Source organism: Zootoca vivipara, chromosome 1, assembly GCF_963506605.1.
Source record: "Zootoca vivipara chromosome 1, rZooViv1.1, whole genome shotgun sequence".
In the NCBI taxonomy this organism is placed as follows: Eukaryota; Metazoa; Chordata; class Lepidosauria; order Squamata; family Lacertidae; genus Zootoca; species Zootoca vivipara.
The window spans coordinates 72,017,351-72,089,147 of record NC_083276.1 but is presented as its reverse complement, the minus strand read 5'-3'; the positions used below and the strand labels follow the sequence as shown (position 1 = coordinate 72,089,147).

Sequence of the window (71,797 nt, the reverse complement as noted above, 5' to 3'; positions counted from 1 at the left end):
CTCCCGCAGTTTTTTTGACCAAACTGCAGGAGGCAGTGGAAGACAGCAGTGCCTGGCGTGCTGTGGTCCATGGGGTCATGAAGAGTCTGACATGACTAAATGACAACAACAATTATTGAGTGGTGCAGGGAGGGAGAAGGAGTCCCAAAGTAGCTGTTCCATTGTCTCTGTCTCAGGCCATGGGTGGGGAGTGGCCTGTCAGCCAGAAAACACAGTGAGCAGCCAAATCTGAGCCAAGAAACAATCTGTTATGTTCCCTCAGGGAGCTCAGGGAGGAAGTAGCCCAACCACATAGATCAGAATGTTCTCTGGGAGAAGAAGAAAAACATACCCATGGATAAAGGAAAATAGTTTGGGAAAGATTTGTCTTAAGACTTCCAAGCTGGTTTAATTATCATGGTTTCCCTCTCAAGAGCCCTGGGAATTATAGTTTTGCAAAGACCCTGATGATTTTCTGTTAGAAGTAGATGAATAAATACCAAATGGCTGCCACATGACCTGTTCTGTGTGTGCACACAGGGGGCCTCCGGCTCAAAAGAAAAAAGAGAAGAGGGTGGTTAATGAGAAAGAAATGCTGGAGATTCTCTCCAAGGTGCCCAAGAAGGACTTTGAGAAGGTCTGCATGGAATACGGCTTCACAGATTTCCGAGGACTTCTTAAAAAGCTGAAGGAGATGAAGAAAAAAGTAGAAGTTGAGGTTAGTGATGCTTTTGGACACTGAAACGACATTCCATCTCTGCTCCCAGGTATACCATAAAGAAGTCTTCTGTTTCAATTTGGCAGCAGTTATTTTATTCAGGTGCATGTTGTCTTATCTGTATGTCATGGGGGGGGGATATTGGATCAAAGAAAAGTGGAATTCAGTCTTTGGGCATTAAAAAAAGAAAATAGTAATAATAATAACAATGTGTGTGTTTTAATCCTACCTCATGAAAAATATTGCCATGATACACTTGTATGCAAAGTCTGTTGATGCAAAAACAAAAGATTGGATCCAATGGTGCCCTTCCGTAATCAGAAAAATCTTTGAGTCAGTGAAGCCTTCTGCAAACAGAAGTTGGGATGAGGGTGTCAATCTTGACTTATTTCCACCCTCCACCCCACACTGTTCCAGAGGGTGGGCCAAACCTCCAGAGCAGATTTCAGAGGGCGGGGTGGGGGAAAAGAGCCAAGAGCACCCTCACAGAACTCTGTATCCCGTTTGAAGGGTCCTCTTCCATTTAATGACTAACCACTTTTGGGTGCCATAAGCCTTGGTATATTTGTGATACTTAAGATGCCACAGGACTCTTGGCTCTACTTCCTACACATGCAAACACAAACCTCCAAACTGTTGGTATATGTGAAACTGAAACTAGTAGTCATTCCTTATCTATGCAGTGTAACGTAAACTTCTAGAATCAAGTGGCTTCAAAGACAGGAGCATGAGGTGATGTTCATGCACAGAGACTAGGAGAAAGATATGTGTTTGTTCATTTTCTGTAGGAATGTTCAGGGAAGCAGGAGAGGATATCTTGTGTATTAATATCCTTCCTAACTTGCATTAGCAAGTTCCTTTAGCGGAGTTTACATTCCCCTTTTACAGGCACAGCAGATAGCTGGTTGCAGGCTTGTGTAAGCCTCTCACTATCATACAATTCAGTATTGAATTGTATGTTCCTGGTAAGTTTCCTTTTATCCCTCTTAAAAGAATAAAGACACAACAATCTTATTTAAAGTCAATAAAAGACATTTACTCACATCAGTTCACAGTCGGATCCCTGAAGGCAGACTTAGTTACAAATATGTACATGTGGATCTACCCCATATGAGGGAATAATCCCAGTGACTGCAAGCTAGCAGTCACTGCAGTTCACACGACGAAAGGAAGATGGAAAAGAGAGAGTGTGGCAGCATGCCTTGTCCTTTTGTTACCTGGACAGGTAAGGTCACGCCCACCTCTAGCCACGTGCAAAAGGAAGTATGCTCCAGCCCAGGAGGAACAAGGAAGTTTCGACTGGCTGGATGGAACAAACATCCCCTTGCATGTCCACTCTAGAAAAACAAGGAATGTTGTACTTGACTGCTCTCGGTGGATTACATCCCACATTTTCTCTCTCTGCTCTTCTTCCTGCTGTGAGGGGGAGAACCATATCCAGATGCAAACTGTCCTAGCAGCATGCTAGTCACTGATTTGTGGGCTATTGGTGTACAGAACCATTAAGCTGTAAACCAGCAATAAACCTTACTGCTTGCACCGTGGGTGTGAAGTGAGTTTATTGCATCAGTGATTGTCTCCACAAAAGGCTTGACAATGCTGCGCAGAGTGGAGCATGCAGAGGAGCGTGCTGGACACATTGTGAGCTGGAAAAGAAACTCACAAATATTCAACACACACAAACAAAATGAATAATAGGCCACAACAAGAGAGCATTATAACAAACAGAATTCAAAGTTAAGTTAAACAGCAGCAAAAGGATAGAAGCAGGAAGGTATCAGCAATCCTATTTACTAATGAAAATTGGACTTTTAAGGAGAATGCTAAAAAAAAATGTTATTGTTATTTATTAAATTTGTATACTGCCCTATAGACCTGCAGGTCTCAGGGCAGTTACAGCATAAAAACACAGAATCCATAATAATAATAATAATAATAATAATAATAATAATAATAATAATAATAAGGTTAGGGCATAGGAAATCATTTGGAATTATGATTCATTCTTTTTTAAAAAAGAGAAATTATTAATGATTTTCTTTGGTTAATTTCTGTTCAGGCAGTAAAAATTCTGAAGCCTCTGGAGGATGTTTCTGCTAAGGTGGACTCTACAGCAATATTTGATTGTATTTTAGAACTGAGGGATGCCAATACAAAGATGACATGGATCAAGGTAGGTAAACAAACACCTTTCTTTATATTGGCTGAAACAAAGGAAGGTGGTATGTGAGATTTTCAGACTAATGAATGGAGGGGTATCTGTCATAGGTTTTCCTCTAAAGCTGCCTTTTTGGCTAAGCCCATTTAATTCAATGCATTTTATATTCCAAGAAGGAAAAGAAGGATAGTTTGTTTAGCCACACTGTAGTGTATGCAAAAAGGAAATTGCGTACATTTCTTTTCCTAATCCTCATTTACCTACCAATATGCCAGCTATGGCATACTTCCAATGATTTTATAACATCGCTGTGATGTTCAGTTGAATCCATGCATTCATGAATACATGCTGACTGCATTATAGCATTGTTTTCCTATTGTTACGGTTGCAGCCAGTTAATGAATGTAGTTATCACTTAATGACTGGCACATGTACATAAATGTTACAAATAGTAGGCCCCTCCATATAGCTTTTTAATTGTGCATTCATGCTGATGTGCACCTATGATGCTATTCACACTGTCACATATGATCCTATTATTATTATTATTATTATTATTATTATTATTATTATTATTATTGGTTTCATTTATATACCGCTTTATATTTTTAAGGAAAAAAACCTCAAAGCGATTTACATGAAAACATCAAATAAAACAACCCAGTAGAAAAATGTCAAATATAAAGTATACATTCAAAGCAACATACTTGATAGGAAACTAATATACTATCCTAAAAAATTCAAAATAAAATATTACCAAAGGAGGCCAAGTACAGAATGCACATTTAATGCAGCAAAAAAAATTATTTAAAAAAACCCAAAAATTATCTTACCATTTCAAAAGAAAAGATTACTAAAGGAAATCACACATAAAAGGCCCATTTTAAACAGCCAGTCTGGAGGGGGCCCTAGCAGAACATAATTTTCATTTTTTTATTTAGAAAAATATGTATGTATCACTGTTTCTTTTTAAAAAAATCAGAGTGAAAAAAAGATCAGAGTGGCTTACACAAGAAAAACTAGATAAAAATTAAAATCCCTGTTCACCAGCTAATTCTTAAAGCCAATGTTTCAAAATACTGAAGACACCTGCTGAATCTCTGTTGGAAGAGCATTGCATATTGTATCAGCTGATGTCAGCTGAAACAAAATCCTTTTTTATTAGATCTGTTCACAGCTGCAAGTTACTAAGTGATGAATAATCAAGTAATGTATATACAGTGCCCAACACATATTTTAGATGTCCTTCCACTTGCATTACATATGCATGTAGCTTTTCACTTCATCATTCAAAGCTTTCTATATTTCCTTTTTCCAGGGTGATGAACCTTTGCGTTTTCAGTATTCCCTAGGAAAATACGAAGCAAAGCAGATGGGCACTAAGTATATGCTCTACATCAGCAATGTGACTGAAGCTGACATGGGCACATACAGTCTTCATGTGGGAGATAAGCATCTCTCTGCACGGTTGAAAGTAATAGGTAAATCTGATCTTTAATTGCATAAGATAAATCATATGCTTAGTGTGTACAAGTCATGGTAATACAGTGGTACCTTGGTTTATGAACTTTCCCATTGAAAGTAATGGAAAGTGGACTAATCTGTTCCAGACAGTCCGCGGAGTACTTAAACTGAAGCGTTCATAAACTGAAGCGAACTTTCCCATTAAAAGTAATGGAAAGTGGATTAATCTGTTCCAGATGGGTCCGCGGAGTACTCAACCTGAAGCGTACTTAACCTGAAGCATGGGTGTAATTGGTTCCGGAAGTCTGTTCATAAACTGAAGCGTTCATAAACTGAAGCGAACTTTCCCATTGAAAGTAATGGAAAGTGGATTAATCTGTTCCAGACAGTCCGCGGAGTACTTAAACTGAAGCGCTCATAAACTGAAGTGAACTTTCCCATTGAAAGTAATGGAAAGTGGATTAATCGGTTCCAGACGGGTCCGCGGAGTACTCAACCTGAAGCGTACTTAACCCGAAGCATGGGTGTAATTGGTTCCAGAAGTCTGTTCATAAACTGAAGCGTTCATAAACTGAAGCGAACTTTCCCATTGAAAGTAATGGAAAGTGAATTAATCCGTTCCAGATGGGTCTGTGGCGTTTATAAACCGAATATTTGTAAACCGAGGTGTTCATAAACCGAGGTTCCACTGTATTTGTTATTTGTGTAGAGTTGCACTGATGAACTCAGGCTGAGAATCTGGCCTGTACTGTGGAGAAATCTCTGTGGTTGAGCACCTATATAAGCAAACAGTGAAGTCTCGTCATGTTTTTTAACAGATGAACCCCTGAAGTTTTTGGCAGACCTGAAACCTTTGAAAGTAAATGAGCGGCAGACTGCTGTGTTTGAGATCCGCCTTTCCAAAAAGGTGCCCAACTTTGCTTGGAAGTTCAATGGGAGAGAGCTGAAGCGCGATGACAAGTATGAGATCATCTCGTCAGAGGATGGCTTAACTCACACACTGAAAATTAAGGATGTCCGTCCAAGTGATGTGGGTGCTGTCACTTTCGAAGCTGGAGATCTCACGACTCAGGCTGATCTTTCCATTCAGAGTAAGTGATGCTGAAACTGTATGTTAACTATTGCCCAAGGTTTCCATTAAAAAAAAAACCACTGGAGTCAGTGCCTAGGTCATTCACATTTTTTTATTGCTGCAAAAATATATTGTGCTTTCCTTCGCTGCCAACGTCTTGGATTCCTATTCTAGTATTATGTCTAAAATACTAAATAGCCTATTGACTTTACTGACTTATCATAGTTAAATTCAATCTAAAATGTGAAAGCAATGACTTGAAAGGATTTTTGCTATGGAAAAGAAGAATGTTCTGTTAACAGTGCTGTTTGGTGGTTCGAAGAAAAATGGGTGACGGGGGGAGGCAAAATCATATGTTTGTTCCAACATATGATGGAGTTGTCACTGTGTTGGCTGGGCTGGTTCCCACATCACTTTAATCCACACTTTAGCTTAGCTATAGTTTAAAGGTCAATATGTAACATGTTGGTGCATGGAACTAAAATCATGGCTGCTTCATTCCCCCACCCCACCATCCTCCTCCTGTTGCTGCCATGCTAGCTGGGGACAAAGCCATGGTCTGGCTTAGTGCTGCATCTAAGCCTGGGCTCATGGTTTGAGTCCCCCAAGCAAAGAACAAATGGTAAATCAAGAACAAAGCTTGGTTACAGCTCCTGGTTTCTTTGGAACCCAGGCTTTATGGATCATAAATATCCCACTGTTAGAAAAATTCCAAGCTTTGGTTATCTCTCCTTTAGCTTACTTAGCCCCCTATCAACACACTGTTGTTGCCCTTGACTTCCCAAAATCTGGTTTGCTCTTGTGGAACTCCATACAGTCCAATTTCTATCTCCTCTTTCCTCTCAAGGAACACCAATTAAGTTCGTCAGAAACTTGAAGAATGTTCGAGTCAAGGAGAAGGGCAAAGCTTGCTTGGAATGTGAGCTGACCACTAAAGATGTTACCTTGAAGTGGCTGAGGAATGGACATGAGATTGCGAGGACTAACAAGCATACCATGACCCATGAAGGGAAGACGGCAGAGCTGATCATCGACGATGCTCAGTTTGGTGACTCAGGAGACTACATGGTGGTTGCCATGCAAGAAAATGACCCCACAGAGTACTACAGCAGTTGTGTTGTTACTGTAGAAGGTAAGGGTGGTCAGAGAGTTTAATAAAACAAGTTTCAGTCAGATGGCATCACATGGTTTTTGAACTCAAGCCACACATGACTTCCATGTGATCAGGGGTGCAAATCTGCACCTTGTATTTTTCAGTTTGTAGACTTGAATTTAAAATGCTGCTGCACATGAGGAGCCCAAGTTGTCACTCGCTGGATGTTAATAAGGACATGCTGTGCTTTTGTCTCTTTTTATAAGCTGTTCTGAATCGGCCTTATTGTGAGGTTGCTTTACTCTTTTATTGCAAGTTTGCAACCTGCTCTGAGATCATATGGTGAAAGGAAAGGACATAAATTCTCTCGTAGTTAAAATAAAATGAATGGGGAAGTGAGCAACTGTTGAAGAAAACCTGCAGCAGTTACATAGCAGGGGCTGCCCCTTCTGGCTTTAAAGACCCATGAGAATGGAACTTTGCATCTCTGGGCGAGGAAGCACAGAAGCACACTCGGCAGCTCACATATACTAGACAAAAGTTTCCAGGCTGATCTGTTGTGGTTGGGGGTGCAAGTGCCCCTACAACAAGAAGGGGAGAGTGCCATAGCTCAGCAGTAGATCATCTGCTTTGCATGTAGGTCTCATGCTCAATCCCCAGCATCTCTAGGTAGGGCTGGGAATATCCCCTGCCTGAAACTCTGGAGGGCCGCGCCAGCCAGTGTAGAGAATACTGCAGGGGTCAGCAAACTTTTTCAGCAGGGGGCCGGTCCACTGTCCCTCAGACCTTGTGGGGGGGGGCGAACTATATTTTGGGGGGGAAATGAACGGATTCCTATGCCCCACAAATAACCCAGAGATGCATTTTAACTAAAAGGACACATTCCACTCATGTAAAAACATGCTGATTCCCGGACCATCCGCGGGCCGGATTAAGAAGGCGATTGGGCCACATCTGGCCCCCGGGCCTTAGTTTGGGGACCCCTGGAATACTGGGTTAGATGGACCAAGGGTCCGACTTGGTATTAGGCAGCTTCCTATATTTGTTTGTTCCTAAGGAATAGTTAGCTAACAAAATCTGCAACAAGTGTTCTTGATTATCTTGTTTGGCATTATCTGTTCAGCATCGTTCCCTGCTTGCTGTAACTGAGGGTGTTTCCTCTCCCTTCAGAGAGATTTGCCACAGTAAAGAGTGGCTTATCAGATGTCCAGGCTCCAACAGGGGATCCAGTAGAGCTTTCTGTTGTCCTGAATGATGAGAAGGTGGAAGGCGTTTGGCTGAAGGATGGTAAAGAGGTATGTTTCTATGGTGTAAGCAGAGGGACTTGCACATCTACCCCTGCACATCTACCCCAGTTAATTGATGTGACCGTTTGTAGAGCCACAGAAGAATTAGCAGCCATTTTCTCATTAACATATCAGTCATAGGAAGCTAGGAGTATGGAAGAGACCAAGGAAGCCAATCACAGTGTAGTCTTGGCAGTTGTAGGCAATTGTTTTCTGTAGTCCCAACTGTCTTTCCTTCCGATATTTCTCATGCAGGGATATTGCATTTTGTCAACAGTAGATATGTTATGTTTTATAAATAAAGAGACTACAGGTGGGATTCAACTACTGAGTCTTGTCAGTGGAAGTCCTGCAGAGGGCACATTGGGGAGGAGAGGGGGAGATGCCCCATTGTGCAAGCAACTTGCTTACGCAGTGGGGCGTCCCCCCTCTCCTCCCCAATGTGCCCCCCTTGAAACTGACCCTGGGTGGTTGGGAGACAACTTGGGGAGGGAGCATTCTGTCCTGCAAGCCAAAATGCTTGTACTGCTGAATCCCTCCCTGTGGTTACTTAGGAAAATGTGATTCTCCATCCTTGATGTCATTGCTTTATAGAATGTGATTGTGCAGGGGTCAGTGCACCGATTGCCTATTCCCTCCCCTCCCGATGCCACATCATATTGTGGCTCAAGGGAATTTTGAAAAACATGCTCGAGCAGAGTCCTCTTCTACTATGTCACACGCCCATGCTTGTTTTACTTTCTTAAAAAGTGGCAAACACTAGCAACGCTTTCCTCTATAGCTGCGATAATGTTTGAATCTTTCGTTGCTGTTAGGTTTTATTTGGTTATTAGAAGGCTGTGCACTCTCCTTCTACCATGCTGGAGTACAGATGTGTCCCTTAAAAAAAATGAAATGAAATGAAGGCAACAATGATAGAACAGCTATTGAAGCACAGCAAGTCCATGTGCATGCATACAGACACACATGCACACCCCTTATATGTGGAGTCATAGCACCATAGAACCATAGCTGCCAAGTCCGGATCGTAAAGATCCGGGATCGGCAGCGCGCGCATAACCGGAGGTTGCGTGACGCAACTTCCGGTGGCGCTTCGCCCTTCTATGGGCACCAGAAAATGGCGGTGCCAGCACCGGAAGTCGCTTCCGCGCATGACCGGAAACACGTAAAAGCGACTTCCGACGCCGGCGCCGCCATTTTCTGATGCCCATAGAAGGGCAAACCGCAACCGGAAGTCGCATCACACAACTTCCGGTCATGCGCGGAAGCGACTTCCGACGCCGGCGCCGCCATTTTCTGGTGCCCATAGAAGGGCAAAGCGGCACCAGAAAAATGGCCGCCGGGAAGAAGCAAATTAAAGGGACAATGCCGGGATTTTCCGCCAAACGGGAGACCGCCGGGAAACGGTAAGAAAAAAGGGGTTTTCCCGGCGGATACGGGATACTTGGCAGCTATGCATAGAACTGTAAATGCCAAGCATCCATGACAGATGGCCATCCAATCTCTGCTTAAAAAGAAAAAGACTTCCTTTAGAAGCTTTAGAACAGGCATCCGCAAACTGCGACCCTCCAGATGTTTTGGTCTACAACTCCCATGATCCCTCGACCAGTGGTCGAGGAAGATGGGAACTGTAGTCCAAAACATCTGGAGGGCCGAAGTTTGGGGGTGCCTGCTTTAGAACTTGACTCTTACCTATTAAACTAGCATGTGAGTTCCTGTTTGCCATTTGAACTTTTAACAGGACCTTTCTTTTTAACCTTTCCTTCAGATTACAGATATGAGAGGAATCCAAATTGTCAAGCAAGGGGCTGTCCACAAGCTGATCATTGACAAGCTGGGAGAGGACACTGAAGGAAAGTACACTTTCAGAGCAAAAGGGGCAGAGAGTGAGGCCACTGTCAGTATTGCAGGTAGAGTACTCCTGTCGTGTCATCCCCCATGTAATTTCACCTTGTTCCTTTGACCACTCCCTCCCCCTGCCCTAGGCCTCTATTTCAGTAACACACAGGGCATCCTGGACATTGACCAGATTTTGTGACCAGGGCTGTGAGTGTATTGCAGTTCTGCAAGTGTGTGGAAAGACACGGAATGTAGTGGTTGGCACAGAATTCAGCTTCCTGAGAATCTAGGCTTGCATTTCTGAATCCAGGGATTCAGGGACAGTTAACTCCCCAAACCTTGATTACAGTAATTCTAACTTTTATTGGACCCAGGAATTTAGGGTGTTTCACACCCAAATCATGTGTATGTGTATGTATATGTATATGTACATGTACATGTACATGTACATGTATCACATCTCTTCTGAGGCCACCTTAAACTTGGAATTCTATGGCTAATGGAATGTATGGCTGCAGGGACTTAAACTGTCATTGGTGAAGACCGTTCAATGAGGCATAAAAGTGTATGAATGTTGCTAACGTGTCCTTTTGACTGCAGTTTTCAGACCTATTTTTCCATTCTCTCCCCGCTCCAGATCCCCCTTTTATTGATCCATCTGTGCTGGAAGCTTTAGCTGCTCACCCAGTGACAGTGAAAGCAGGACAGACAGCCTACATCAAAGTACCATTCAGGGCCAAGCCCCTGCCCAAAGTCACCTGGTTCAAGGATGGTATTGAGGTGACCGAAGAAGACAGAATAGAATTCGAAAGGACCCATGACCAAGCACTGCTCACAATCAAGAACTGTGTGAGGGAAGACAGCGGTGCTATCTTGCTGCGGCTGAAAAGTGATTGTGGCACAGCCACTGCTCAACTGCACCTCAATGTTCTTGGTAGGTCCTGGGATAATCCTCTAGGGCAGTTCATAGTACTATCTGAAGCATATTTAGGCTATATACTTTGGTATCTTAAAGGGTAGGCAAAATGTAAGGAACTGAATTTTCCTGCATGAAAGGGACAGTTTCCTGCCACAACCTGATCTTGTGTTCTTCTGCCTGGAAATAAGATCCTACTGTGTCTCAAGTGTGTGTAGGATTGCAGCCTTAACTCTGCTTTTGCTGAGTTTCATTTTTGCCCATTACTTTAGAGATAACCACACTCTCTGTACCCATGCTTACCCTTCAGGAATTGGAGACCCAGTTTCAGAAATTTGCTACAGTGTCATGGAACAGATAAAGGGACCTTGAGATGCGTTCCTGATTCCTAGTTTCTCAAGGATCATCAGGTGGCCATGTTTGAGGACCATAGAGTAGCAGGGTACTTTGGTTTCTGCTGGCAGATGAAATTAATAAAGCGACTCAGGCTGCTTTGAATATGAGGCCAGGTTTGTCAAACACCTCTCAAGAAAGTCTTGATGAGTTCCAAACGGTTATGACCATTGCCACTCTTTTTGCAATTTCTCTCTGTGTACTTCAGACAAACCAAAACCACCACAAGGGAAAGTTGAATTCCTGGAGAAGTCTGGGAAGTGTGTCAAAATGAAATGGAAAGCACCCAAAGACAATGGGGGCAAGCAGGTGACCCACTTCATTATTGAGCGGAAGATGGTTGGGAAAAAATCCTGGACCAAGATTGGAGAGATTGACAGCAAACACACCACTTTTGCCACAGATAAGGTAGAAGAGGGAAAACCCTATCAGTTTCGGATCCTGGCTGTCAATGCTGAGGGTGTGAGTGAGCCACTAGAGTCGGAAGAAGTCTTTGCTGGGGATCCTATTGGTAAGTACCTGGCCTCATTCTGTTAGATAAGATTGTCATCTGGTTGCATGCTTAGAGCATTGAATGATGACATCTGCCATTGTCCAGTGGGGGGCTTTTAGGCTGGTGCTGGCCTTATCTTAAGAAAAGGTAGCACATGAAGAGAATTACTTAAAATATTCTCTTATGATGGCTCAATTCACAGGTTTTGGTTTTGGTCAAAATCCAAGTCATTGCATTTGTCAGGAAGGAATGTTTACCTGGGGCAGAAATCATGTTGGGTTTTAGCATCTTAGCCAATTCATGGAATTGATTTAGCTTTAATCACGTGCCCCTTGATCTACTTAGTGCTACGTCTGGTCTGTATATCATGGGATAGTATGTTCGGACTTATTGGGTAGAGATTGTCCTGCCTGGTCCTGCCTGGGTCACTTACATTTCTAGAATTCCCCTTGGTGGGGGTAAGAACCCTTTTTTCAGCCTGAAAGCCTTATTGACAACTTTCTGGGGACTGCATACCAGTGGTCGCCATGGCCAGAAGTACGTAATGGGTGGGTGCAGTAAAAGTGGCGGGAATAGTAGCTGTGACTCTTGCCTTGATTATAATTTCATAGAAAAGCAGCTAAGAAAGAAAAGGCTTCCACTGTAGTTCTGATTTCCTCTGCCCTCAAATTCTTTTCAGATCCCCCAGGTCAGGCGTCTCAACCTCAAGTTACTGATGTTACGAAAGACGCGATTACTATTACCTGGAGTCCTCCAGCTAAAGATGGTGGCTCTCCAGTAATGGGGTATGTTGTGGAAAGGAGGAAGAAAGGCAGCAACCTTTGGGTCCCAGTGTCCAAAGAGCTCATTCAAGGTCAGAAATTTATCCCAACTGACACACACACTGCTAAATATAATTACACACACACACAAAATGGCAACCGTCAAGAACGTAAAGCAAGATGTGGTGTATTAGTCTCTCAAGAACGAAGTGTAAAAAAATGGCCTTGCTCGGTCAGACCAAGATTCATGTAGTCCAGTATAAACACAACCTGGAGCACAATCTAGGGACTCAGAATACCTGTCTATTATGTTTCTACTAAGCGCAAAGCACCTGCTGGTAGATGCCACCTTCACCAAATACAGGCAGTGACCATTTTAGGCATGTCGAAATGATGTGTCATCGTCAGCATGCAGGTCCTTTTGGACCAGGAAGAGGGAAGAATGGGGGCATAATGGGGGGCACGCTTATGCATGCTCCACTGATGCACATGGGGGCCAGGAACAGAACCCCCATGCAAAATGGTCATCTCCTATACCGTGTTTCTCCAAAAATAAGGCACCGTCTTATATTTATTTTTCCTCAAAAAAACACATGGTGGCTTATTTTCAGGGGATGTCTTTTTTATATTAAGTATGGTACAGTTTAACCTACAAGGTTAAACTGCCTATCACTATGGCTTATTTTCGGGGTGTGGCTTATTTTTGGGGTGTGGCTTATTTTCAGGGTGTGGCTTATTTCCGGAGAAGGACGATACAATTACTCTGTCCAATCACACTTCCATTTTTACAGATGACTCACAGTTAACCATTTCATCTTAACTTTCGAATGGTAACTGAGCCACACAATTGGTCTTGGAAACCACCCGACTGTTGATCTCACTGCCTGATTTGTCCTCTGTTCCCGTAAGAGGGCATGGCCTTGGTTAGCTGAAGTTCTTTTCCACTTCTGTTATCCATTTGGAAATCCAGAATGCGATTAAGCTAAAGACAGATATGCAAACTGACTTAAAGGCATTTGGGATGTTAAGTGAAGTGAAGAGGGCATTGTTTTGTTTGCCAATGTTGTTGTTCTGCTTAGTAAGCTGTCTTGGAGGTGCCTTGAAGCCAAATGGCAGCATTAAAATAGTTGGGCAAATAAATGCAATGTACGATTACTGTATTCCTGAATTTGCTTCTGTTTTGTTTATAATATGACTCTTCTGTGCACAACTGCTCTGTATTTGTTGCTTTTGTTACCATTGCATTTGCTGCATGTCAGCTTGAAAGTCTGTGGTGCGGAAGTGCTCCAAGTGTGCAACTGCCGCAGACTTCTTTTTGTCGGCTGGAAGCTGTGTTCGTGGCCAGAAGGTGGCAGCAAAAAGCTGCAAGATTGCCCCAGTTATATAAAATGAGAAGCATCGTGCCCCCCTTGAGTCCTAAAGAGCGATGATCACTTGAACATTCTTCTGCCTAGAAAACACCTCCTCTCGAGTAATTATGATACCTGTGTTCTTCTGCATTCTCTTTAGATACGAAATGCAAAGTGGATGGCTTATTGGAAGATACAGAATACGAGTTCCGTGTCATAGCTGTGAACCGAGCGGGGCCTGGGCAACCTAGCAGTGCTTCCAACTCAGTTGTGGCAAGAGATCCCATCAGTATGTCCCTAACATTGATCTGTTCCTAGTGTTCCATAAATATGTTTAAAAAACAAAAGGTTTGCTGTACATGCAGAGAAATGGGGTAGACCCCTGCAACAACCATTCCCTATCTGGCTGTTTGTTTCCATAACCAGTTTCAATAACAATTTCAGCGGGCAGCAAGATGGCCCTTTTTCAAATAATACTGAGCAGGCACAGCTGCTATTTGTTTAGGAATTATTAGACCAACACATATCATGGACTAGGTCCATGATCTTCCATGTACTATCAATTACACAGGCTCTCGAACCTAATTTCTGCCTGCTTGAAATGGTGGTTCAGGGGCAGAGCCAGTCACAAAATGGTGGCAGACAGTTTGGTATATAATGAGCTGGCAGTTACTGATAACACTTTCTGCCGATATCTGATCCACCTTTGAAAATTGCTAAATTCTTTGCTATGGCATTTTCATTGTGACAAGGAGTGTCACAGCTCAGCTTTCCACAAGCTAAGTACAGTACAAGCATTTGCTCTGGTGGTATTGTGACTCAGTCTCATTATTTTGGGCAGAATTTTCTGATTCAGAGGCTGTAAGTGGAAAAATTTTGTTTTATGGTTTTCCCTTCACACCCTCCCATGTCTCAAAGTAATTTTTACCCATCTCCTGCAATTCTCCCATGTTCCAGTTTCTTTCATCCTTCTTTTCTCCCTGGTCCTTTTACATTCAGTTCTGTCTTCTAAGCAGGACTTCTTTTTTTCTCCCTTTCCTTTCTTTTCCCTGATTATTATTATTAACCTTCTATGTCGCTTTCCTATTTCCTTTAACACCTCCTCTGGCTCTTTTGTTTCAGAGGAGGGAGGTTGACCTTCCTTCTCCTCACTCCCTGAACTTTTCTGTCTCCTAGCCACCTTTATTTAGCATCAGAGGCCTAACGAGAGCTTGCACTGGTCCAACCCAAAGGCTATGGAACAGCTATGGGATGGGATAGGCAAGTGATAAGGCATGGGGCAGGCAGGCTGTGGCACTGAGGCCCACCCAAAAGTGGCCCAAGGCCCACTGGTGGATCCCAAACCACTGTTTAAGAAACACCAATCTGTTCCATAAAATTATACACACATGTGCACAGACACCACCTCTCTTTTCCACAGTCACACATTCAGTCTAATCTAAGCTGCCCCCCAGTGCAATTTGGCTTGGAAAAAAGACTTCTCTTGGAGCCAATAGCCCATGTGCATGTACGCACCCACATGGATAGCCCTCATGAGATGACCTATAACTAAAGAAGAAGATCCAATTGAGATATATCCGAATTTTAGAAAAGAAGAATCCAAAATTGTAAGGATGCACAAAGTCTCAGGAATCACCAGCATCGAAAAACATTGTGGGAAGGAGGGGGGTATTGTTTAGTCGTTTTTGTTTAAACTGCTTTCTTGTGTTTTAGCTTGTATTTTATCCTGTGAATCACCCTGAGATCTTGTGATGAAAGGCGGTATATTAATCTAATAAATAATGAATAATAATAATAATTGTTAAATAAATGCAGACAGCAATACATTATTAGTCTTTAAGGTGCCAAAGCATCCATTGCTCGCACTTGGAAGGGTGCGACTGAATGTTGCACCAGGGCAGAGCAAATGTGTTTTAAACAGTATATGCAGCTGTGCAGTGGATGTCTTGCTATTTCTCCCAGAGCCTCCTGGACTGGTGAAAGATTTGCATGTAGCAGATTCTTCCAACTCCAGCATTTCCTTGGCCTGGCAGCAGCCAGAGGAAGGTGATCCGCCGTCAGGATACATCCTGGAGATGCGAGCTGAAGATACCAAGGAATGGTCCAAGTGCACCAAGATCCCAATTTCTGGCACCAACTATACAGTGGGAGGACTGCAGGAGAGGCAGAAATATTTCTTCCGGATTCGAGCCGTGAATGAAGCTGGAGTAGGAGAACCCATTGAGTTAAAGGATGGAGTTCTGGCCATGCCCCCTCCAGGTAAGTCAGTGTGCATAGACTCCAACTTCATGGGGACTGCACTTGCCTTGTGCTCCCTGTCCCCCAAAGTGGAAGGAATGCTAGCAAGATCATCTGGTGCAGGCATCCCCAAACTTCGGCCCTCCAGATGTTTTGGGCTACAATTCCCATCTTCCCCGACCACTGGTCCTGTTAGCTAGGGATCATGGGAGTTGTAGGCCAAAACATCTGGAGGGCCGAAGTTTGGGGGTGTCTTATCTGGTGTATGTTTTGTGGTATTTTATGCATTGTGGTTTGCTGTTGTTTTTATTGACTACAGATTGGTCATTCTTTATTGTGTTTGATAAGTGTGAACTGTTTAATTATTATTTGCTGGTGTTTAATTTTACTGTTTACTATTAGATTCTGATGGATTGTTGACTATTGCTTTGTTTGATACAAGCTGTTTATTTTAAAGTTATTGTGACTTTTATATTGTATCAGATTGTTACTATTAATGTTTGATTTATTATGCTTTTAGTGTTGAAAGCCACCCAGAGTGGCTAGGGCAGGCATCCCCAAACTTTGGCCCTCCAGATGTTCTGGACTACAATTTCCATCATCCCTGACCACTAGTCCTGTTAGCTAGGGATCATGGGAGTTGTAGGCCAAAACATCTGCAGGGCCGCAATTTGGGGATGCCTGGGCTAGGGCAACCCAGCCAGATGGGCAGGATATAAAAAATTATTATTATTATTATCATTATCATCTTCATCATCAATCAGTAATGAGTCCTGCAGTCCACAGCTCCCTCGCTTTGGTCCTTTTCTTGCAGGGATGATACCATGCCTGACCCTGATTGTAGTGCTGCTAAGGATTGTAGTGCATGCAAGAGGACAAATCCTGCACATTGAGAGGCACCTAAAACAGTTCCAATGCACAGAAAACCCTCATGCAGTTACAACCAAAAGCACATCAATTGCCAATGTATACAGGACTGGTAACTTATACAAGAGCAAATGTGCAGATATTTTTCTGCTAGGATTCTACCTGCTGTGTAAGGAAACGTCAAGACTCTCATGCAGAGAAGCAGGAAGAGAGATGTGCAAGCAGTACAATGGGGGACTTCCTAAAAACCCATGAACTACAGCCCACAAATAGCATTTAAAAATCCCACCAAGGATGAAACACAAATAGAATACACCTTTGAGGACATTATTCTGATTGCATGATTCATCTTCGTTTTGGATTGATTTGTGTTCTTGGTCAGTTCCTTGCATACATCAATAATCTTAAAACCCCTGTGCAGCGTTTACTGCTGGTGCCTTTATAGGAAGGAACTGGGAAAGCAGCTGGAAAGGAAGGCAGTTTTGCTCTAAAACCTCCCCACAAGAAAAGGCTCAAGCACCTCCTCCCTATGCCTGACACACTGATCAGATTCAGAGCCCACTCTGACTACATTAAAATAAAGGAAGCACAAACACTGGGAAGTGCTTCACAAGTTTCCTAAGCTATGTAGTTACTGTGTAGGTACTGTATCAATTCTTGGTTTACGCAAAGGGTGTGAAAACCAAACACAATAGTACCTCAGGTTACAAATGCTTCGGGTTACAAACACTTTGGGTTACAAACTCCACTAACCCGGAAGTACGGTAGTACCTCGGGTTAAGAACTTTGCCCCGGATGAGAACGGAAATCGCGTGCCGGTGGTGCGGCGGCAGCGGAAGGCCCCATTACCGAAAGCGTGCCTCAGGTTAAGGTTTAGGGTTAAGAACGGACCTCTGGAATGAATTAAGTTCGTAACCCGAGGTACCACTATAAATTTAACTGTACAGTGCCAAAGTGACAATATAGGTAACAGGGAAATGTGTGTTTTCTTATTAATAGTTTTAACTACTCACTCCCACCCATCTTTCTCTGTTGTTGTCCCGGTGTGTCTTATAGCTGCTCCGAAGTTTGATCTGAGTGCCAGGCTGAAGAGTCACATGGTTGTTCGTGCTGGGACTGCCCTCTGCATTCATGCCTCTTTCACTGTAAGCTGCTCTTGCTATTCCATCAGGGAACTTGTGCCTTAAAATTGCAATGGATGCATCCCACTTGCAATGGCCTTTTCACTGATAAAGCTTTCCAGCACCCATAACAAACCTCAGATCCCAGGATGCTTTGGGGGGGAAGCCATGTGCTTTAAATGTATGGTGTGGGTGCGACTCGCTCTATCTATGTCTGTGTTATAAGATTTCAAGAGGAAGGACCTGTGTTTTGATTAGATTGCTTAGTAAAGTACTGTTAAAAAAGTTGGATGCCACCTCCAATCTCTGCTGACCTGTGGCAAGATTTGGTGGTGGTTTCCCAGCGCTCACCCAGGGTCTGTGTTCCTTTGAGAATCAAGATGCTGCAGCGGCTGCCATAGCTTTTTTAAAAAAATATTCATATATGTACTCCATCCTGAATTTGGATGGAGGGAGTCCAGCTCTTACAGTGTGGTCATCTCAAGAGGGGCTTGTTCCCCATAGCAGTGCAGCACTGGAGTCCAAGGCACCTCTCCCAGCTTGCCTTGAGCCAGCCAGCCTGCCTAGATCCTTCTACCCATTTTTCAGGTATTCCAAGCCTAGTGCCAAAGGCCCCAAACTCTTCCTGTGACATCATGCCCAGTTACCCTGGCAACCTTCCAAATCTCTGCCCCACACCTCAAGGCAGGGGATGAAGGACAGTTTTATTGCATTGCCAACTACCCTGTACTGTTTCTTGATTTGTTTCTTTTGCATAGGCTAGCCCAGGAATTCCTCTGCAGCTTGTATTTTTCATTCATATCCCAAATAACTAAAATTCTACCATTTATTAATTTCTGCTATTCCCTAATATGGTAGATCCTGTTACCTGTAACAGTACATTAACCGCTTAAGGGTTTTTATAAACTATTGGTTTATAAATGGATTTCAATAAATAAATAAAGTTTAGTTTATTGATTCTATTTAACAAACTCATATGCCGTAGTACTCAGGGCACCTTGACCTAAGTAAACAGCAACATTAGGCAACTATACCCAGTGCCAAGTTTGCTGAAGCAATAATCATAATGACATTGATGTTCCTTCCTTGTTATCTCTTAGGTGTTAGGTAAAGTATGCCACACTTTTGGCATTTAATTTGATTGCTTGATTTTATGTTCATTGTTTGGCTTAAGTTTCTGATACGCTTGTGTTTTTGTTTGGGTACTCTGTTTATGTGCTGTGATTTCTGTATGTAATCTGTAATCACACATAATCAGTAATAATAATATGCAAGTGTCTCTGCGTCCAGTTGTCCCGTGTGTCCCTGGGTTACTGCGCATGTGCCCCAGGGACACAGGGATTGGACGGAGAGACTGCACGCGCGCACTCTCCCCCCCCCTCTGCCTCCTCCAACCGCCGCTCCCGGCCGGACACCGCCTCACTGCAGGGCACGTCAGGGAAGCGAGGGTGGAGGCCGGCGGAGGCCTCCTCCTCACAACCCTCCCTGGCCCATGAGAGGAGCGGCGGGAGGCCGCGAAGCAGCGGCGGCGAGGTAGGCGTTTGTGTCCTGCGTCCTTCCTGTCAGCGGCTGGGGGAGAGGAACGGAGGAGGAGAAAGCAGCGCTTTCTTCTCCTCCGTTCCTGTCCCCCTGCCGCCGACAGCAAGGACAGGTCCCAGGGTTCGGAGAAGCGCTGCACAAGCGCTTCTCCAAACCCCAGGATGTTCTAGCGCCCGTTATTGAATGGGCTGAAATCCACTAGTCAGTAATAATCAGCTATTTCCTTGCCAGATCAGTTATGGTTGCTCTAGACTTCTAGTAGCAGGAAGTTATGGCCCCAAGAATTTCCTTATTTCTTTAATTGCACTTCCTCTTTGGTCACCAACCCTGAACACTGCCTTAAACATTATTCTGATTCTTATTAAATCTTTTATAACCTAAAAGGGCCTCCAGTTTTTCATGGAGGAAAAAGGTTTTTAAGCCTGTGATCTGGCTGCCTATTTAAAAACAAAGCAAATATCAGACACATAAAACATGATCAAACATTGAAGATAAAGTATACTTTGCTCCTAAGAGATAACAAAGGCAACCTTCCCAGACTAGGAATAATTAGGTAGGAATAGGAGAGAGGTAGCATTTGAAACATGTATGCTTCTCTGTTAAAGTACTCACAGTAATGCAGAATAATACTGATTGGGATGCCAGACTAATCAGGGCTTTGCAAACCCTGTAATCTCCTCCTCTCTGCTCAAATCTGTGCCATGAAGCTTTATCAAGAGGGATTCAGGCAGTGCTGCTAAGAAGAGTGGCTTATTGAAGGCGGGTTCATTAAGATTCTCAGGTTTAATTCTGGGTGGTTTTATGTCTAAGAAGTTGTCCAGGTTTGTGTGTGCGTGCATGCACACATCTTTCAGCTGTTACCAGTGCTTACAGAATCACGGGACTGGAATAAGTAACTTAGTGAAGTAAAATTTAAGCTGGTTCCTATGAACCCAGAGAAATGGATCCTGCCCAGGGAGAGCCCAAGGATCCAGGCAAACAGACGAATTTAAGCGTCTCCTGCCCACCAAATAACAGAGACCAAACCAGGACGTACGAAGCAAGGCACTTTTATTTTCGCTGTTGCAACAGGGTCCTTCCTCTCACGCAGGAGAACAAGGAAGGCCCCAAACAAAGATGTCTTGCCCTTAAAAAGAAATTTGAAATTGGTTTCAGCCCACCCCCCAGAAGCATCATCCATATGTCACAGAAGGGGTGTAGCCCAAGACCCCCCCTCCCTAGATTCATCATAGGTACATCATGAAAGGGGAGGTCTGGTGGCAGTAATCTGAGCATCCTGGACCCTGCCCCCTGCCCCCAAAACCTAATCAACAAATAAGAGAGATATTTATATTTCCCTGTTTCCCAGCCAAGTTAATCACACCCTTTTGTCTGGCACTCAGGTATCAGGATGCCAGGGTTATCACTTTAATTCCTGAGACAATGAGAAGGTTCCCCCCACCCCCCTTCTTCCTTGCAGAGGAACACCTAGTCAGAGAGAGAGTCAAAATGGTGTCAGAAAGGCCTGTCTTCCTGTGCTGCTTCAGACATGTGCCTGTACTGTACATTCATGTACATGTTTTATGAACAATTATTATATATATATATATGACCTCAAAATTCTTATAACATTAGCAAAAAAAAGCTATCTCCTTCCATTGCTTCCCGTGCCCATTTTTTTGCAACTGTCTCAAGAGTTCCCACCTTCCTACAGCTTTTAGGGTTGACAGCTTGCAACTGAGAGAGTTGCCTTGTTCCCTTGAAGTCTGGGGTAGCCCTTCATGGTGCCCTCCAGGTGTTGTCGTACTCCATCTCCCATCATCCCTGCCCACAGGTCATGCTGGTTGGGGCTGATGGGAGTTGGAGTCCTACAACATCTGGAGGACCTAAAGCTAACCATTACTTGAGAGAAGAAGCATCAGCCATGATTTCTCCTGCCCATATCTTCCCCATTCCTTTAATTGCTCCTTGCCTTGGCAGCGACAGTAGTAATTACAAATGCACCACCCACAGCAGATGAAACTGATTCAGATTAAAGGCCAGGGTGAATGGGAAAGAGTGAATGGGAAAAGCTATGTCTCCTGCTTAGGCTGGACACATTCAGCAAGTTTTGCTTCTGGCAGGGTTCCCCTCCGCCAAATGTGGTGTGGCAAAAGGATGGTAATACCACAAGGGGAAGAGAGAGCATCACTAAAGGCAAGAACCACTCCCAGTTCCTCATCAGCAGCACCAAACGCATGGATACTGGACTCTACCGTATTGTACTCAGCAATGACTATGGAGAAGCCCACTACGACATCCATGTGCAAGTGACAGGTACAAGGCTTGGGGTGGAGCGAGCCTGTGAAACTAGATGAGGAATGAATGCCAGCCTCTTGACAATTGCTGAGCTGATCAACAATTTGAGAAGAGGTTATGATGATGCAGTTGATTGCCAGATCATAGAGTACAGGCAATGTTTGCCATTCTTAGTTTAGCTTTTCAAGCTTAAGACCATCATGGGTATGCTGAAAAAGCATGACTATCGTTCCAGAGGGAGATGCTGCCTCCCAAATAAATGATAGAAGACCGCAAACAGAGAAAGATGAAACACTGGTTCATACTCCGTATTTCTGCCTTAGATTTCCCAAGGCCTCCTACTAACCTGAACCTGTACGAAGAGGTGCCAAACACTGTGTCACTGAAATGGGATCACTCTCCAGACATAAAGGAGGATGGAGGTGCCCATTACGTCATCTTGAAACGCGACACTAGCACAGCCACCTGGTTCACGGCTGCAGAGAAAGTTTATAGCAACAAGTACACTGTCACGGGCCTGCTTCCTGGCAGGAAATATTTCTTCCGGGTTATTGCCCGCAATGAAGTTGGTGACAGTGATCCTCTAGATTCAAAGGATTCCTGGCATATCAACAAAGACAAAGGTAAGCATCTAGGTCTGCATAAGTAACCAAATAATGTAGTGTTTTGTTGTGTCTCAGCAGATTGAGGCTCAGTTTGCAATTTTGCCCTGGGCTTTCTGAAGCTGGAAATGGACAGAGAGTTGGAAGTAGAAGTGTTGCCAAAGTTCATCATGACGTGGTTTGGAATAAGAATCTGTCCCGCTCAAAATGCCCAGATGTCTTATGAAACGAGGGTTATTTTCCCCCAGGAAGTTCTCCTCCATTTCAGCATGTAGAATAAGATTCTACATAGGTGCTGTCATGCATTCCAGGTGGCCACAACACCTTATAGGTGCAAGCACAAAAGTTTTTCCATGGAAACCCTCCTTGGGCACTGAAAGTAATTGAACTGCAGAGCTAGCTGCTTTATAGGCACATAAGCAAATTTTCCCCATTCCTCTTAAGTCATGGAAAGCTGTCTATGACCCAGCCAAGCAGCTTTGGTCTGAAAAGCAACTTCCTTATTTTAAATAGCACTTTCAGCTGTTTCTTGCATATGTTTCATGCACAGCTACAGCATCTCTGTAGACCCATCTAGTCCAGCATTCTTTCCCCTGCAAGGGCTGGACAGATGTTTCCAAGAAGCCCATCTGTAGTACATGAACATGACACCTCTTACCCACTGTTACTCCCTATCAACTGAGGTTCACAGACATTGTCCCTAAACCTGAAAGCTCCACACAGCTATTATAGCTAACAACCATTCATAGGCCTACCCTCTATTCGTTTGCCTAATCTTTTAAAACCATCTAAGCCAGTGGCTTAGCAAATTCCATTAATATATTAATTATATCTTGCGTGCCTTCAATGTCACTGAACCACACTAGTTAATCTATCTTAATGATAGCTGTTAGCTGTGTTCAGGAAAACCTCCTCCTGAAAGAGCTCTATATAATGTATATGCTGCAACTCAAGCACATTGCAGGTCAGCAAATACCCAAGCAAACAACATCATGCCTCCCTTCTCTATTGTAAAAATCAGGCATAGGCATACTCGCCCCTCCAGATGTTTTGAGGCTACAATTCCCATCATCCCTAGCTAACAGGAGCAGTGGTCAGGGATGATGGGAGTTGTAGTCCCAAAACATCTGGAGGGGCGAGTTTGCCTATGCCTGGTATAAATGCTACAAGAATGAGGCCTAGGACCACTTAAAAATCCTGTGACATAGTCACATCAATGTACAAATGAAGAAAAACTCCTTCCACTTAATCCTTTACAAAATTAAGTTTACCAGAACTACCTTGGAGAAAGTTAGCCATTGAATACAATGGCCTTCCAAAAATTAGGATGGGTGCATTCAAGGATAAATGGGCATTGGAGAATAGGGTTAGAGTAACAGAAGACAGTTTGATTCATCTCCAAATGTCCACATGTCTATGTAGTTTTGGAACTACTGTTTTCTGGCCCAAGTATCTCAGTTGCTAAAAGTGAGGCTGAGTCGAGCTGTCTTCAATTGTTCCAACCCCTCTTTCCAATGTCATTTATTATTCCAGCAAGCCTTTAAGGTAGAGGTCTTTTTCCACTCTGCATCTGGATTGGAATTGATTTCAGATCCATCCATTGCTTAGTTATTTGTATGCTTGCTGCCCTGAGCTCCTTTCGCAGGAAGGGCAGTATAGACATTTATTAAATGAGTAAATAAAAGAGATCAGTAAGAAATGAATAGTTCTGACAAATAAATGCCCTGCAGCTTTTGAGGAAGTCCATGGCCTGAAAGCAAAGTCATAAGGCCATGTCAAGTATTTGAGGTTTGTATCATCATATCATGGAGGCACAGCCAGCCAAACATGGATATCTGAATAGGAGGAAACCCCTTTGGAACCAGGTATTGATTACGCCATTTCTTCAACAGAACTTTTCCATGCCAAGATAAAAGAATATCATGAGCGAGACTGGCGCCATGCCCCCCGTTTCATTACCCCACTGAAGAATCATGCCGTGTGCCGGGGCCATGATTGCACCATGAGCTGCGCTTTCCTGGGAAACCCCCGCCCTGTGGTTACATTGTACAAGGGTCAAATCAACATCACAGCCAATTCCAAGTTCTGGTACAACTCAACTAGTGGCGTCTGCACACTGATGATCCCCACTTGCACTGCCAAAGACACAGGAGAGTACACCATAGTGATTGAGAATGAGCTTGGGCAGGAAAAATGCAGTTGCATATTGACGGTGTATGGTAAGTTGAATTCCTTCCTTGGTGAAGGTTGGTGTAGTTAACAGCACCAGCTTATTTTATATAACTATATTGAGCGTGAGAAAGCCAAACAGGACAGGCCCCCTCCAGAATAATGTTCTATTGTGGGTGTGCTCTGCAACATGTTCTTCACACAATACTGTAATAATAAATTCGTGGTGGATTTATTCATTGTTCAGCAATGTTTCTATAATGCTGTGGCATTCTTGCTGTCCAGAAAAGCTATGATGCAACAGAAGGGGGAGAACAGTTGTGGCAGGAAAAGTTATGGGATTTCACCCAGGATGTGATTGGACATGAAGCAGAATGGCCACCCCAAAACTTTGGCTGGAGCAATTAGCATTCAAAGGAGAATTCCGTGTGACGGTTCTGATAGCATCATTAGCACGAATCATCATGAATGTGCAATAAAAAGGACATCTGGAGGAGCCCAACAGAATTAATTCTGCCCAAGTTGGTATCTTCTCATACTAGCCCTGATCTAGCCTGGGTCAGATCATTCATGCTGGGAATAAATACTTGAATAACATCAAACCCCACCCCACCCCGTTTTCCTCTCGGGGATTATTAAGTCAAAAATTCACAGAACAGGTTGAAGGGAGAGGGGGGGAGATAAGTGGCATACAGGATGGGTGATTTATGTGGCAGTCCTTGCTGTCTATCTCCTGCCCTTGCTTATTCTGCCTGCCTGCCTTCTGCCCCTTCGCCCTTCTCCTCCCCATGTGTCAGGATCCCTGGCTTGTTCTTTTTAAGTGAAAGCTGAGCGTGATGTTTCCAGGCATGGCTCAGATACACCACCAATAGAAGGAATCTATCTTTGGCTGATACTGCTCAGCTTTATTTTTGTATCTGTGGCTACTACTGCAGCAAAACAGGCTGATGAAAGTCAGTAACAGCCTGCAGTTTCAGTTCAGTATCATCTGAAGAATGGAGAAGTCATCCAGCTTCAGCCTGCACTGCAGTCTGCATCATTACTTCAGCAAAAATAATGTTTCATTGGAGGTCACCCTGTGAAACTGCCTCCCACCAACCTTCTAACTAGGTGAACAGATTTCTCATTTTTCCTATCTTCAGTTCCCCACATTTCTACATCAGTTTCAATTCATCTGCATTTCCATGTGCATTTATCCTAATGCACACATATTTTTGCAAGGAATTTCCTCTAACATAATGACTCTTTGTATGCTTTTTTTCTATAAGTTTTCCTAATATGCATTTTTGGCACACATTTTTTGGTTAGAGAACCACACTGCCAAAATTGGGGCTGATTTTGAAGGATAGCTGTTTTTTTTTGTTCATGTATCATGTTGGGAAGTGTGAATTTCTCACCATCTGGAAGAAACAGGAATATATTTTCAGACTAAACCAGGTATCCCCAAACTTCAGCCCTCCAGATGTTTTGGACTACAATTTCCATCTTCCCTGACCACTGGTCCTGATAGCTAGGGATCATGGGAGTTGTAGGCCAAAACATCTGGAGGGCCACAGTTTGGGGATGCCTGGACTAAACAGTAAAATTACCTGTCTGCATGATGATAAACTTATCAAACTACTTGAAACTTACTGTTGAAGTAGGCATGAATGGAATTCAGAAAGTTTAATAGACAGCCTGCCTGCTGGAGAGTCACTAGGTAATAAGTTTCAAACAGATAAGATTGTGTGATAGCATCAGTCACAAGCACATGCTGAAATATGGGAGTGACTGATTCTGATTTGCTTCAGCTCACAAGTGTGCATGACTTCACCTTCCAAAAGCTATGCATACTGTCACCAGTTGATACGTATCACAATTTAAATGGTGTTAAAAGTATAAGAGGCCGAGTTCCCCTTAACTTTTGTCAAAGTCTCTTTAGCTATTAATTTTAGAAGGTTGGGGGGATTATTTGCCTAAAACAGAAGAAAGCCAGGTTGAGGGGCTTGTGGCTCTCATTAAGCCCCTCACCCTCCAGTGCAAGCACTGTTCTTAAATAAACATTCAGTAGTACACACCTGCCACAAGCTCTTGACCTCACAACCCTTAACAGAATTTACCATGAGCTCAGTAACAAAAAATCCACTAGTTGTTAATATCTGACGGCCTTTCTCTTTTAGATAAAGATGATAGAAGCCTCCTGGAATCAGTGACTGAGAGCCTGCAGAAGTCAAAACACCTCATGTGAGCAACACACAAAAACCAATTTTAAAGTTGGCTGAGTGTTCAGAATAATTATAGTTGCTGTGCATGGCTTTAAGTACCACAACTGTGTTATCACTTGTAGTCATTTAGCCTAAAGATGCTGCTGCAGGATTCATTAAAGGCTGCCTTCAAAGCTTCATAATGGCAGATATGGTTGCCAATACTTTTCAGAGAACTTGGAAATAAAGGAAGATCCCAATAGAACTGCTTGTTTTTATTTATTCCCACACCACCCACCTCACAAACAAATCAGGATGAACACTCATTAAAGACCAGATGTAATCTAACCCCTGTGTAAGCTTTGTGCAAGCAAATCTGAATAAATAGAGTGTCTGGAGGGGCCCTGCATCTTTTTTAAAAAAAACTTTAAGCTTAAGCAATTGGAGCCAATTTAGTACCAAATACTTCTTCCTGATACCAAACCAATTTATCTGGTTTGTGGACCACCTAAATGAAATTCTTGACATCGTTAACTTATGAGGGTCTGGGCATATTGATTTAAATTACCTTTGAAGGAGATTCTTTAAGAACTTGAATGGCCTTGCCTTTTAAGCACATCAAGCTGCAGTTATAAACTTTTTCTCACATAGCAATACTACTGGTAGCCCGCTAGTGATGACTAGGCACTTACCAGCCAGTGAATTGACTGAGAAAGGTTTAATAGTGGTCCAAAGAAAGATCAGGGACTGAATGTTAATCTCCTGAGTCCTATTCACTTCATTGTGCATTAAACGACACACATAAAATGCAGAGCATTTAGTGTTGCCATGGAAACATGGGAGCTGGCAAATCAGAGCAAATGTGCACATTTTGTTAGCATACACTTCACATGCTTTCCATAAATCAGAATGGACATCAGACCATGCCTGTGAACTGGTAGAGTACTGTTGAGAGGAGCATTTGTATGCATTAAAGTATTGAGGCTGGTTCACACACACACACACTCACACACACACCCCAAATGGGCTGGGCATATATGTACGACAGAGTGCAGGGTACAGATCTCCTCTCAATGACTGTATATGAAACTCTCCTTGGAGGAGCAACTATGAGGCAGTTTTGGGAGCAGCAGAAGCCAAATGGCAGTAAATCCCAGCTGAGCTGATGGACAGGGACTTGCAGCTTTCCCTCTTTCCCTCTGAGGTGAAGATAGTTCTAGGAGGGCAAGAGCCCAGTCAGATGGGCAACAGAACAATAATAAAATTATTGTTGTGGTTCAAGCTGCAGTGGGTGAGGTCACCAAGGTGAATAATTCCACCTCAGGAGCTAATTTTGCAGCTTCCTGATACAGTATTGGGAAAATGTGACACCAGTCTGACTCCTGCAGGTGCACACAACAGAGAAGTCAGGCACAAAGGTTTTACTTGCCAATGTGTCCCCAGCAATTGCTGGGTGACCTCTCCATCTCTTGGTGACCAGAGAGATTAGCTTTTAATCAGGCGCCATGTAAACAAATATCCCAACTGGCAGTGACTTTGGCAGTTCTCTGAGTTTTCCTTCCAACCATATACTTGCTCTTGGGAATCGCAGGTGAAAGCAGGTGAAACCTTTATACCAGGGGTGAGAAAAAACTTTCAGAGAGTTATATTTCCCTTCTGGGCAACCCTGGGGGGGACGGGACTTGACAGTGGTTGATGAGGCAAGAGGGGAAAGCTAGTGGAGCAATGGATTTACATTTCACCTTTGCATAGAAGGCTAGTTTTACACACACACGCAAAACCTGCTCTATCCAGGCAAGCAAGAGGCATTATCAGAGTTCAATGGCAAATGCCAGCACTCAGGGGGGGGGGTCCAGAATTGGGCCAGTGAGGGTTATGGCCTGGGAAAGAGTCATGAGGGCCACATAGAGAAGACTGGAGGGCCAGAATTGGCTTCCAGGCTTGAGGTTCTCCAGCCCCACTTTACAGTTTTAGAGCGCTGTGAAGAATCATAACTGCCACATTTGTGAGCAGGAATTATGCATAGCATTTTGCCGCCTGAGGCAGAAGAGCAAATTACACCTCCTCCAGTCAAGGTAGATAAAGCCCTTGTTATCTTGGCACTTGAGGAAGGAAAGCCACTCCCTGAAAGGAAATATACAATAGGAATGCATTAAACAGATTAACAATTTGCTGCTCTTTCATGACACTCAAAATAGACAGAGGTGGCTACATCACCCTGCCAACCATAACTACGGTATGAGCTGTTTTTCATTAAATTGGACTTCCTCTGCCTCTATGGTTTTAGCAGGAGCATGGCAATTAACAAATAAAAAACACAAATATATTAGCCTTTCGGGCCAGTGAGGGTTTTTTATTTTACTTTTAGTACATCTATATGTGCAGAGCATTTTACATTAAAGGGGGGGGGATGCACACAATAGAACAAACTGAAAATAAAATAAATTTGAACATGGAAAGAAAAACACCAGTGTTTGCGTTGTATCTGCTTCCGAGTTCAGTTTAGGTTTCATTGCAGCTATTTGGAACCTATGGTCTATTTTTTCGTAAACAGTTGAAGCAAATATAAAACGATTTGTGTTGTTTTTGCATAATGGTGAAAACATTGTTAGCATGTGGAGAAAATAATAATGTGCAACTCACCAGATGAGGTTTGATGTATATTAAGCCCAACTTGATCGATACTGCGAAGTAGTAACCCTCTGAAGCCAAAATTCTATTGGGGAGGGTTTCTGTGAGTAAAATAATACAAACGCATCTCATACAACCTCTGTTACATTACCACACATAAATGTTAAAGAATGTAGAATTTCTGTTACCCAAAACCTCTAATTATTCACTATGTATCCACCCTCAGTCGCATGCCATTCCATATCATTTTGTAGAGGCTTTTCATTCAAACCCGGGCCTACATTACAATGCCCTTGAGCAGGCATCCCCAAACTTCGGCCCTCCAGATGTTTTGGACTACAATTCCCATCATCCCTGACCACTGGTCCTGTTAGCCAGGGATCATGGGAGTTGTAGGCCAAAACATCTGGAGGGCCGCAGTTTGGGGATGCCTGCCCTTGAGAGTACACAGGTGTAGAGCCAATATCAAATGCCCTGCATGATGTCACAAGGCTCCGTCTGTTGGACTCTGGCCCTTTCCTAAACCTACTCTGCATTTCCAGTCCAGCAGCAGCCATCTCTTTCGCAGCCAGGCGCATAGAGCTGCACGCACACAGTCCGCTGCCATGTGCATGGAAATCTGTGGACAGGAGTGTTGCTAATCAGAAATAGACCAGAATTAGAGTGTCTCCCGCTTACAACCAGATGAGAAATAAATCGGGAAAGGGAGAAGCTGCTATATGGAGAAGCTCCCTTATGTCCCTGCTTCTCTGCAGCTTTGATAGTCGACATGGCCGTTTTGGTCTGCTGCTGTAAGAAAAGAGTCCCTGGTTTTTCTGACTTTTGAACTGTGCACTACCGTACCTTAGAGAGGATTGTCTCCAAGTTGGAGAAATGCTATCATAAGAATATTTCATCTTAATTATATAGCCCAGTGGAGCTATATCCATTGCAAGTTCCTTTTCTAGATAACATGTTTGTGTAACATAAATTCAGTGCAATCCTACCTCTTTCCCCAAAGTTTTCAACAACATAATTATGAACACACTGTTCAGGGTTTGCTGCTGTAGGTCAATGCTGACTTGAAATTCAATTTGATGGGTGTCCAATTTGCAGGGTCTACGTAGCAAAATCTGGGTGGGGTGTGTGGAAGAGCCACTATTATTCATCTGCTTGAGATGCAGTAGTGTAATTGTAAATATTCCTACTAAAATGCACCAAAAAATTAAAATGGCAGGAGATAGAACTCCTGTGGTATTTGGCCATTGTGGTATAGTGTTCTGGGTGTAACTAGTTTTGCAGCTCTGATCAAAATCCAGATGCACTGAATGATATATTCAAGGGCCTATTCACACATTACATTTTTATATACAGACCATTACATTAATTTAGAACAAAAACAAAACAAAAAACGCCAGTCTAAAACAAAGTGGTATTCACCGATGCTGGTTTTACAAACAATTGTGCAAGCTCCTAAAAGTGACTTTTAAGTAACACTGTGGTTTAATTAATAATAATAATAATAATAATAATAATAATAATAATAATAATAATAATGCTTATGAAAATGTGTCCCATTTGAGAGGGATTCAAAAACATTAAATTTTCCTTACACCACCCCGGTGAGGTAGGTAGAGAAGCATTGCAATTAATTCAGTGTTTGCTAATCGAGGAAAGGACGCAGAACCCAGGTCTTCCACTGATGCAAGCCACTACAGCTCCTGTAACTTTAAAGGAATGAATGAAGCTTTCCTGAAGTAGCACTCCAGTCACAGTAATCAATGAGCAGAAGCAGCCTTCCTCACACCTAGCAAGCGCAAATGTTGGTACAAATCTGCACATTCCCAATGCAATGTTCAAGCCCCAACAAACCAGCTAAATGTGTCATCTCATGCTCCAGGGGACACAGAAGTCATTGTGTACAACTAGAGTAGGGCTCATGAGAAGAGAAGACTCCCTGGAAAAGACTGTTGGGAAAGATTGAGGGCACAAGGAGAAGGGGACGGGAGAGGATGAGATGGTTGGACAGTGTTCTCGAAGCTACCAACATGAGTCTGACCAAACTGCGGGAGGCAGTGGAAGACAGGAGTGCCTGGCGTGCTGTGGTCCATGGGGTCACAAAGAGTCGGACACGACTAAACAACAACAACAGAGTAGGGCAGGGCGATGTCACGATGTCTGCAGAAAGGATGGAACTAGATGGAGGTGAACTAGAGCCCAAGCCAACAGCAGCAATAAAAGCCAGTTTTGGAGATTACGGGCAATGAAGATTAGATCTGATCATTCTAGAGATTAGATCACCCTAGATCCAGGGCCGGCTCTAGGGGTAGGCTGGGTGGCATGGGGGCCAGGGGGGAGCCGCACGGCAGCCCACCAGCCGCGGCAAGAAACGGGGCGGGGACGCCAAAGCGATCTCTGCACCACGGCGCCCGATATGCTTGAGGCAGCCCTGCCTAGATCTGAGCACACTTTTCACATTGTGCCTTTCCACAATGGAGATAATTCTCCTCTTTCTCCTTAAATGCCAGCGGTCACTTTACAAATGGCCATGATGCCCAGTACACATAACCACTTAAGAGCCCAACAGTGCTCATATAAATGGCAGGAGGAGTAGTGAAAGGAAGGAGAGAAGCCTGCTTCTTTCCTGAGGGTTTAAAAATATCTACATTTTTTTAGGCATGGTTTCTTTAGCTGTCATGCACCCACCACCCCACATACACTTTCTAACCTACCAATAACAGTAAAAACAGATCTTCGGCTGAGAGATCTGTGTCTCCAGGAGGTGGTTATATATGTTCAGATGGGGGAAAGCATCTATGATGCTGAACAGTCTGAGCTCTGCCTGTTCTAATTGTTTTGTTGATGAGGAAGGGAAAAGGAAAGCATGCCTGGAAGTAGTTTTCTTGCACAGCCTAAACACAGGACAAGCAATGTCTGGTGCACAGCGCACAAACACACATTCCTTTCCTCACCTACCCAGCCCACCCTTTTGAACATATAGGATTCAACCCAAAAGGGTGCTTTGCAAGCAGAAACAAGTTTGTGGAATGTTAATTTCTGATCATTGAATCGTAAGGCAAAATGGCATTAGTAAGCTACTTGGTAAATGTTTTTACACCAGATTTCTCCTCGAATCCCAAATCCCAGGACTGTCATTAAATAGTAATCTTGGGGGAAGGGTTTCAAATTCCATCAACTAAATTGAGCTTGGGGAGTTTTGCCTGAGACCTTTTTTCTCATGTTTATTTCAACTCTGCCACAAGTAAACAAGAGAAATGGCTGAATGGTCAGAAATGATATCTGTAAAGATGCAAGAAGCTAATCTGCCTCAAAGGAGGCTGGGAACCATAGAGAGGGTTCTGGACATAGAGTAATGCACAAAAACAAATCTTTTATTGAGGATTGCTTTCTTCTAAAAAAAATTCTTTAAAAACAAAAAGGTAACTAACTCTTTTAGTTACAAAAGCAACTGACAAGCACATTTATCAAGACTGCCTATACTTTTAAGAGAGCCATGATAACACTACTGCCGAATTAAATTGCCACAATCTGAAAATGGATTATGATAATGCTTCTCATTATATTGGTTCCTCCCTAATAACCAGGGTGCAAACAAAGCATTATCTTGCTCACTTTCTCCACAGTAATCCCTCCATGATACAAACAAAATGAAAACACAATCAAGGAAACATATATCTGTGCACAAAAGGGAAAGTGTAATTGTACAATACTCAGAGCCAACCCATTTGAACTCACCAACTGCTACCGGTAGCAGCAAATTGCTTTTCTGAACTCTGTACAGGGAAGAAGAAACGATACTATTCGGTGAAAAAGAAATAATACTATATTCCAAAGAATTTTAAAATAATGTGATTTTGGTTCCACTTAATGTAGGCAGCCCTCACGACAGCGGGAGATTGTTGGCAAAGGAAAAACAAGGCTGACAGAGGGTAAAGCATCCTTGCAAACTCCCCCCAGGGACAGGGGGAATGGGCTTCACTCGCAGTTTGTCTCGGTACCTGGCTCTTGCTCCAGCATGGAATGTGGGAGACAGGGAGGCCCTGAGTGCAAAAGCACTTCACCTGGCGAAAACTCTCCTATACCACTATTAAGAAGCAGAGGTTTTCCTGTTAATTAGAGCTTAATTGAACTAAAGTACTGGCGCATGCTAGAAGAGATAAGATTGTAAACTGCAGACAAACCAACTGCAAGGACTTTATGGTTGGAACTTGAGATAAGATTTCATTCAGTGCAAAAGACGGGAAGGGGAGCCTACAGCTTCTTTATTTAAAGTTTTCTTCTCTACATTTATGATTTGGCAACCCTCCTCTGAATGTTAGTTCAAATTATATTTTTACAAGCGAGGATGGAAGAAATAGGATTATAAATATGGAAAACATTAAACGGAATTGTGTGCGTAAAAAAAAGGAAAAAGGTTTACGATGGAGGGATAGATCTGACTCTTCCCCATTCTTTATTATTTACAAAGTAAGCTGAAAAACGCTAAGAGGACTTGGAATTTAATTTAATTGGAAGTATATCTTCAGCTGGAAGGAAGGATGAAAGCAGTCTGTGAACTGCCAAGGAACTGATAAGGTTCTTTACTGAGTCACCTGCAGTTCGACAGACCTTTGTTCTTCCCAGGTTGAGAGGAAATATGGTGAGAACAGTTTATTTACTGGGACAAAGCGACTTCTGCAGCTGTTGTTAAAGTTCTGGGTGCAAAACAACAAAGCACGGGATGGAGCAATGGAGAAATTTCTGGAACAACAATGGGATATCAGCTCTGCCCGAGGCATGACAGAAAACAGCAACAACTTGGGGGAAAGAAAGACATCTTACAAGGACAGGAAGAAACACCACGGACAGAATAATTGCCACAGGAAGAACAAGGATATAGTTTGAGTTCCTCACTTGCAGTTTTATAAATTATTTAATGTGTCAACACAAATAGGTTACTACCAGTAATATTGCAGTTGTTGTATAAGGGATTATTATTATTATGACAGCATTGCAACTGAAACTAAGATGATTTTGGGACACAGAAATAAAGAAAACCATCAAACCATCAAATCTAGCATGTGGGGGGCCACATTAACTAAATTATATAATTCAGTATTTGAATGATTGGTATTAATAACTGCATTATAAATCGGTATTGTTATAATGAGGCTGTTATGGGACTGCAATTGAAAACTAATAAAAGCATTACAATTTTTTAAAAAATAATGTTTTAGTGATCTTCCTACATCCTTCCCACCCTGCAAAACAGTACATGTTAATTAATATATATTCCAAACTAGATTTTGCAAAGTAGGGGGAAGTTTGCAAAAAGTGCAGCACAGAATTCTCTAGGGCAGCAGGTTCATGTTGGAGCTAGCAGTTAAGCAGGCTGAATGAATAAAGATGCCAACTGATTAAATCCCCTTACTGCTCTTTCACCCTAACCAGACACAATTTCCCTCTTGAATGAAATGCTGATAATATTATGCAACAGCATTAAAGGCAAGAGATTATACGTCCTGTGTTATTTTAAACCAGATCTTTCTTTCAAGACCACCAGAGCTTCCCAATACCACTGCCAAAGTTTCCCCAAGTGTTTTGATGTTGATTTTTTTTGGATCACTCCCTTTTCCTGCCCTCACAGGGCTCCTGATGTCTTTTGACAGCAACACAACAGGCAAAAATTCAACAGATAGTAAAGTCACAGGAGTTACATCACAAAAAATATAATTCTGCTCCTAGACATATCCTTTCTCTAATTAATAGTTCAGTACATGCTTTAAAATTCTGCATATATTTTTTAATTTAATGAAATATAATGCATTGCAAATGCCTGTCTAGACTTATAGCAGATTGTAGGAAATATTAAAGGTAAAGGGACCCCCTGACCATTAGGTCCAGTCGTGGATGACTCTGGGGTTGCGGTGCTCATCTCACTTTACTGGCCGAGGGAGCTAGCGTTTGTCCGCAGACAGCTTCCGGGTTCATGTGGCCAGCATGACTAAGCCGCTTCTGGCGAACCAGAGCAGCACACGGAAATGCTGTTTACCTTCCCGCTGGAGCGGTACCTATTTATCTACTTGCACTTTGACGTGCTTTCGAACTGCTATGTTGGCAGGAGCAGGGACCGAACAACAGGAGCTCACCCCGTCGCAGGGATTCAAACCACTGACCTTCTGATCGGCAAGCCCTAGGCTCTGTGGTTTAGTTTAAGAATGCAACAATCTAGCTTGGGAGGAGTATTTAAGTATTCAAAATCTAGATAGCCATCTGTCAGTGACCCTGTAGCTGTGCCCTGCCCTGCAGATCCTGCAATCAGTGGTTTCCAAACTTTTTTCAAAGAGATTTGATGAAGTGAAGGGCCGTGGGCGTTGAGCTTTTTAAGCGCTGGAGTTGTTGAGGGTTTTTTGTTTTTTTTTAATAGGATTTTACCCCAGGAAATAAACTGCCACAGGGGCCTGATTAAACCGACCAGCAGGCTGGATTAGGCCCCCGAAATGGACTTTGGACATGTGATCTCCAATGCTTCCTCTAGCTCTAGGACTCAAGAGCAGCTGTTTCCAATAAGGATACATTTAAGTTTTCTGCACATATCGTTCTGAATCCCATTTTAATGTAGCATACCTAAAAAATGCTATCCATGTTTTCCTGTTATTTCTTCCCAGGCTTGCTTTCTTGCTTTCTTTTTAACCAATGCTTCAAGGAATGTAAATAATCATAAATGCAAACAGAAATAAAACAAATTCTTTCTGATTGTGGTCTTAACAGCAGCAGGACATTCCTAGAGACTTGAGGCAGTATATTTATATATACATAGTGACTATTTAAAGTCAATATGTGTGTACAGTGGTACCTCTGGTTAAGAACTTAATTTGTTCCGGAGGTCCGTTCTTAACCTGAAACCGTTCTTAACCTGAGGTACCACTTTAGCTAATGGGGCCTCCCATTGCTACCGCCGCACAATTTCTGTTCTCATCCTGAGGTAAAGTTCTTAACCCGAGGTACTACTTCTGGGTTAGAGGAGTCTGTAACCTGAAGTGTTTGTAACCCAAGGTGTTTGTAACCCAAGATACCACTGTATATATATGGCACACACACACACACCTATATTGTAGATAGCTATCTATCGCAAGGATCCTTTCTGGCTGCCTTTCAGACTGTGAAGAGGAGGTGGTGGAGGCACTTTTCAAGGCCTGTGAAATTGTGGTGTCCTGAAATGAAAAAAAAGAGGCCATCTGTTCTATTCTGGTTCTTCTCTAAACAAAAGACACTCAAAGTGAAGTTAAGGGTGTATGGCTGCTCTAAGGGGAGGAAAAAACCTCTTCACCAGTGAATGCAAGGAAAGAGACGGGTATGAAATCTGCTTAGCGTCTGGATAAAGAAGCGGATGGCGCTAGCCAGCAAACAGCCAAGGGGCTTTTAACAATGACTTTAAGGCCCATTGGTTGCCCATTTACAATGGGCAGCCTGAAAAGTCCTCAGCCTAAATAGAATGGAATAGAATGAGGCTGAGAACTCAGCCATCCCTTGTCCCAAGAGCCTTCCTCACAGGGCCGCTCCACCTGTTAGCCACTCTGAGACCTCTGCCTCAGGTGGCCAAATGCAAAGGGTGAAGGAATTGTGCACTCTTGCCCCACCCTCCTGCTTTGTCCGCTGGAAGTGCCACTGCCACTCGGCTGCTTCAGCAAAATGCTCAGTGCTGCTCCTCCAGCGTTGACCATGCTAGAATGCCTCACTCTGCGGAAGCCGACTTCCTTAGATCACAGCATTCAAGGTGAGGTGGTTTGGGGGATTGTCAGCCCTAGGCATTTGGCCGCTTGAGGCAAAATAGAAAATGGTGCCTCCCGTCTCCTCTCCCCCCTCCAACCCCCGCCGCCTAAGGTGCACCAAGGGGGGAAGTCTTGGTGCACTGAAGGCAGCAGGAAAGACTAAAGGAGGCTGGAGAGGAGCAGGTGGCAGCAGCAGTGGCTCCCCTCTTCCCAGGCGGCAGCCACAGACCAGAAGTGCAGGAGGCAGCAGGTGGCATTGCTCCTTGGGGGCCTCCCAGCTGTTCCCACAATGTTCCCACCTGAGGTGACTGCCTCGCTGAGGCTGATGGGCAGGCGAGCCCTGCTGCAGCTCCTTTGCCACAGCAGATATTCTCTAAAGCTTAAAAGTAGTATACTGCTCAAGTCTTAAACTGGATGCTGCAACAAAGCAGTAGTGGCGTGGGCCCTTTTCGAAGGGACCTTTCCCACAATGCCTCACTCTGAAAAAGAACCCTGTGTTCCTTGGGGTCCTTCATCAGTGCGTGGCAGCACATGGGGCAGGAGCAGAGCAGTGTTTACACCCAGAACCTTCTTTCTTGCCTCTGTGGTTTCAGAGCCATTCTGAAACAAGCCACTGTCTCTCGAGTCCTGTCGATTAAGGCTAGAGAGGATCGCTGTCACTCATACTGTTAAGAGGAATTCTTTTAACTTTATGTCTTCCATTTGTTACTTCTGGAAGTCTCCACATGCCATGCCATGCCCACTTGGATAGCTCAACCGGTAGAACATGAGTCTTTTAACGTCAGGATTGTAGGTTTGGGCCTCACGTTGGGCAAAAAGATTCCTGCATTGCAGGGGGTTGGACTGGATGACCCTTGTGGTCCCTTCCAACTCTATGACTCTAAGTTACATAAAATAAGCATGGTGCTGAATTAAAGAGAGGCATACGTGGTAGATTCCAGACGACCAACAGATAGAGCTCAAGGCAGCATCTCGTTGTGGAGACTGCATCAGACCCAGACTCAAATGGCCTACCCAGATGCTTTATTCACGCATGTGGCATAAACTTCTCCTTGTTTCATTCGTAAAAGCAGTTCCTGCATTTGGTCAGAATACTCATTCACATTTCAAATGCTCTCCTCCTCTTTCATACCTGCCTTAACAATAACTAGCTGTTCACATAAATAGCACAAGGGAAGTCAAAATTCATAGGCCATATATGAAAAAGTTAATTCAAACAATGTGCCTTACCAGGCTCAGACAGCAGAACCCCAATTCCAAATGGAACACAATTGGTCAGCCATGTAATCCTCCTTGGGTCAGGTACGTAATCCTCCTCCTCCTCCTCCCATGAACAGTGTTATGGTTTTATAATATGTACAACATTGCAAAGTAGCCTCCCGATGAAACTTGCCCCAACATGCTGCCCTAAAACAAAATATTCCACGTGTTAGCCTGCATGCACACATAAAACTAAATCCTGGACGCAGTCAACGCAGGGTGCAATCCAACAGCTGGCATACAGCCAGCATTCAGTTGGCTGAGGTGCCATAAGTAGCAGCCCAGCTGCCATTCTGCTCCCTGGGAGGGTCGTCCAGAGGGCAGGACTCTCTCCACTGGGGCTCTGCACGTGTAACTGCCCTGCCAGCAGCATTTTGCTGCTTCCGCTTCCGGGCTGAAAAGTGGGAATTCTGTGGGTATGTTGATTCATGGGACCCCAAACCCCCTGCATCCAGTTCTGGTCACCTCACCTCACCTCACTGGAGTGCTGAAGATGGTTCAGAAAGGGGCAACCCAAAGGATCAAAGAGTTGGAGCGCAACTCCTCTGTAAAGAAAGGTTGCAACATTTGGGGCTTTTTAGGCAAGTAAGGGAGTGGAGGGGAGACACATGATAAAGGTCTAGAAGATTACACAACATATGGTGAACATGGCATTCGTTGGGAGAAGCCATGGTGGTTCAAGTGCTATAAGACCAGCAATACTTTTGTAACACAGTTTTTCCTCCACTGATTGGATGCTGCCAGAACTGACTATTACAGAAAGTCGTATGAGCAGCTTCTACCTTAATTGACTGAGCCAGTAGCAAACAATTCAACGTGTTGGAAGTATCCCTGGGGAAAGGTAGGTACTTTGTAATAATTATTACTTTGCAATAATAATACTTGTAATAAGGAAATGCCCATTACAAGATGTCAGCCATGGGAGGAGAGGAAGAGGCCTCATCCTGAGTCAGACCAGTTGGCCCATCCAGCTCAGCATTGTCTGCACTGACTAGGAGCAGCAGCTCTCTCCAGGGTTTCAAGCAGGGGTCCTTCCCAGCCCTACCCGAAGATGTGTCAGGGATTAAGCCCGATACCACAGAGCTATGGCCGTTCCACCAGCAATTGTAAGAATCATCAGAGGTTGAAGTGCCCAGCACAGTGGGATTATGGGAAATGAGAAAGCACCCCCGAGCTAAACTCTGAAGAACAGCATACGCTGTAGTTCAGGCATCCCCAAACTGCGGCCCTCCAGATGTTTTAGCCTACAACTCCCATGATCCCTAGCTAAGAGGACCAGTGGTCAGGGATGATGGGAATTGTAGTCCAAAACATCTGGAGGGCCGAAGTTTGGGGATGCCTGCTATAGTTCATTTCTGAATGACAGAATGTGTGTGTGGAAGTTTTATCTTGGGATATTAACCGGGTGTGGGTGGGTGCAATCTACCTGGAATATGTAGTGCACCTCTGGCAAGATGCCACTGTTTAAGAATTACTAAGAATACTCTTTTCATATTATTATTATTTTTAACAGATAAGCAAAGCAAGGGGAAAGGTACTTATCTGCACAGGCAATTTTGCAAGCAAGGGCAGAATTCTACTGAAAGAACACAGTAGAGGGAACCTAAAGGAATGCTTTATGTTCTAACTGTGGAGACACAAAGTAAATCAACACTTAAGCTCCTGGGAAAGGCATCTGAGAGGCTGCAAACCTCCCTCTTCACAGGAGAAAAGGAAATGGGCCAGGAAAAAGAATATAGGTAAGAACCCAGCAGGGCTTTGAAAGTGGTGGCTCCTTTGACACAGATTCTCCCTCCCCCAACCTCTGCAGGATTGCTCTACCCATGACCTCCACTTACTAGCTTGTACGGAGAACTGGAAAGAGAAAAATACATTGCGGTCAGTAAGTACGATGTGTCCCTCAGAGTCCCCACAAACAATTAGGTGGGCACACACAACCAGGGGTCTTCACACCAATCGCTGCAGTGCAGGCCAAGCTAACCCGTTTTGCAACTTGACACCGAAACAAAACAGCCAGGAAGCTGCTGGCACAAAACTTTCCCCCACTGCACTTCCCTGCCAATTGGATCTACAGTGACTCAGTGCTGCGCAGTGAAGATGGATGAGAGGAGAGTGGCGCATTGATTGGTCTCTCAGCACTTTGGTGATAGGCTGTACCTCTCGGCAAGACCCGCAACTGCAGCTGTTGGTCTGAAGGCACCTGCAGATTCCACAGTCCTGGTGACAGTTGGTGGGAAAGTAACACAACTCTTCTTGTGCAACATGTACACGGAAACAGGCACATTACACATGCGCAAATACACGGAAGCCCATTGGCTTAGTTTCAAATAAATATTGTTCCCTGATAGTCCGCTGTATAGAAACAATGACTTGCTAATGCCGGTCAGGGATCTGCCCACACAGCGCTTGTTCACAGTGACGAGAGCACCTGCATGCCCAGGATTTAACCCTGCCGATTCTTCCTCTTTCAATACATGGGATTTTGTCTGGACTCTGGAGTGGAGGCTGGGAGGAGAAGCTGGCTCTACACATCGTCACTAATCCAAGTCTTTACCAGACCCGTCGTGTAGCAATGACAGCAGGTCTGACGAGCCGATGGTTTCCTTGGCCAAAATATTCAGCCAACGAAGCAGCTGGTGAGTTGGATTTTTGAGAGCGCTCACAATGTTCTCCTGTTTGGTGCTCTAATCTGAGATTATGCAAGCTAGAAATTGCTAGAAAAATTGACGAACCATATACCGTTAACTGCGTTCCACACGCACACGTACAGCAATCTTTTCATTTCCCGTGTTCCCTCCCTCCCTCCCACCCAAGCCTGAGAAAATGGTTGCATTTTGTTGTTGCTTTTAAGCCTGCAGAACAACATGGGCTCTGCAGGATTCACATTCAGAAGAAAGGCTTTGAATGGCCCATAAATAAAATGGTTGCAATGAATCTGGACTTCAGGCTGGTTTCTCGCAGGGGCAGCCCAAGCTTTGCGACCTACATAAACTCCCACAAAGTGCTCCCAGGTCCTGTTGTAGCGTTTGGGCCCTGGGGGTTCCTTGTGTAGACACACAATTGTTTCACAGTTGTACTGTAATGCACGCAAAACGGGGCTTGGTCACACAGCACCAAGGGTCATTTTCACATGACTTTTGCACATTCAGAGTGTTGAAGGCAAGGCTCTTAAACGCCAATGCACTGCCTACCCTTTCCTTCTTTTGAAACGCTGTCCTGAAATGAATCTTCTCCTTCTGGAATGTTCAGCATCAGCTCCAGTATTATACAAACACAATGAAGTAGTTAGAGAGGCCCTCCCTCCCATGAAACTTCCAAGATGCGAGAGAGAGAGAGAGAGAGAGAGAGAGAGAGAGAGAGAGAGAGAGAGAGAGAGAGAGAGAGAGGAAAAGGTCAGATAGTTGGTTCTGTGTGAACTAAACTTCCAGTGTGGCTTCTAGGCTCCGGCAAACTGGACTGGAGAAGAGCCAGCTAAACACTAAAGATAATGCTTCGATGAAGCAAGATCTGCAATCACCGGTTCACCTAGAGTCAAAACTCTCCTCCGGGATGAATTGCAGTTACAGCACTCCCAGCAGAGTTTGAGAGCCTGCTGGCACCCCCGTCTACTTCCTCTTCCTGAAGATGTCTTCGTCCCTGCTTTCCACCGCAGAAAGTGCAATGAGCATCTGGGCTGCATAGTACGTGGCCATGATGATGACCCGCGAGTAGGGCACAGGGAAGCAGAACTTGTTGACGGCGATGGTCAGGTCAGACACAATGAAGAGCATTGAGCCAATGCAAGCCGAGAGCTTGGTCCAAGTCCACAGGTCGTTGCACAGCTGCACGCCAGCCACGGCCCGCCAGCCCATGAAGCCAATCAAGGCAGTGTAGACGGCTACTAGGTAGGTGAAGGGGCCAGAGAGGTAGTAGTACAGGAAAGTGTAGGAGAAACTGGACACCAAAGTCATCACCAGACCAGCTTTCAGATCTAGAGGCTTCATCCCAAATGCGGAAGAATACAAGATGTGCGTGATGGCAAACATCAGCAAACCTACAGAAAGGGGGAGAGAGAGAAAATGTGAATGAATGTCAACATTGGCATCCATGGAGACAAGCAATGGATAGACTTTCTGGGAGACTACATGCAAGGTGAAAAAGCTTTCACTTCTGACAGGAAAAGGCCACCTGCTCTCCCTACATTTTCTGGTGTGAGCTGCTTCTGCAGCAGCAGCTATCTGCAAATCATTTTAAGATCATCAGATCAGAGAGAACTGGTTACAGAAAACTCAGGGGCAGGTGAAATAAATGCCCAAAACAGTGACACGAGGCCCTGAAGCTGATGGGAGCCATATTTGGGGGGGGGGGGGGGTTGGAAGCGGAAAGTTTTAAAAGGCTTAATTGGCAGGAAGATTTCTTCCCTCTGCAAATCAAGCCACGGATGATGACTCAAGAACACCTTCGCCCCAGACAGCAGCATGTGACTTCCTAGGACTTGTGCTCCCTTGCCAGCCTCGGCACAGCTTGCCAAACCACTCTCTCTTCCCATGACAGTCAACCCTGTGCTCTGTGTCAGCACATCTACAGCAGCCGATGCCCCAAAGATCACCTGCTTATCTCATCAGCCACTCTCTCCTCTGCCTACCAGGTGAAGAAGTGTGCCTCTGTCAAGAGTACAGAAAGGATCTCCTTCCCTTGTTCTCTGAATCATGCTGTGCCTCGGGCTACATGTCACAATCCATCTCCTTTCAAAGGAAGATTGCAGGAGGAAACATCAGGGCTCCAAGGAGAGAGAAGGTGGAGTCGGACAGAAGGTAGCTCCTGCTTCTTCAGGGGCACAAAGGAACCTATGTGGCTTTTTCATTTTTCTGGCAATAAATTTCTCCCCGCCTGATACATCCACACTGTCAAAGTTCCACTAATGCTGCTTTTTAAGGTGTGGTTGCTCCATCTGAAAAAGCTAAATGTGCTAATCTAGATTCAGAGGCATGGGTTTATACACCAGGCTGGAGGCAGGCAATGGCTTTGATTTTAAAAAATACAGTATGATTGGACCATCATCACCGCTGTTGCCTCTGGACAGAATGAGATAATCTACTTCTTTGTAGCTCTTCTTCTCTCCCCTATAACCTCTAGTGAAACTCAACAGGTAATATCATCAGACTAAGAATTTCCTGGTTTAGTGATTAGAATGTTGGACTAGGGCCAGGAAGACCCAGGTTCAAATCCTCACTAAGTCATGAAACTCACAGGGTGACCCCGTCACCATCTCTCAGCTTCACCTACCTCACAGAGATGAGAACAGAATGGGAGGGGAAATCAAGCATAGCTCCTTCAGCTTCCTGGATAAAATATGGTATTTAATTGTAATAAACACACAAATAAATAAACTTCCCTCCAGCATCAGAGCATGTGGCAAAACTCACTGTGATTATGTTGCATCGGCAATGACTTATATTAGACAGTATAAGGAGAGCGGGGGAGAACGAGACTTGAGTAATGTCATTTTTAGGGGCTGCCCTGGAACTTCAGCAATGTCTAGACTGGCCCTCTGTGCACAAAGTTTGTAGATTTGTAAATCTGTTGTATGACCTTCTTTAAACTATTGCTCAGCCTAAGGCATGTTGCCATTATTCAGAGTAATGGGTTGCATGAGAGAATCAAATAAAACAGGCTAAAAGTGATGTCTAAGAAGTGTGGAACATGACAGGGCCTTCTCAGTGGTGGCTTGCCATTTGTGCAATGCTCTTCCTGATGAGGTGCATCTGTTGCCTCTTTAACAACATTCAGGGGAAACTTAAAACATTCCCAGGCATTCGATAGCTAAAAGAAACTTGAAATAATTAGCTGTGAGGGTGTGTGATTATGGTATCTTTACGGTAGATGTTCTTAATGTTTTTACAGTAGATGGTTTTATTTTAAACATTCTACATGTGCTTTTATTTTTAACTGCTTTGTGCTTATATTTTGGTGTTTGCCACCCTGGGCTCCTTTGAGAGGAAGGGCAGGAGAGAAATTTCAATCACCATATTAATATTCATGAAAAGAAAAAATTATTGTACACTAAGGCAGGCATCCCCAAACTGCGGCCCTCCAGATGTTTTGGCCTACAACTCCCATGATCTCTAGCTAACAGTACCAGTGGTCAGGGATGATGGGAATTGTAGTCCAAAAGATCTGGAGGGCCGAAGTTTGGGGATGCCTGCACTAAGGTGTTGAAATATAGGCAGATAGCCAGCCAGCCTGTGTGTATGTTAAAATATATTTTAAAATGTATTATCATTATTATCATTCCCCGCCCATCTGACTGGGTTGCACCAGCAAGGATGTGTAAATTTGCCTCATAGTGTATGAAGATCAGGGCTACATTACTTCAGCCACCTAACCCCAACAAGACACATGACAGACTTTTCTGGCGCTGATTCCTGCATTTCCAGTTATGTGCTAAAGCTCCAGGGCAGGAGCACACATGGGCAGACACCTGTCTTCTTTCCACACTTCATGATTGACAGTACATGACACATGCTCCAGAAGCTGAGTTGCCCAGGCCCAGGCCCACACACTGGTGCCCCACTGACCGTGAACGAAGTAGCCTTGCTCTTGCCAGATGAGGAAAGCATCTCCTATAGCTGAGAATATCAAACCGGCTAGGATTATGCAGGCGCTGCGATGGGCCGTCAGGAAATTGATCCCGTGCGCCAGCAGGAAAACCCATAAGCAGAAGATGGGCAGACACTTGATGAGGGCACTGAACCAGGAGGGGCTGGAGGTGGGCAGCCAGAGGACGAAATAGACGCAAGTGGCTTTGAAGAAGGGGACAAGCTTCGGGCCTTCACTCTTCACCTGGGGGGGGGGAGAGACACACATACACACACACAAGATGATGGGCTGTGAGTTTGTTTGCTTAAAAAAAAAACCCAACCACCTGAAATCCATCAAATCGTTCCACAGAGACTAGACAAAGCCTGTAAACATTACCAAATTGCTCCCCTCGCCGCTTCCCTTTTTGTTCAAGAATCCTGCTGACCAGCAGCGATTACAAGAACAAAGGCTTCTTGAACTTTACCATAGTTCTTTCCCCCCATTGTCATCAGCTGCACAGTCTCCAAACCGCTCCATGCCAAAAATAAGGGCTTAAGAGATTTCGTTCATTCCCCGTAAAGTACAAAAGCCCTGGAAATCAATCTTATTCATTAAACTGACTTTAAAAAAATAATGCTGCTGCTTAGGGCCGTTTCTAATGTTGCCCCAGCCCTGCCCTTCTGGAAGACCCAGTGCAATTTTCGAAGATTTCACACACCCATTCTGCTGCGTGCGTATGTTGGGAACTGCTGCCATTTGCGCTTTCCCAGTGGTGGTGCAGGCCATCGAGGGGCCACAGGTGATTCTCAGAGCATTTAAAGAATCGTAGAATTGTAGAGTTGGAAGGGGCCGTGACAGACAGTCCAACCCCCTACAAAGCAGGAATCTTTTCCCCAGCATGGTGCTCAAACCTACGACCCTGAGATTTGAAATCTCATGCTCTGCTGATGGAGCAGAGGCTGAGTTCAAGGTCGAGCGCTAGTTTTTAGCTTGGCCTCAATTTTAGTCAATAAACATAGGCCTGCATACATTTAAATGACTCAACACACTCAAATAAGGTTTTGGCTTTCAAGTGGCAACTATATCACTGTACCATGCTATTCAAATCCTGGGATCATTCTGTCCAAGTCCCAACACAACAAATGAAGGTTGCAGACCATGGGAGCTTGGCAGATGCCATCCGAAGCTTTCAGAAATAACATTAAACATGCTGCCCAGGACCATATTTAATCTCATATTGTATCTGCCCATTATATTTTGCTTCTTAGCTGTCAGCCTCACTACCAACTTCAACTCCAACCTTCTGTACCTAGTGAGTGGGATTTATTTTTGAGCAAGCACACACAGGATCAGACTTAATTTGCTTACATGGGGAACACCCACAGAATGGTTTTTCTATCAGTCACACACTGGGCAGGAGCCAATTCAGTGTTGAGAAAAGGCATGTGGCCCAGGCTTTATGGACTGAAAACAATTGCTTTCCAGGAAAAGCTGCCATGAATATTATCACATGGAGGACAAAGTTTGAACTGGACAAAGCTCCCTGTGAAAAACAACAGAGCTCTGGGAATTTCTCACCTTTCCCGTGCATCTCCTTAATTAAGCACAATCTTGACATGACAAAAGCAATATATTTCATTTCATTTATTTATTATATTTATATATCCCCCATTCATCCACGGATCATATGTTCTGGTGAGCAACCTAGCTGCCAAATTCTTTACCAGCTGAAGTTTCTGAAACATCTTCAGAGGCAGTCCCACATATTTACAGCAATCTAACCTATATTTTTAAAGGAATTTTTTAGGGATATTTTTTATATTTTTAGGGACCCAGGTGGCGCTGTGGTTAAACCACTGAGCCTAGGGCTTGCTGATCAGAAGGTCGGCGGTTCAAATCCCTGTGACGGGGTGAGCTCCCGTTGCTTGGTCCCAGCTCCTGCCAACCTAGCATTTCGAAAGCACGCCAGTTTAGATAAAGTAGACAGGTACCGCTGTGGCAGGAAGGTAAACGCCATTTCCGTGCACTCTGGTTTCTGTCACAGTGTTCCGTTGCGCCAGAAGCGGTTCAGTCATGCTGGCCACATATCTGTGGACAAACCGTTAACTCCTTCCTACTAACACATTTAAAAGACCACAGAGTGACACGGGAACTGGGGCCATTGTCTCTGAACTGGATCTTGTGCCAATGAGACATTGCCAATTTGCACCTGCAGCTCAAACATGAGACAAAAAACTGCATTGTATCTCATCTCAATAGCTATGTTGTTTCATTGTAACCAAGGATCTCCCACCACACTGAGAAGAGCTGGTCAGTTTAACCTTTTGCCAATAACCCACCCTTGAATGACAATAGTTACCACTGCTGGGGTGTGTGTGGGTACATTGAATTTTAGTGGGTATTTAAGTGCCATATAAAATATAGGTTAAAAGGTAAAGGTAAAGGGACCCCTGACCATTAGGTCCAGTCGTGAACGACTCTGGGGTTGCACGCTCATCTCGCATTATTGGCCGAGGGAGCCGGCGTATAGCTTCCAGGTCATGTGGCCAGCATGACAAAGCCGCTTCTGGCAAACCAGAGCTGCACATGGAAACGCCGTTTACCTTCCCGCTGTAGCGGTTCCTATTTATCTACTTGCATTTTTATCTACTTTACACACTTTGCTGCTCTTCTGTAAACCTTGAATTCCACCCCCTCTCTCTTGTTTCTTAATGGCCCCATTTTGGCTGCAAAACCCCAGCGGCACTCACCATCAAAGTGTGCTGTTAGGAGGAGGAATACTCCTCTCTAAAGAGCAATCTGTAACATCCTCCCTTTAACTTTTCTGACACTGAGAACAAGGACAGACATCAAAACTTGCACAGGATATGATCATCTGAGGTAACTTTCCCCAGAACAACATTGCCAAAAGATGGGTGGGTTTTTTTTAAAAAATGTCCTGTTGGACTGCGTTCAAATTTCATTTGAAGTCTTCCAGTCAGTTAGGTGAGGTCACAAGGCAACCCTCCCTTACCTCCGAGATCTGTTTGTGCTCACAGCCTACAACTAGCTCTGCGGCATGATTACCACCCGGTTCTGCAAAAATAAAAGACTTTTGCAACACTTGAAAGCCTCCCTCCTCAGCTGACTGGAGCGGCAGAGTTGGCAGCCAGTAATGCTTGACTTTTTAAAGAGCAAACAATGGTCATTTGCCAGAAGAATATAATTAAACCCTTGGCAATTGGCCTTGAGATTCTGGACTTGAATGTATTAGTGCTTTAGTTTATTTGGCACTGGCCGGGGAGGGCGGGGGGGGGGGCTGGCACTGCGGTGGAGGTGCAGAGAAAGGGATAGGGAATTAATCAAAGTGGCATTAAAAGGGGGTGGCTGCCTATCAAAGGGAGAGAGAAATTCCTTTGTAGCCGTGCAACGCAATAAGTCTTTGCACCCAGATGCTTTAATGAAAAGACTATTCAAAAATATTATGAAGCAGGATATTGTTTAAATAGCTGGGTATCATTATTAGAGGATTCTGAGGTTTAAAGAGGCACTTGTTTAGAAAGGGTGGGCACTTTTATTGCTCTTGGAACTTAGTCCCTATGGGGGACTAACTGATCTATCAGTAGTGATCCAATGGGTGGGATGCAGCCACCCCACCCCTAGGGCCAGTATTGCTGCTACTTACCTGAGTGGGGCTATGGCAGAGCAGCAGTGAAACCTATATTGGCTCCCAGTACGTTTCTGAGCACAATTCAAAATGTTGATACTGACCTTTAAAGCCCTAAAAGGCCTCGGCCCAGTATACCTGAAGGAGCGTCTCCACCCCCATCGTTCTACCCGGACACTGAGGTCCAGCGCCGAGGACCTTCTGGCGGTTCCCTCATGGTGAGAAGTGAGGTTACAGGGAACCAGGCAGAGGGCCTTCTCAGTGGTGGCGCCTGCCCTGTGGAAAGCCCTCCCATTAGATGTTAAGGAAATAAGCAACTGACTTTTAGAAGACATCTGAAGGCAGCCCTGTTTAGGGAAGTTTTTAATGACTGATGTTTTATCGTGTTTTAAATATTTTGTTGGGAGCCACCCAGAGCAGCTGGGGAAACCTGGCCAGATGGGCAGGGTATAAATAATATATTATTATTATTATTATTATTATTATTATTATTATTATTATTATTAATTATTATTATTATTATTAGGTCAGCACTGCTGTTAATGCAAGTTGTGTAAAACTGGTGGTCTGGATACTGCCTTAACTGCATGATGCTAGCTACTAAGAAATAAGTTCTATGAGATTTATTTCCAGGTAAGTCACTATGTATAGGGACCCAGGTGGCGCTGTGGTTAAACCACTGAGCCTAGGGCTTGCTGATCAGAAGGTCGGTAGTTTGAATCCCTGTGACGGGGTGAGCTCCCGTTGCTCGGTCCCTGCTCCTGCCAACCTAGCAGTTCGAAAGCACGTCAAAATGCAAGTAGATAAATAGGAACCGCTACAGCGGGAAGGTAAACAGCGTTTCCATGTGCTGCTCTGGTTTGCCAGAAGCGGCTTTGTCATGCTGGCCACATGACCTGGAAGCTATACGCCGGCTCCCTTGGCCAATAATGAGAGATGAGCGCGCAACCCCAGAGTCGGTCACAACTGGACCTAATGGTCAGGGGTCCCTTTACCTTTTAAGTCACTATAAGGCAAATATGAACTGTGCAAAATCATGCACACAATTAACTGTAAATTCTGTTATCCAAAACCTCCAGCATTTTCCTACTAAGAATGGTCATTGTCTGTCATAAGAAGAGAAAATTCTAACGCTCTAACACAGAACCTGCTATAACCTACTCCCTAGCAAGTTGTGCAGGTTAAGGATATCCCTGCAACGAGCCTTTTTATATTATTGCTATATAGCAGCAACAACTAAATGCTGTCTCTGTCTAGCTGTCCAACTGGATTCTTAAAAAAAAAAAAGATTTGCATTGATTGAGGAAACTGCTTAAAATGCAGGAAAGATCATGACCACAATTGCAGAGGACCTTTATGCAACAATAAAGGCAGATTTCAATTCATCATACAACTTAGATATAGGTCGGAACAAGGGAGAAACTTGATGTTGTTTGCATTTTAATGAGAAACTACCCAATTTACACTTTGCGAACCAAGAGACATATCAAAACACAACCATCCTTCAAAGTTTGCAGGCCTCCAAATTTCACAATGAAGTTTTCCAACCAGAAAATGTGTTCAGAACTGTATATATTAGGGGATTTGTGCATAAAAAGACATATGCTAGTGAAAATAACACAAAATTTGAGGGAAATTGCTTACAAAAATGTATATATAAGAAGAAATTAGAATAAATACTGATAGATTTTTATGAGTTTTTAGTGTTGATGTTTTAAGACTTGGAAAAAATAGAAACTGGGGGGAAAGCCAAATTGACAGATTCATCTATCCCTACATATAATATCAAAATATTTAACAACCCAGATGTTGTTATGTCCTGCCACTTGTTTAGTCACTATGATCATAGATGCAGTTATGGATGGATGGACTTCAAGTGCTGCTTAGCTTAAATTAGCATTCAAACCTTGATTTCATGGCTGGTGATGATGTAGGAAGCAACATTAAAAGAGACAAAAACCTAACTCATTCTCTTCCTGAGATCCAATTTCCTTGCACTAAATGTGGGCATGTTCTAGTTATTAATCTGATCATGTACTGTTATGCAAGCAAAAGTGTTTCTCACAGGAAGTTAATCACACCGGTGAGATATGAACAGGATGAGGGATAAATGCCTTTGCTCCTTAGCATTCCTTAGGGCATCATCAGGTTGGAAGATAATATGATATCAACATAACTATATCTGTGCTTGGCAATACCTTTTGAAGTTATTACGAGGCAAGGAGAGTACCACAACAAGTTAGCATACTATCATTTCCTATTTGTGCACAGTCTGTTCTGCTCAGACCCAACCCTACCAATTAAGCAAGCCAAGTAGGGTAGACTGTTTTGCATTCATTGCCAAAAAATAGGGTTTGCATCACCCAAAAACAGGACAAAAGAGGATGGTAATTTGTATAAAGTTTGCACATGGTAATTTTTGGGCATGCTTCTAGAAATGTAGAAATAATTAGCATAATTAAACACACATCACCATGACATGGATGCTCAGTCTGCTGACTGAGTGCTGCTAGCCCTCCATCTTGTTTTTTTTTTATGGTTCCTTATCTTTGAAACTTTTATAAGCCTGTTGTTTTTGTCCATGGAGTTTTCTTGGCAGGGATACTGAAGCGGCTTGCCGGTTCCTGCTCCAGGTAGATTACGTTTAGTCAAAGTGTGATGGAGGAGACTCTTGAGAGTCCCATGGACTGCAAGAAGATCAAGCCTATCCATTCTTAAGGAAATCAGCCCTGAGTGCTCACTGGAAGGACAGATCCTGAAGCTGAGGCTCCAATACTTTGGCCACCTCATGAGAAGAGAAGACTCCCTGGAAAAGACCCTGATGCTGGGAAAGATTGAGGGCACAAGGAGAAGGGGACAACAGAGGATGAGATGGTTGGACAGAGTTCTCAAAGCTACCAACAAGAGTTTGACCAAACTGTAGGAGACAGTGGAAGACAGGAGTGCCTGGCGTGCTCTGGTCCATGGGGTCACGAAGAGTCAGACACGACTAAACAACAACAAATCTTTGAAACAGATTGAGCAGTCAGCCCTTCAAATAGAGGACTGTCCTCCATAAAGTAGGCCACACACCATCATCTTAAAGCTGAGGCAGCCCATCAACAGCAGCTTGTGCATTATTTACCACAACTTTATTATATCTTTGCCACATTTTGATTTTCTGCCCCAGGCACCAAAACTTATTGGTGTCCTTTCCCCCAGAAAACCAAGCTAGCACAGAAAAGTTCTAATGTGAAAGGAAGACTCTGGGACTGAGACCTAATGCAGACTTTCAAGCTTCACAGCACATATTCTCCAGAGACGGTTCATTATTTATATCACAATCTCCTGTGAAAAGAACACAGATTGTACATTACCAAAGGAAAAAAAAGGGAAAGGCACTGTTTTATCAGGTTTCATGACATTCTAAATTTTGCCTCGCTGAGACTAGCGGGCTGAAGGAATGGGTAATGAGATACAGAGATTCAAGGCCGCAGCTTCAATTAGTCTGATATTGAACTTTTGTGGAGGGGAGCAACCGGAGGGGTAATGAGGTGGAGGACCAATATGCCCTTGAAGAGCACAGGTCACGTCAAAAGTGCAATACATATCAGGTTGATTGTTTCTTGCACCAGTGCATAATATGACACATGATCAAATCTGGCATCCAAAGCATCTCAGAGTTGCCATTAAGTTATGCCTAAAGCCAAATTAAGGCAGAGTGGTGCTGCGGGGGCAGCTCAGGAGTAACAGCAGGCAGTGGTGTGATAAGGCCTCTGCAGAAAGCTCTGACTCAGCCTTGGAACAAGCTCCGGCACCAAGAGGTGTTGGTCTTAAAATACACGTAACAAATAGATATATTTAACAGTGCATAGGCAATCCTCGCGTGAAGGGTTCATTGGCAGACTCGATGCCAAACTGAATAATGCAGAAGACGGGTTGAATAGAAGTACAACTTTTTTGGCACAGTATATTATAGAAATAGTCAGCTGGATACAAAAACACCCTGAGTATGGCATCTCTCGGAACTACAGCTAAAAAAAATTCAAGAACGTTTTGCACTGGATGAGCAGGAAAATGAATTGTGGGAAAGTGACCATGATTCTTGTCTGTGTGGGGATACCAGGACTGTGTACAGACCATTATTATTATTATAGAGGAGGGATAACCAATGCACAGAGGCAGTGCGTCCCGTTTCACCGCCTGAGGTGAAATGAAAAGTTCTGCCTTTGCCTGCCCGGCCACTCCTGCCGCTGGTGCCATACCTACGGCCAACACTGCTTTCCACTCCCCCTGCTGCCTCTGCCATGGGCAGAGAAGCAGCGGCGGTATCAGTGACAATTTCAGGCAAAAACTCACCCAGTTTGGGTGAGATCTCACCCAAATCGCATGTCATGCTTGAGCAATTTCAGGCATGGTTTCAGCCAATACCAGCCCCCCTTCTGCAGAGGCAGTGGGGTGCCCGCGAAGCTGCCGTATTGGGGGCTGCCACCGTCGTGGCTGGCAGCCACCTCAAATTTGCCTACTGGATGAGCTGACTCTGCCAATGTGATGTCCTTCAGATGTTGTTGAATGACATATCCCATCGGTTCCAGCCAGCTACATGCCCTTCATGAAACAGCAGCAGATCTAGGAGAAAACCGGCTCTGCAGGGAAACCAGAAGCGGAAAATTCAATATTAAAGGGAACATGTTGGTTGCTCCTCTTCCAACTACTTTCATTAGGCGGAAACACAGGTTGCTTATATCTGTGGGTCATTTTCCTCACAACAGAATGGTTGACCCAGTAAATATGACTTTAAACTATTTCATTAAGCAAAATGATCCACAGGTTTCGGTCTACTGGGTGTAAACATGTCAAAATGTACCAATTATCTCAGGGGTCAGCAAACTTTTCCAGCAGGGGGCCGGTCCACTGTCCCTCAGACCTTGTGGGGGGCCGGACTATATTTTTGGGGGGAAAATATGAACAAATTCCTATGCCCCACAAATAACCCAGAGATGCATTTTAAATAAAAGGACACATTCTACTCATGTAAAAACACCAGGCGGGCCCCACAAATAACCCAGAGATGCATTTTAAATAAAAGGACACATTCTACTCATGTAAAAACACCAGGCGGGCCCCACAAATAACCCAGAGATGCATTTTAAATAAAAGGACACATTCTACTCATGTAAAAACATGCTGATTCCCGGACCATCCGCGGGCCGGATTTAGAAGGTGATTGGGCTGCATTCGGCCCCCGGGCCTTAGTTTGGGGACCCCTGAATTATCTTATTAACTTGCATACACACTGCGAACTAAAAACAACCACCTCCTTAATCTCCTTATGTCCCTGGGTTTCGTATCACACTCTGGAGCATCAACAACTGGACTGAGAAATGTTTCAGGGAGGAGCTACTTATGCAACAAGGGTATCAGCTTTGGCCTTTGCACAATTTTCTTCTACCAGTCTGTGAAGTAGAGAGGCAAGTGAGGGCTTGGTAATTGGGTGGGTTCAACTGCTGGGTCAAGACCCACTAGTAGGATGTGGCCTGATCTAAGTTGAGTTGCAAAAGGAGCACCACCACCACACAAATATGTGTTAAACAATTAAGAAATGGGTCCCCAGGTGCACATTTAGGTTAAAAGTGGATCCTGGGTCTGAAGAGGTTGAAGGTACCTACCCTGTATAATGGTGGCGACACCATATAAAGTGTTGGTGAGGCAGATGATTCCTTGAGTTGTTAAAAAGAGGAGGTTGTCCTCAAACTTCCTTATTTTCTCTCACATCTCTCTTGATTAACTCTTACATCAAGAAACTCCAAGACACCTGGAATTAATTAGTGGTAGATAAATCGGACACCTATTTCCTACAGCTAACCCAAGAAAAATGTCTTGTGAGTTGCTCACTCCATCCTGCAGCACTCTTCTTAACAGGTCAGCTGCCAGATCTGTCACAGCAGGTCCTAGCTGATCAAGATGAGAAATGAGTCCAGCAACAAATTATCCACTTCACTAGCCACAGCCTAGTCTGTCCCAGATTCATTCCCAAACATCACATCCCCTCTCAAATTTCAGTAACAGTGAACCCTCAGTCATGGGTTGTGTTGGATGGTTTTTGAATGCTCATTCTCCCACTCCACAGAGTGTGCACCTTGGTCCTTTGCAAATATTATGCCCTCCTCCAAAATGTCCCCAATACACATGAGAAGTGCTTCCATTTGCACACTGCTGATCAGGAGTTCTCCTCCTATCAGGCACCAGGGCCGTCTCTAGGCCCGGGTCCGGTGGTGCGGGGCACCAGGGCGCCAGACCACCAGGGGTGCCACTGCGCCCGCTGAGAGGCATGGTGGAGGCTGCCCCAGGCGCGCCGGATGCAGCCCTAGGCGCGCCTCTCAGCTGTTCAGCGGCTTCAGGCCGCTCTCCGGAGGCATGCGGGCCTGGGGCTGCCTCCGCCGCACGCAGGGGCGTCGCTCCCGCCCACCGCACTGGGAAACGGGGTGGGGGGCGCCGGAGGGATCCGTCGCGCCAGGGCGCCAGGTATGCTTAAGACGGCCCTGTCAGGCAACACAAGCTACTCTAGAGCAGGCTTCCTCAAACTCAGCCCCCCAGAAGTTTTGAGACTACAATTCCCATCATCCCTGACCACTGGTCCTGCTAGCTAGGGATCATGGAAGTTGTAGGCCAAAAACATCTGGAAGGCTGAGTTTGAGGAAGCCTGCTCTAGAGGATCTCCTGAACTTCAAAAGCACTTCTGTCCAGGCTCACATGTTACAGAAAAATATGGAGGTCTAGAGAAGACCCTGATTCTGGCTTATTACCATTAACAACATAGTGTTCTACAGGCTATCATTGGCAGAAACCAGCACCTTGCCCCCAAAGCTCTTGCCCTCTAAATTTTGATGAGGGAGAAGGGCAACAAGGTGGGAGGAGGGAGGACAACAAGGGACAGATGTGAAGCAAAAGCAATCCCGTGTGTTATTTCAGCTGGAGATCAGGAGTGACTCCAGACAGACAGCTTTGTATATGGTAAAGATGCCAAAATTCACCAGGCATGAGAATGATCAGTAAAGAACATTTACACCATATGGGTAGCAATACAGATAAGTGAGCAACCCATACCTTACCACACAATAAAACTGCTTGTGTACATTCACCAAAGGAGTGAAGGTTAACATGAGGATCAGTGGGGGTTTCCAAGGTGATCTAGGATAGCCATTATTAACAGACTGCAAATTGATTTTGCTTCCAATAGCTCCAGCATGCATGAAAACTGCTTAAGTCCATAAAAACTAAAAATAGCAACCCTACTCTGCTGCAAACAGGAAATGATGGTTCTGTTTAAGATTCCAGCCAGGCTCCTTTCCCTTGGAGAAGACATGAGTCTATTATCTCTGCGAATTGCCTGGAGGGGCTTCTGCAAACCTGCTCAAATAGCTCTTTCAGAGCACTGCTACAGGCCAAATGAAAAGTGGTATAGAAATGTATCTAATAAATAAACTCTCAAGCCATGTGTACACTTGTCAACAAGCAAAAATTAGTAATGTGACCAAGGCTTCAGTCCTTGGAGAAGACATGAGTCTATTATCCCTGTGAATTGCCTGGAGGGGCTTCTATGGAATTCAGCAGAAAGAAGCCATTTCTAAGTAAACATTAACACTCCACTGAAAACAGAGAGGATTCAGTTTGTTGCAACTATCTTTTGGCAATGGGTTCAATGGGACTTAGCCAAGCCAGGTGACTTCCTCCCAGTGGATTGAAGCATTTCAGTATAAACAAACAAATGAACAATTTTATTATTTGTACCCCATCCATTTGACTGTCTTGCGCCAACCACTCTAGGATGCTTCCTTCAAATATAAAAGCATGATAAAACATAAAGAAATAATAAAGAAAAATAAAACATGAAGGAGTAATAAATGCATTATTTATTGCCCTTGACATCATTTTGTGTGTTATGCTACTAGAACACATAAGGTATTTTCTCACTGTTCATGAGTTCTTATGCCAGCCTGCATGCATTCTCAGTTTCCTTTTCACTCTGCTCAGTGCCAGCAGCTGGGCATTGTTAAAATGTCATCCAGGGCTCCAAAAGGCCCCTCACCAGAATGACCCAGCCAAACCCCAAATCATTACCCTTCTCACTGACTTAGCAGAGGGCGGGTGCAGGTGCTGTTTTTGAATGGGAGCAATGCTCAACTCTCGTCCATGGTGGCTCCCCAGTATTGTAATTTGTCCAAACTGCAATGTCCCTACTAATAAATCAGTAACACCTAGCCTACAGATCTATGCCCATGACTAAACAGCTGTCTGGAGACTCATCAGGTAGGGTGGTGAGTAGTGTTATGGTGATTGGAGTTGAATAAAAAAACATTTAAATACGGTATCATTGTGGCTATTGGGGACACAGGTGCTGGGCCCATTGAGAGTCCCATGCTTAGGGTTGCCAGACTCAATAGTGGACAGGACTTCTGTGTCTTTTATTGCCCTGCTCTCTTTTGAGTCTTGAAACCTTAAAGAAAAACTGCTTGGAAATTAAACAAAGGGTCTGCTGGTTTTTCTTTAAGATTTCCAGACTATGGATGATATTCTCACAACACTCGCGTAGGAAATACAGCCTAGAAGCCAAAGGAAAGAGAGGTTGGGGTCAATTGAGGTCACGGTGAATAGTTCAACATGGTGGATAGCTCAGTGAAAACCTCAGTGGTGTGTGTGAAAACGGCTGACTTTGATGAACACAGGATGGGGGTGGAAACTGTTGCCTCCCTATATCCCTACATCTGAATAAACTTGTGCATGCCTGCACTGTAGCTAACCCAATGTTCCTACTTCAGCTACTTTGAGGTCATGAAACGTTTCACATTCTCCCCAAAATGCTTCTGCAGACCCCAGCCAATGAGGTGGGCTCCTAGACATTACAGAGGAACATTTCAGTGATGACCTTACATTTTCCAGTGATGTTTAGTTGTATCTTCAGTGGTGAGAAAAAGCATGACTCAGAGACATTCTCCATGCACCATAGCTGGGTCCTGGCATCAGACTATGCCCTTGCCAGCATCTGCTTATTCTCCATGTTCAGAGCAAGCAGTACCTAAAATAAATGCATGACCCTCACATGTTCCAGGTATGGAACTGAGACCACAGGGACTCGGTAAAGATTAGACCCAGAAAGATGGAGAAGAGAAACTACAGCAGAGAAGAAAATGGAACTCTGAAAAAATAACCAGGTAAAACATTCCTTCTGCCTTTCCACATTCATAAGGAAAACACAAGATAATGAATTCATTTAGGCTCTGATACATTCTTCCAATAAAATGTCAGAGTTTAATGATACAGGAAGCTGAAAGGAAAGACTATGGGGTACTTCATCTGATTGTGTTTTTCAGTTTAGGAAGATCCCAGTCACTCCCCGATCTGCCCTGTGCTATGTTATTTAGATTCTCTCCCCTTCCCTTCTGACCTGCATGCTCACAAAAGCACAACAAAAGCAAACAGAATGTTTCAGCTGCAAGGCTACATCGCTCCCAACCATATAGCAATGACGTTCCCATAAAAGATTTACAAGGCACTTCCAAGGATACTTCCTTGATTGCTTAACTCTGGTGAGGAAGGGAAACTCGGGACTCAGCCATCTGCTTAAAAAACTTACAGTTATTGTTTATTGAGAAAATGTTTGTTCGGGGAGGGGGAATCCCCCCCTCCCAATATTGGATCATTTCAAGACATAAGCAATGAAGAAAAGGAAAGGAATATCATGCCTCTTTTATTTTCATCTCAATGCTGGGTAAGTTTGCATCATCTGACAGGTGTTTCTTCTTCAAAAGAACCATCAGTCACTTCCCCCGTGCCATTTACAATCAATCTTATCCAGTTGCAACTTTTTATTAGAATTGGAAACCAAAAACAGAGCCATGGGTTTGGTTTGGGTTTTTATAAAAGCAACTTCAGGAAGGAAAAATCTGAAGCAGAAAGGCAGCAGGATTAGGTAGTTTAACCGCCATGGGGTTCAGTGTTAGCAAAGTCACTTAAATAATACAGGAGGAGTCCAAAGAAAAAAGAAATCCTTATAATATTTTGCTGAAGAAACAGAACAAAACGGTATACAGTGGTACCGTGTTTGTCTGAAAATAAGACACAGTCTTATATTTATTTTCCCTCAAAAAAAAAACACTATGGCTTATTTTAAGGGGGTGTCTTATTTTTTTCCTCCTCCTGCTGCCATGGCCGGCATTGCTGCTGCGCCTATCACTATGTCTTATTTTCGGGGTATGGCTTATATTCCTTGAATGCTTAAAAATTCTGCTATGGCTTATTTTATGACTACGTCTTAAAATAGGAGAAACAGGGTACCTCCGGTTACGAACTTAATTCGTTCCGGAGGTCCATTCTCAACCCAAAACCACTTGTAACATGAGGCGCACTTTCGCGAATGGTGCTTCCTGCTCCAGCTGCGCTGCCGGCGTGCGACTTCCACTCGCATCCTGGGGCAAAGGCTGCAATCGGGGGCATCTACTTCTGGGTTAGCGGAGCTCGTAACCCATAGTGTCCGCAAGGGGGCGGTACGTAACACGAGGTTCCACTGTATCATTGGGGGAGGGGGCAGATAAACAAAGAGATTTTGTTTTTCTTACGTTAGGCCTTGTACATAGTAGGGAGAAATACAATCAAGCATACAGAGGAAAAACTTCCTCAGAACTACACAGCCAACCAGAGCATGCGCTAGCTCAATTGGCATCATGTTACTCTGCCTGGTTACCTCCACCACCACCCTCTTGGTTAGTTGGCTTACTGTTTGTTACTTATTCTGTTAGAGAGGTTTTTTTAAAGTGAGGTTTTCAAGTGGTATTTATGTACTATTATTGAGATATTAGAATTATATATCAGAATTAAACCTGAAGTCACACATTGAACGACCTTCCAATATTATAAGCATGTGTTTGAGCTCACTTAGAACCCAACTGCTTCACCACTCCAAATTCTCTCCTCTCAAAGTTGTTTTTCTTTAAAAATAAAATAAAACAAAAAGTGCTAGGGCTCTAATACACAGTTGCACGGGATATGCAGTTGGCATTCAAAACCTGAATGACTCCAAGGACCCTTAAATTGTTATAGGGTTCCAAGAGTATGGTTGACCATACAAATCACAAATATCTCTTGTGTCACTTAACTTATAACATACTTTCTAATTTGGTCAATTTGGGGAAGAAAAACAAAGTTCTGTGATTCTGACAAGGGCAATGATATGAGCTTGCTTTGTTTGTTTTCTTACTAAATTGCAAACCCATGTGGCTGCTTTGAGGATCAGCACAGTAGCACTCTCTAGGAGAGGAAGTTTAGCCTTTACTTCCCTTGTCCCCTTCCCCAGCCTAAGGCTATGTGCACACTAAAACGCACATTTGAAGTGCATTCTCTCCCCCAAAAATCTGGGCACTGCCGTTTGTTAACCAGGGCTGGCCCAAGACATTTTGCCACCTGAGGCGAACCACAAAATGGCACTCCCCTTCCTCCCAGGGAAGGAGTGAAGATCAGCAGGAACAAGGGGTGGGGTGGGGGATAAAGATCTGCCCTGTGGGTCCTGCCATCCAAAGCTTCAGCTTGCCTCATGGGTGGGCCGGCCCAATTGTTAAGGATCGCTGGGAATTGTAACTCTATGAGGGGTAAACTACAGTGCCCAGAAGTCTATGAGGGGAAGAATGTGCTTTAATGATTTAGTGTGTAAACAGCCTTAGCAACAGCAGGAAGCCGCCGTTAGTCCTGCTGAGGTGGGAAGGTACAAATGCCATAGCTGTCTCCCCCTAGATCAGCACATGTTTTATATGTGCAAGATCCCAGGCTCCACAACCTTGGGAGCTCCAGGTAAAGAGGCTCAGATAGCAGGCGTGTAGTGGTTGTGGTGTAGTGGTTAGTGTGTCAGACTAGGACCTGGGAGACCAGGGTTCAAATCCCCCTTCAGCCATGAAACTTACTGGATGACTTTAAGCCAGCCACCGCCTAACCTACCTCTCAGGGTTGTTGTGAGGATGAAATGGGGGAGGAAGAGAACCATGTATGCCATCACCTTGAGCTCCTTGGAGGAGGTGGGATGTAAAGGAAATAGAATAAATTAAATTAAATAAGGCTGGGGAAGATCTCTGCCTGAAACCACTGAGAGCTGCTGTGGGTTGGAGTAGCTGGGAGTAAAAAAACCAACATTTTTGGCCCTGATAAATGGCCTATGTTCTCACTCAACTCCCTTTACTTAGGGACATCACGTACATGTTCCCATATTCTTCAGAGTATTTCCCCCCTTAAGTTAAACTAAGAACCATGGGAGAAGCAGTGTGCTTTGTAACAGGTAGATAAGCATCATAAGATGACCTAAACAAGACCACACCTCCTTTCTCAGGCCAGCAAACTAGCCATTCCTGTGGGCCAACTATTCCACCACCTTTAGCCATGGAATAATGGGTAGGAATGCCGGCTCTTTGGTGTCAACACGCTGTTGCCCTACTGCAGCAGAAGCAGTGCAGCGCTGATACTCTCGTTGTTCTCATGTATTTTTGCAAACAAAAAACAAATCTGCCCTACCAACAATCAGCTAAAACCTTGTCCCCTGAATTAGCAGCAGGACAATATGAAGGGACAGTTGTTTTCAGCAATAGTACCTTTCGCAAAGCGGTTAGGCTGGCAGGGTAATCCCTTTTCAGTGCCACTCAGCTGGTGATGAAACCTTAAGGCAGTGCCTACTGAGAAAGGATAGAATTAAGCATCAAATATTCACTAAAAAGATGTTCTCCAGTGAGTGGTGATGCCTTGCTTTCTGCTTTCCAGCAGAGGGGCCTCTGGGCTGCTTTGTTCCCAGTCTGTGTGCCAAGGAATTTTCGAAACCCTCTCTCAAAGGAAATCTACTGTACTTTCCTTCCATCTTTTCCACTGAAAGGAAATCATCGAAAAAGCAAGCAGCACAATGCACCAAAAACAGATATGGATTTAGTGTCAACACCAATAAAGGCTAGTTGATGGTTTTGAAATCTCTGGGTAGTAATCAATGCCTGATACTTGCAGGGTGCAATGACACCAGAACTCCTGTCACATTTCATCTTCTGATTGTCACTCAGTGGCCTCATTTGCACATCACATTAAACCTTTGGTCAAATTAACTGTGGTTAAATGTGAATTTGCAGTATTCTGGTGCATTCTGAAATTGAGGGTGCTTTGCTCCTGCCTTGATGCTGAAGTGCTGCTGGGGAAGCACAGAGTCATAGAATTGTGGAGATGGAGGGTCCCAAAAGGGGCACCTAGTCCAACCCAAATGCAATGGTCTAGCATCATGTGAGATCTGAACCCAGCTCATGATTTCTTTCCCCCAACAAATTCCCAACAACAAATCATGAGCAGCAAGTCAAGAACAAGCCTTGTTTACTGTTCATGGTTTGCTTGCAGAGAAACAAGCCCAAATTCCCCCTGGGGAAGGAAAGTTATGGAGAAAAGTTATCTCTGTTTGCGCTTTAACTTGCACACCTGCCAGAAATACAGAGCCGTCTTTCCTTTGGGCTGACTGGCGCGTTGCACCAGGGCACTGGCCTCTCGGGGCACCCCAGCAAGTGAGGAAGCTGCACGGCTTTGCCGGTGGCCTCCCCTTTCCCTGCATGCCCGCCAGCTGTGCCCCGTCAACCATATGGCTGGCGGGCGTGCAGCTTGTCTCCCAAGCCTCCACGGGAGGAGAACGATCCCCGCAGAGGCTTGGGGAAAGGTCAACAACTCTGGGAAGGGGGGGCGCCGGAGGGATCTTTGCACCATGGCACTGGATATGCTTAAGACGCCCCTGCAGAAATAGCTTGCAGATTTTTGCTGGCAGTTCAATCAAAATTTCTTAGATCCCTATTCGGCACCCCTAAAAGCACATCTAATGTAATATTAAGACAAGAGGCAGGAATGCCCAGAGTTGAATTAAAAGTCTGGGAACAAGCAATATCCCTCTGGCTGAAAATTCATTATAACCCAAAGGGAATGTTATCTCATTTCTTGGCCGCAGCCCCTTATCCACCTTGGCTTTTGCAAATTACTAACAAGATCAAACAAATTGGCCTAAACCCAGAATATCTCTTTAACGGTACTTTGAATAAGGCAAAAACAATTATTACTCAGAGGCTTTTTGACATTGAACTACAAAAAGAAGATGCCTTACTTCCTAAGAACTACAGGTGTCTAAAATCTTGGCCTAATCTGGCAGCTGCCCCGTACCTATCCAATATTATCTATGAATCTTATAGATGGGCCTTTTCCAGAGCCCGATTTGATGCGATGCCTTCAGCTGTCTTACACGGCAAATTCTTGCGTATACCAATCAAAGAGCGCCTCTGTCCATGCATGTCCAACAAGGTGGAATCTATTATTCACATTCTTCTATTCTGTGAATTCTATAATGAAGAACGATCGCGACTCATTTTACCCCTATTATCAAAATTCACACCCTTGCAATATTATGTGGAATTCCCCCCGAAACGTTACGCAAATTCCTTCTGGAAGACTCTTTGAGCTCAGTATCCTACACTGTGGCCAAATTCTTCACCTTAGCTATTAAAAAATGCAAATCTCTTTGACTGAATAACATATTATAACAATTGGTCCTGCCCTCCGATGATGATATTGCGGCTACAGTTCTTAGTTAAATTTCTTATTCTTTTATGGTGTTTTATTCCGCTGGACCTGTATTTTAAGTATTGTATATTGACTGTTAAAATCCCATGTCAGTTGCTTTTATTGTTCATGTAGAGAATTATGCAGAATTTCTGGTTTAATATGCTGGCTGTTTGCCGTAATAAACATTGACTGGCTGACTGGCTGGCTGGCTGGCTGGCTGGCAGGGAGTTTGGTGAGACCTGAAGGCTTGCATAATTCCCCCAGCATAAATTAGAGCTAATGAGAGTAGGGAGGGGGAACCTGTGGTCTTCCAGATGTTGTCTGATTCCCAACTTCCATCCATCCCAGCTGACATAGCCACTGGTGAGGGATGGTGGGGGCTGCAGGTCAACAACATTTGGAGTGCCTTGGGTTCTCCATCCCAGCTATAAACAGTTTGGAAGAATATATAGGTTACACTGCAGGATGTATCTTTAGTTATTAATGCCAGGGAGCAATGATCCACATACCCTTCAATTTTGTCCGAGTATATCACAGAAGTAATTAGGCTCCATACTAATCTAGTGCTACTTGTAATTGCTATTGCAACAAACCACATGCTTAGCAGTGCAATCCAACACAGGCTGACTCAGAAGTATTGAGTCCAGTGGGACTTATTCCCAAGTAGGTATGAAGGATGAGTGGGATGAGTCTCATGACTGGAATGTAGAAATTGAGGAGTATACAACCTGCTCAAAAGGAATGGACCAAACAGGAAGAGAAGAGGAACAGCATTATATGCAAAGGATGTCTACACTTGTGAAGAGATCTAGGACCCAGAGCATGGAAGGCAGATTGAGAGTATATGGGCAAAAATTGTAGGAGAGAGAAACAACAGTGACCTTACGGCTGGTGTCTGCTATAGACCTCCAAGCCAGACTGGTCCAAAGGAAAGTACGGTAGAGCAATATGTTTGGCACCAGTTTGGCTGCAGGAGTTGCCAGAAGGAGGCATCCAAGGCACCATCCAACCATCTTAGGGACTCCACTCTGGATTTGTGCAGGGTTTACTCAGGCTTTTCTTCTCCCAAAGATCAGTCTTCCACTGACTTCCACAAATTCTCTGTCATGGATGCTTTAGTTGAGATTCATGCGTTGCAGGGGGCTGGACTAGATGACCCTTGGGATCCCTTCCATTTCTACAACTCTGTGATTCTATGAATAGAATTGCTTCTGGAAAAATCTCTCCCATTGAAATTAGTGGGAATTTAAAGTGCTTAGCTTTCCTGCATTATTAGAAGAATTAAAGCATATGTTATTAAAGGATAAATAAAGGAAATGACATAAATATGCATAAATATCTTATTTTTACAGAATGCAATTCTTCTAATAGCAGAATTGGGCATTTCAAATGCCCTGCTAGTCATAAACTGCACAGCCTACGATAATAATAGTCTTTCACGTTGTTGTTGTTGTTGTTGTTGTTGTTGTTGTTGTTGTTGTTGTTGTTGTTGTTTTAAAAATACTATAAAAGATACATTCACATTCACATAAACTGTATAAATAACAAGCATGGTGATTTAGGCTCCAAACCCTGCAGTGCTGCCGAATGCTCTGACTGGCTCCTCTAGCCTCTCATGAAAGGAGATACTCTGAGCCAGAAGAATCAGTCTAAGATCTGACTGCATTTAGTGTACAGGGAACCCTCACTAGCATCTGCTGGGGAAGGAAGGGAACTGTCAGCTTAGTGAAATTAGAGAACATGGAGAACTGAAACTACAGGCTCCAAATGTCCAAACACACACACACACACACACACACACACACACACACACACACCAATTTAAATAAAATAAAGCTGACTCTTCTCAAAGGACCTTGAAGCTTACTGCTTCCTCAGGCATTTTCTGAAACTCCTGCAGTAGATCAAGGTTTCTATTAAGTGTGCAGCAGAATAGGTGGGAAGGCATGGACATCTCTGAACTTTCTCTTACAAGGTAGGAACCCATCAGACAAAGGTTTCTACACAAGCTATGATCCTCCGAATGAACAAAATCTGTTTACTGTCATTTGTATGGAGAATCCAGATGCCGTACCTCTCCCAAGACTCAAAGTGCGGAAGCTACCCTAGTCTTCATAAAATGGTACAGTACAAGGTCTATCTATTCTTTTTCAAAGTGCCAGAGGTAAGTCCCATTACATTTCAAAGTATCTTAGTTTGACTAGATTGTCCCAGCAAGGTTTTTCTAAAAAGTTATTTTAACTATCAACTGTCCCTAGAGATATTTGGGGTACTAAGCACAGCTTTCAGACACCTAATAAAAATGAACGATTAAATAATAATAATAATAATAATTTATTATTTATACCCCGCCCATCTGGCTGGGTTTCCCCAGCCACTCTGGGCGGCTTCCAACTGAATATTAAAAACAGTACAGCATCAAACATTAAAAACTTCCCTAAACAGGGCCGCCTTCAGTTGTCTTCTGAAAGTAGAATAGTTACTAATTGCCTTAACATCTGCTGGGAGGGCGTTCCACAGGGCGGGTGCCACTACTGAGAAGGCCCTCTGTCTGGTTCCCTGTAACCTCACTTCTCGCAATGAGGGAACCGCCAGAAGGCCCTCGATGCTGGATCTTAGTGTCCGGACTGAATGGTGGGGGTGGAGATGCTCCTTCAGGTATACAGGACCGAGGCCATTTAGGGCTTTAAAGGTCAGTACCAACACTTTGAATTGTGCTCGGAAACATACTGGGAGCTAGTGTAGATCTCTCAGGACCGGTGTTATGCGGCCACTCCCAGTCACTAGTCTAGCTGCCGCATTCTGGATTAATTGCTGTTTCTGGGTCACCTTCAAAGGTAGTCCCACATAGAGCGCATTGCAGTAGTCCAAGCAGGAGATAACCAGAACATGCACCACTCTGGCGAGGCAGTCCGCAGGCAGGTAGGGTCTCAGCCTGCGTATCAGATGGAGCTGGTAGACAGCCGCCCTGGACACAGAATTAACCTGTGCCTCCATGGACAGCTGTGAGTCCAAAATGACTTCCAGGCTGCGCACCTGGTCCTTCAGGGGCACAGTTACCCCATTCAAGACCAGGGAGTCCGCCACACCTGCCCGCCTCCTGTCCCCCCAAAACAGTACTTCTGTCTTGTCAGGATTCAACTTCAATCCATTAGCCACCATCCATCCTCCAACCACCTCCAGGCACTCACACAGGACCTTCACCGCCTTCACTGGGTCTGATTTAAAAGAAAGGTAGAGCTGGGTGTCATCTGCATACTGATGAACACCCAGCCCAAACCCCCTGATGATCTCTCCCAGCGGCTTCATATAGATATTAAAAAGCATGGGGGAGAGAACGGAACCCTGAGGCACCCCACAAGTGAGAGGCCAGGGGTCTGAACACTCATCCCCCACCACCACTTTCTGAACACGGCCCAGGAGGAAGGAGCGGAACCACTGTATAACAGTGCCCCCAGCCTTCAATAAGCCTTCAAGGACTTTTGGACACTATAGTTGCCAAATCTGTTTTACCAGAATATATGCAGTGCGGTCCTCTGTATGCTTTATTCAAAAATAAGTCATACTTTTATGCTCAGTGATGCCAGCTCTGTAGCTAGTGAATGTCTTTGTGGTCTAAAAGTTGGTCAGTAAAAGGAGCAAGAAATCTAACAGAAGAAAAAAACCAGGGACAAGAATAGATACCTAAGACGGCCACAAAATCTACCTGCAAAAAACTCCAGTTTCAGCCTACATAAGTCATATTGAGAACAGAATGTTTTATAACCAGGTGTTTCATGTCCAGAGGAAAAGAGCAAAAAGAATCCAAGAATCCAATTCTGGCAGGTGAAAGCTCAAATAGAGATAATCTGTACCTTTCCTTTATCAGACAGTATTTTTTTTGGGCACAATCTTCTATTGGTTCTAAAAGAAGATTGGCAATGAGGTAAAGACACAGAAAATGCTTTTCAGGCTTACGTGGGCCAAATCTTGGCCTGAAGCTTCACCAGTAAAATAGGCTGCATTTCACTTCATTCCCACATTATAAAGCATCACCATGTATTCAAGTTAAAGAAAAAGCATTACAGTACAGTATCTCCTTCCAATACACAGACGGAATAGATGGCATTAAACTAACTTGCAATTGAAAGGCTAAGAAGGATCTGGTTAGGGTTCCCAATTTTCATAATACAGGATGAGTGCTGCCTATTTATCTTTCCCTTTAAAACAAACCCAATTAAAAGTCAGCAGTCTGGCCCATGATTTTCATAATACAGCACTGGTTTTGACAGTGCTGAAAGGGGGGAAAATGTTAAAGTATGAGCTATGTATGTGCTTCAGTTTGTACAACAAAAGAAGTTCCTTTAAGGACCGCAATACCACTAGGACTAGTACCTCTCCACATATGAACAGACCCAGACCCTGTGATCATCACCTGAGGCCTTTCCTCGTGTGCCTCCTTCACAAGGCGTCTGGAGGGTGGGAACATGAGAACAGGCCTTTTCTGCAACGGCATTTGTGAAATGCTCTCCCCAGAGAGTCTCGCCTGGCGCCTTCATTACATATCTTTAGGCACTAGGCAAAAAAGTTTCTCTATAACCAGGCCTTTGGCTGATTATTATTTGTGGCCTATTAAATGTGTTTTGGGGGAGGGGGTCATTGGTTAGTTTTTGTTTTATTATGTATTTTGTGTTCTCATTTTGTATTTTTATATTGTGAACTGCCCTGAGATATTTGGACAAAGGGTGGCGTAATAAATAAATAAATTAGCAAACATGCCTTATAATTAAGGCAAACACCTGTTCAGCTTTTCCTTGAAATACCACAGTGAAGGAAACGCCAAATTGTGCTTAAAATGTTTACTTATTTGTTACACTATCCCAACAGTAAAAAGACTTTCCTAATTTTCAAAATCTTCCTAAATTTTTAATTTGTCACTTTTGTCCTCCTTGTATAAAAGTAATGCAGATGATAATCACCGAGTCTTAGAATTAAATTAATCAAGGTAACATGAAAACTACATTATCTTTCAGTCTTCTTACCAGTACCCAAGGACAAAAAGGTAGCACTTTGTTTCTTTGCAGAGATAAATATTATCCCTGTGGAACCCCCTGCAGTAACTTCACCAGATCTCAGTCCCACAACCTGATTTTGTGGCAAAGATCAGCCCTTGAATATATAAAGTAATAAAAAGAAAGTCTCTTTTCACATGCAGAGAACATTTCCCTGCTGACCTCCAAACCACTCACCTGGAATTAAAGAGCATCGAGATCAGGAAGTGTCCTGGTGAGGCACATAACTTTGAAGAAGGTATTAATCACAATTTTATTTCATTCCTATCCCACTTTTCCTCCATGAACCTCAAGGAAGTGTACATGGTTCTCTTGCTCTCCTTTTATCCTCAGGGCAACCCTGTGAGGTAGACTGGTCTGAAGGACAGTGACTGGCCCAATATCAAGCCAGTGAACTTCATGGCTGAGCAGGGAATTGAACCCTGGTCTCCCAAGACCCTAGTCCAGGGGTCCCCAAACTACAGCCTGCGGGCCAGATGCAGCCCAATTGGCCTCCCAATCCGGCCCACGACGACCCCCGCCGCCCGCTGCTGCTGCCTGCTCTTACGGCGTGCAGCGCGACGGCGCACTTCCAGATCGGAAAAAAGCACCCAAAATCGTTTGTGCGCATGCATATGGGCCTCTCCCGACCCAGAAGAGATCATTTCCGGTGCACTTCCGGGTTGGGGGAGGCCCATACGCATGTGCACAAACGATTTTCGGCGATTTTTCCGACCTGGAAGCGCAAGTTCATGGTGAGCTCTGGCACTTTTTCTAGGATAATAGCACTGCAAAGGCCATATAGTTAAAGCTATGGTTTTCCCAGTAGTGATGTATGGAAGTGAGAGCTGGACCATAAAGAAGGCTGATCGCCGACGAATTGATGCTTTTGAATTATGGTGCTGGGGGAGACTCTTGAGAGTCCCATGGACTGCAAGAAGATCAAACGTATCCATTCTGAAGGAAATCAGCCCTGAGTGCTCACTGGAAGGACAGATCCTGAAGCTGAGGCTAAAATACTTTGGTCACCTCATGAGGAGAGAAGACTCCCTGGAAAAGACCCTGATGTTGGGAAAGATGGAGGTCACAAGGAGAAGGGGACGACAGAGGACGAGATGGCTGGACAGTGTTCTCGAAGCTACAAACATGACTTTGACCAAACTGCGGGAGGCAGTGGAGCCTGGCGTGCTATGGTCCATGGGGTCACGAAGAATCAGACACGACTAAACGACTAAACAGCAAAAGGATTATCATATTTTATCCTCACAACAGCTCTGTGTACTAGAAATCCAGTAAGCATCATGGGTACCAATGGATTTGAACCCAGGTCTCCTGTGTCCTTCTAGCAAGCTTTTGACTACATCACTCTGCTTCAGCAACCTATCTATTAATCGGTCATAGCTGCATTCACTCCAGATTAAAATTCTGCTACATATATATGGAGAGAGAGAGAGAGAGAGAGAGAGAGAGAGAGAGAGAGAGAGAGAGAGAGAGAGAGAGAGATTTAGTATACCTATAGATCTGCCTATTTTTATTTTATTTTCAAAACATCTTCAGCAGTCTTACTGGCATTCCGACAAAGATGTTTATTAGCTGCGGAGTGGGGAGGGGGCGGGGAGAAGCAAAAATAAAGCTTGCTGATTTATCTGCACTGTTGTTCCTCGATCCCAGAGGGTACCCACCCGGGGATCAGAAATCCGTAATGGGAATGGCACATGCCTGGCACACGCACATATATATGGGCCGTGCAAGCAGATTGGCAGCATGGTGCCACCCTTCAGCAATTCCGGAGCAAGGCGAGTCGGGGGGGCGGGGGGAGCGCCAGAGAAAGGGGGCGGTGAACTGGAATCCCTCCCACCCGCAATCTTCTCCATCAATCAAACGGTGCCTTGCCGGCAAGCCCCAAGGAGCGAAATCAACAAAGTCACGCTTCCTAGTCACATGCCCAATGTTTTCATCCTATTGACTTTTGGCAGGGTTTCCTCTTCTTCCCCACGCCCCCACACCGCTTGCTATGTAAAGCAACGAACGATCCGGTCGTGATGTCTCTCTTCTCCCTTTCCAATCTCTACCCCCCCCCCCTTCTTCCACCGCCATCACAGCCACATTTTGCTACCAGCTACGGAGGGAGGCGGGAGGAGAGAGTAAAAAGAAAAAAGGGCAAGGAGATGGAAGTACTACGAGGTGGCGGGGGACTACTCTAGTAGCCGGCACATACGATGGGGACAGGATTCCCAGCGTAGGTCAGATGCTCTCTGGCAGCGGCTACCTGTCCAAATAAAAACCCTGAAACGATTGTGAAGTCGTCAGACGCGAATCTGCAGGGCTCGCTTCCCGAGGCAGCAATTACTGTATTGCAATCTTGACACTTGATTTTATACTTGCTGGTGTATGTGCCGTCCCCCCTTGCTCTCCCCACCCGCCTTGCATTTACTAAAAAGCTCGCTGTTGGAACTCACCACTGTCACCGGCGACACCATATTTGCTGAGGAGGCTTCTCCCGCAATCCTTGCTTCGCCTTTGTTTATAAAGCTGGATATGACTCCGGGGTGCCCAGTGCTTCCCCTTTAAATAGGACCCGGACTGTATCTATTTCTCTCAATGCAGATTGTTTTCTCGGTTCTTTTTTAGAACGCAGTGACGTCACAATAGCTGGAGCGAATGCGCGGAGAGAAGGGAGCTGGGGGGCGGCACCTCAGCGTGCGCGTTCCCTCCCCTCCTCCGGAGAGATAACTTGCTGGTGAGCAGACCCTGGGCAGGGGGGCTGTCCCTATATGAAACCCGCCTCTCTCTCTCTCTCTCTCTCTCTCTCTCTCTCTCTCTCTCTCTCTCTCTCTCTCTCTCTCTCTCTCTCTCTCTCTCACACACACACACACACACACACACACACACACACACACACACACCCAGCAAAATCGACTTTCTTTTTCACTGGCTCCAAATTTCTCCAATCGTCCCTACAGCGGCACTGCACGTTCTAAATTTATGTTCCTTGAAAACAATATCCAAAGTTGGCGAGTACCATGACAAAATCATCAGCAACAAATCAAGCAGGTGACAGGCTGTGGGGAAGAAAAGTCAATGTACGAGTTTGGAAAATGGAGCAGCCACTGAGGACTGATCCACGAGTGAGGGTCACGATGGAACGGCGCCTATCTGTATGCTGATTTAGTACGTATCCATTTCCGAAGAATCCTAGCATAAACTTGGGGGCAGAGAGAGAATAATATTTTGTCTCCGCATCTTTATTTCCCAACTCAGCATGTTTACTCACGCTCCTCTGAGATCCGAGGAGCTCACTCCCAAATTAAATTTCAGAAAGCTGTTAAATGGCGTTACAATTGCACATTTTCCCTGACAATTTCCATAATCTACTAATTGTTTGCTTCTTATGCTTTCATCTGACCCAGTACTGGAAATACATTTAGGAATGGTGCAACATGTCACATAGAAAGTGTGGTATTAAAGCTGTAACCCTATGCATGCGTTCTGAAGAGTTTGTCCTATTGAACTCAGAATTGCTTCCAATAAATCATAATCATACATGTGCTATGGTCCTGTGCTGAGTTGGAGTCCCAGATTGTAGAGGTTTGTATAGCTATCTGCTTTGTTTGCATTAATGTCCTGATATAAATTCATATCTGGCATCTTCAAGACTCACGGATTCATTGTGGCATTAGGTTTCATCAACTCTGTTGTGATTGATATCTCTAAGTTTGTGGCATTGGTTACAACAGAGGGCGCTTCCAGGTGGAGGTTTATTGTGAAATCAGTGCTGCTCAAGCACACAAGTTTTTTGCACTGTCTGCATCAAA

At 44.2% G+C, this 71,797-nt stretch overlaps 2 protein-coding genes across 3 annotated transcripts in view; one reads left to right on the top strand and one right to left on the bottom strand.

The window, feature by feature from the left end:
- Nucleotides 1–26,802, top strand: part of IGSF22 (immunoglobulin superfamily member 22) — a 33,503-nt gene extending 6,701 nt beyond the window's left edge. Inside the window, exons 6-22 of one of the 2 annotated variants that reach the window (XM_035130737.2) lie at nt 520–697; nt 2,757–2,870; nt 4,174–4,336; nt 5,138–5,410; nt 6,239–6,523; nt 7,655–7,779; nt 9,539–9,680; nt 10,247–10,543; nt 11,127–11,429; nt 12,091–12,264; nt 13,682–13,810; nt 15,484–15,780; nt 17,683–17,771; nt 21,389–21,581; nt 21,887–22,186; nt 24,058–24,384; nt 26,494–26,802. In XM_035130737.2, coding sequence (XP_034986628.1) covers nt 520–697; nt 2,757–2,870; nt 4,174–4,336; nt 5,138–5,410; nt 6,239–6,523; nt 7,655–7,779; nt 9,539–9,680; nt 10,247–10,543; nt 11,127–11,429; nt 12,091–12,264; nt 13,682–13,810; nt 15,484–15,780; nt 17,683–17,771; nt 21,389–21,581; nt 21,887–22,186; nt 24,058–24,384; nt 26,494–26,561 — 3,457 coding nt within the window. In that variant the 3' untranslated portion in view covers nt 26,562–26,802. Of the gene's footprint in view, nt 1–519; nt 747–2,756; nt 2,871–4,173; nt 4,337–5,137; nt 5,411–6,238; nt 6,524–7,654; nt 7,780–9,538; nt 9,681–10,246; nt 10,544–11,126; nt 11,430–12,090; nt 12,265–13,681; nt 13,811–15,483; nt 15,781–17,682; nt 17,772–21,388; nt 21,582–21,886; nt 22,187–24,057; nt 24,385–26,493 lie in introns of those variants that run through there. The other variant, XM_060276120.1, reaches the window with a different exon arrangement.
- Nucleotides 26,803–40,969: 14,167 nt separating this feature from the next.
- Nucleotides 40,970–70,593, bottom strand: TMEM86A (transmembrane protein 86A). Its single transcript, XM_035120745.2, has 3 exons — nt 70,442–70,593; nt 44,717–44,981; nt 40,970–42,192 (listed from the first exon to the last, which is right to left on the bottom strand). The coding sequence occupies exons 1-3, from the start codon at nt 70,460–70,462 to the stop codon at nt 41,765–41,767; spliced, it is 714 nt and encodes a 237-aa protein (XP_034976636.1). The 5' UTR covers nt 70,463–70,593; the 3' UTR covers nt 40,970–41,764.
- Between the last annotated feature and the right edge of the window lie 1,204 nt (nt 70,594–71,797).

Bases quoted from the DNA above. Each gene is read 5' to 3' on its own strand.
- TMEM86A (XM_035120745.2), bottom strand. From the start codon at position 70,462: ATGGTGTCGCCGGTGACAGTG. The intron at 44,982-70,441 runs GTGAGTTCCAAC...CCCCCCCCCCAG, and splicing joins TGGTGTCGCCGGTGACAGTG to GTGAAGAGTGAAGGCCCGAA. The intron at 42,193-44,716 runs GTCAGTGGGGCA...CCCTTTCTGTAG, and splicing joins GCAAGGCTACTTCGTTCACG to GTTTGCTGATGTTTGCCATC.